Source organism: Heterocephalus glaber, unplaced genomic scaffold (genome assembly GCF_053883595.1).
Source record: "Heterocephalus glaber isolate CG9 unplaced genomic scaffold, H.glaber_assembly_v1.0 deba00000122, whole genome shotgun sequence".
Classification (NCBI taxonomy): domain Eukaryota; kingdom Metazoa; phylum Chordata; class Mammalia; order Rodentia; family Bathyergidae; genus Heterocephalus; species Heterocephalus glaber.
Window position 1 is genome coordinate 79750974 of NW_028258138.1, and position 72089 is coordinate 79823062.

The 72089-nt window shown below is 38.7% G+C and overlaps 2 long non-coding RNA genes and 1 pseudogene across 2 annotated transcripts; all 3 read right to left on the reverse strand.

Moving 5' to 3' along the window:
* Positions 1-15724: 15724 nt before the first annotated feature.
* Positions 15725-19946, reverse strand: LOC147830517 (uncharacterized). Its single transcript, XR_015453480.1, has 4 exons — positions 19782-19946; positions 19251-19347; positions 17948-18003; positions 15725-15931 (listed from the first exon to the last, which is right to left on the reverse strand). It is a non-coding gene; the product is annotated as an uncharacterized LOC147830517 (long non-coding RNA).
* A 320-nt stretch (positions 19947-20266) lies between these two features.
* LOC147830518 (scavenger receptor cysteine-rich type 1 protein M130-like) lies at positions 20267-57297 on the reverse strand (annotated as a pseudogene).
* Positions 46368-50589, reverse strand: LOC147830519 (uncharacterized). Its single transcript, XR_015453478.1, has 4 exons — positions 50425-50589; positions 49894-49990; positions 48591-48646; positions 46368-46574 (listed from the first exon to the last, which is right to left on the reverse strand). It is a non-coding gene; the product is annotated as an uncharacterized LOC147830519 (long non-coding RNA).
* Positions 57298-72089: the final 14792 nt, after the last annotated feature.

A 72089-nucleotide genomic window follows, 5' to 3' on the forward strand; every position in this document is an offset into this window, starting at 1 on the left:
TCCTTTTATGATAAGGTTGGCTAAGGGTTTATCTATTTTATTTATTGTTTTGGAAAACCAACTCTTTGATTCATTAGTTTTTTGTATCTTTCTCTAAGTCTCCATTGCATTGATTTCTTCTCTGATTTTCATAATTTCCTCTCTTGTGCAAGCTTTGGGATTGTTATGGTCTTTTTAAATTTTTTTTTATTTTTGGTACCAGGGCTCAAACTCAGGTCCTTGTGCTTGCGAGGTAGGCACTGGAACCACTGGGTTAAATCCCTGGCCCTGGTCTTCTTTTTCTAGGAGCTTGAGGTTCTGCATTAGGTTATTTATTTGAGTTCTCCCTATTTTCCTAATATGGGCATTCACTGCTATGAATTTCCTATGTAGAATTACTTTTATTGTGTCCCATAAATTCCTGTATGTTGTACTGGTATTTCATTTACTTGTAGAAACTGTTCAATTTCTTCAATTTCCTCTGTCACCCATTGGTTGTTCAGGAGGGTGTTATTTAATTTCCATGTGTTTGTGGGAGTTTTGCAGTTTCTTATGTCGTAGATCTCCAATTTTATTGCACTATGGTCTGAAAATATACAGGGGATAACTTCAGTTCTTTTACTTTTACTTAGACATGTCCTATGAGCTAGCATGTGATCTATTTTATAGAATGACCCATGTGCAGCCAAAAAGAATGTGTATTCTGATTTTGTGGGATGGAAAACTCTTTAAACATCTGTTAAGCCTATTTGTTCAATACCTTCATTCAATTCTAGAATTTCGTTGTCAAATTTTTTTTTGGTACCAGGGATTGAACTTGGGTCCTTGCACTTGTGAGGCAGGCAGCAGAACTACTGAACTAAATCCTCAGACCTCATTGTTAATTTTTTGTCTAGATGATCTAATTGTGATAAAGGGGTATTGAGATCCCCCACTACAATTTCATTAGAGCTTATTTGGTTTTTCATGTCCATTAATATTTGTTTTGTACAGTTGGGGGCATTTGTATTTGATGCATATATATCTATGATTGTCATCTATTCCTCTTGAATTTACCCTTCACAAGGATCCAATGACCATCTTTGTCTCTCTTAAATAATTTGAGTTTGAAATCTAGTTTGTCTGCAAATAGAATTGCTACCCTTGCTTTTTTCTGGGTTCCTGTGGCATGCAGAACTATGTTCCATCCTTTTACTTTCAGTCTATGTATTTCTTTTTGAGTTAGGTGTGTTTCTTCTATACAGCATATTGTTGGATTTTGCTTCTTAATCCATTTTGACAGTCTGTTTCTTTTGATTCATGAATTGAGACCATTAACATTGATAGTTATAATTGATAGATATTGACTCATCCTTATCATGATCTTTTACTATTGGTGATTCTTTTCTTTCTTTTTTTTTTTTTTTTTTGATTGCTTTAGTTTCTTACCTTGCCTGGTGGCTTCCCTCTGTTGGGCCTCATGAAGTTGTGATCGTAATTGTATTTTTCTAGGATATTGCTTAAGATTGTTTGGAGTGCTTCTTTGGTATTCATGAAATTTCTCAGGTGTTCTTTATTGTGAAAATATCTAACTTCCCTATTGATTTTGAAAGATAAGTTTATGGGCTACAACAGTCTAGGTTGGAAGTTATTTCTTTTAGGGCTTGAAATACTTCACTCCAGGCTCTCCTTGATTTGATGGTTTGTGTTGAAAAATCTGCTGTGATTCTGGTAGGCTTTCCTTTATAGGTGATTTGTTTCTTTTCTCTAACTGCCTGCAGGATTTTGTTTTTCTGTTGGGTTTCCAGGATCTTAATTGTTATGTGTCTAGACATAGATTTTTTTTTTTTTTTTGGTCATGGCTAATTGGAGTTCTATATGTCTCACTTGTCTGGATGTCCAGTTCTCCACCTCTATCTGGGAAGTTTTCTACTATTACTTCTGTGAACAGTTTTTTTTTTTTAATGACAATTGCGTTTTCTCCTGTTTTTTTCTTTTTTTTTTGGAACCAGGGATTGAACTCTGGTCCTTGCACTTGTGTAGCAGGCATCAAAACCACTGAGCTAAATCCCCAGCCTCCTGTTTTTTCTCAGACTCTTATCAGTCTTATGTTATTCTTCCTTGCATCATCTAGCAGCTGCTGGATTTATTTCTAATAGTCCCTTACTATTTTTAAGAAATCTCTGTTTTCATGGACCTTCACCACAATCTTGTCTTCTATATCTGGTATTCTATCTTCACATTCCCTCAATATGCTATGCATGCTTACAATGGAGTTTTTAATCTCCTGAATATCTGTTTGAATCTGTTTCATGGATTCCATTTCTTTATTATGTTGGGCAATCGTGGTTTCTATTTCTTTTTTTTTTTATTAAATTCTTTGATTGGTACATTGTAGGTATACAACACAATTACATTTCTCATTGGGAATTGTACCTTTACATAATGCATCTTGGTTCTTATTTTTTCCCCATTCCTAGCCCTTCCTTCGTGCCCTCCACCCTTCCCTATTTACAAAGATTTTATTTCCATTTTTTTCCATTTCTCATCATTTTTTCCTTTCCCTTCTTTCCTTTCCCCTGCCCCTCCCACTACCCCTACCCCTTTGGACCTTTTCTTCCTATTTTACATTATCCATTATTCATTCTAATCATTGGTACATTTTAGGTATACAATATAATGACATTCATCATGGGAAATTTGCACCTTTACATAGTCTCTCTTGGTTCTTATTTTTCACCCTTGTCCAGCCCTCCCTTCAACCCCTCCAGTCCTCCCTATTTACAAAGATCTTGTTCCTATTTTTCCATTTTCTCATATTAATCCCATTCCCCTCTTTCCTTTCCCCTACCCCTCCCACTTCCTCCTCCCCTTTGCCCCTTTTCTTCCTATTTCACATTACCTATTATACATTTAGTCCTTATTTACACTTTCAGTTTCTCACACCAGAGAAACTATTCAGTATTTACACATGTGTGTCCTATTTATTTTACTTAAGAGTATCGCCTCAATGTGCATCCACTTAGCTATAAATGTCTCTAATTTCTCATTTTTTATGGCTGAGTAGTACTCCATTTTATAAAAAAAACACATTTTCTTCATCCAGTCTCCAGTTGATGGGCATTTGGGCTGTTTCCAAGTTTTAGCTATCACAATCTGCACTGCTATGAACATGGGTGCACATATATCACTGTGGTATGATTCTTTTAATTCTTTGGGGAAGATCCCCAGCAGTGGAATAGTGGGGTCAAATGGGACTTCCAGTCCTAGTTCTTTGAGGTATCTCCATACTGATTTCCACAGTGGTTGCACCAGTCTACACTCCCACCAGCAGTGGAGCAGGGTTCCTCTTTCCCCACAGCCCCGCCAGCATTTGTTATTGGTGGATTTCATGAATGCAGCCATTCTTTCTGGAGTGAGGTGGAATCTCAGCTTTGTTTTCATTTGCATCTCTCGAATGGCCAGTGATGTTGAACATCTTTTCATGTATTTATTAGCTATTTCTACTTCTTTGTCTGAGAAGTGTCTGTTCATTTCAGATGCCCATTTTTGCATTGGGTCTTTAAATTTGGGAGGTCTGATCTTTTTAAGTTCTTTATAGATTTGAGATAGTAGACCTTTGTCTGAGGAAGAGCAGGTGAAGATTTTCTCCCACATTGTGGGTTGTCTCCACACTGCTGGTGGTTTCTCTTGCTGTGCAGAAGCCTTTTAATAAGAAGAGATTCCACTTGTTGATTGTTTGTGCTAGTTCACAGGCAACTGAGATTTTGTTCATAAAATCTTTTCCTACACTGATGTCTTCAAGGGTTCTACCTAACCTCTGTTCCAACTGATTCAGAGTTTCTATTTTAATATTTAGATCTTTAATCCATTTTGATTTTAGTTTAGTGCATGGTGAGCGATATAGGTCTAGTTTTAATCTTTGGCAAGTTGAAGCCCAATTTTTCCAGTACCATTTATTAAAGAGGCTATCTTTCCTCCAGTGAGGGTGTTTGGCTCCTTTATCAAAGATGAGATGGCTGAGTGTGTCTGGTATTGTTTCTGCATCTTCTAATCTGTTCCACTGGTCCTCAGGTCTGTTTCTTTGCCAGTACCATGCTGTTTTTATCACAGTAGCTTTGTAGTATAGTTGCAGGTTGGGGATTGTGATACCCCAGCCATGTCTCTGTTACCTAGAATTGCTTTTGCTATTCTGGGTCTCTTCTTGTTCCAAATGAATTTTTGGATTGTTTTCTCAAGGTCTATGAAGTATGCTCCTGGGATCTCAACTGGAATTGCATTAAATCTATATAGCAGTTTTGGAAGTATGGCCATTTTCACTATATTAATCCTTCCTACCCAGGAGCAGGGGATGTCTGTCCATTTTCTGATATCATCTTCAGTCTCTCTTTTCAGAGTGCTATAGTTTTCAGAGAAGAGGTTTTTGATTTCTTTCATTAGGATGACTCCTAGGTATTTCAGTTTTTTGGATGCTATTGTGAAAGGAATTATTTGCCCTATTTCTCTCTCAGTGAGTCTGTCATTGGTGTAGAGGAAAGCTATTGATTTTTGGGTGTTGACGTTGTAACCAGCTACTTGACTGAATTTGGTTATTAAGTCTAGAAGACTTTTGGTGGAGTTCATGGGGTCTTCTATATAGAGTATCATGTCATCTGCAAATAATGACAATTTGACTTCTTCATTACCTATCTTTATTCCTTTTATTTCTTTCTCTGGTCTAATTGCCGTGGCTAATGTTTCCGGAACTATATTGAACAAGAGTGGTGGTAGTGGACATCCTTGTCTTGTTCCTGATTTTAGTGTGAAGGATTTCAGTTTTTGACCATTTAGTATGATATTGGCTATTGGTTTTTCATAGATGGCTTCTATCAGTTTGAGGTAGAGACCATCTATTCCAATTTTTTGTAGGATTTTTATCATAAATGCATGTTGGATTTTGTCAAATGCTTTTTCTACATGTATGGAAATAATCATATGGTTATTTTGTCCTTGGCTCTATTGATATAGTGTATTACATTGATTGATTTTTGTATATTGAACAATCCCTGCATCCCTGGGATGAATCCCAGTTGACCAGGGTTTATGATCTTCTTGATGATTTTCTGCATTCTGTTTGCCAGTATCATATTAAGGATTTTTGCATCTATGTTCATTAGTGAGATTGGCCTATAGTTCTCTTTTTCAGTAGGGTCTTTCTCTGCTTTGAGGATCAAGGTGATGCTTGCTTCCAGGAATGAATTTGGGAGTATTGCTTCCCTTTCAATTTCATTGAAGAGTTTAAACAGTAGTGGCAGCAGTTCCTCTCTAAATGTCTTGTAGAATTCAGCAGTGAAGCCATCAGGGCCCGGGCTTTTCTTAGTTGAGAAGTTTTAAATTACATTTTCAATTTCATTGGTTGATACTGGGTTGTTCAGAATTTTCAGGTCTTCTTCGTTTAACTTTGGTAATTCATATGTATCTAGGAATCTGTCCATTTCTTCTGTGTTGTCCATCTTATTGGCATATGGGTTCTGGAAGTAGGTATTGATGATCCTCTGGATTTCTGCTGGGTCTATTGTAATTTCACCCTTTTCATTCAAATTGCATGGTTTTGGGCCTTTTCTTTCCTTTTTCTGGTAAGGTTGGCTAAAGGTTTGTCAATTTTGTTGATTCTTTTGAAGAACCAACTCTTGGCTTTATTGATTTTTGTATCATTCTCTTAGTCTGCATTGCATTGATTTCTACTCTGATCTTTATAATTTCCTCCCTTGTATGAGCTTTGGGGTTATCCTGCTCTTCTTTTTCTAGAAGCTTGAGGTTCAGCATCAGGTTGTTTAATTGGGCTCGTTCTGTTTTCCTAATATGCGTATTCACTGCTATGAATTTCCCTCGCAAGACTGCTTTCATTGTGTCCCATAGATTCCAATATGTTTTATTATCATTGTCATTTAATTGAAGGAACTGTCTGATTTCTTCTTTAATTTCCTCTGTGACCCATTGGTTATTCAGAAGTGTGTTGTTCAATTTCCACATGTTTATGAAAGTTTTTGAGTTTCTTTTGCTATGGATCTCCAATTTCATCACACTGTTTTCTGATAATATACAGGGGATAACTTCAACTCCTTTGCACTTACTTAAACATGTTCTATGTGTGAGTATGTGGTCTATTTTGGAGAATGACCCATGTGCAGCTGAGAAGAATGTGTATTCTGATTTTGTGGGGTGGAAGACTCTGTAAACATCTGTTAAGTTCACTTGTTCAAGAGTTGGATTGAGTTCTAGTATTTCATTACTTATTGTTAGCCTAGTTGATCTATTTGTGACAGTGGGGTGTTGAGGTCCCCCAGTACAATTGTATTAGTGCATATATGGCTTTTCATGTCTGTTAGTATTTGTTTAATACAGTTGGGTGCACTAGTGTTTGGTGCATAGATATTTATGATTGTCATCTCTTCTGCTTGGATTCTTCCCTTTACAAGGATGTAGTGCCCTTCTTCGTCTCTCTTAATTAGTGTTGGTTTGAAATCTACTTGATCTGCCAAGAGGATAGCTACTCCTGCTTTTCTTGGGGTTCCTGTCACATGCAGTATTATTTTCCACCCTTTAACTTTCAGTCTATGAGTTTCCTTTTGAATGAAGTGTGTTTCTTGTATGCAACATATTGTTGGATTTTGCTTCTTGACCCATTCTGCCAGTCTATTTCTTTTGATTGGTGAATTGAGACCATTAACATTGATGGTTATAACTGAAATGTATTGACTTGTCATCGCCATGACTTTTTCTTTTTGTTGTGTTCTCCCCCTTTCCATTTAATTTCTTGTCATGCCAGATGGGTTGATTCTGCTTTGCTTCCTGGGGTTGTGATCCTCAATGTCTGTTCCTAGGCTATTGTGTAAAATTCTTTGGAGTGCTGGTTTGGTATTCACGAAGTTCCTAAGGTGCTCTTTGTCATGAAAGTATCTTATTTCTCCATCCATTTTGAAAGATAGTTTTGCAGGGTACATCAATCTGGGTTGGAGGCTGTTTTCTTTTAGGACTTCGAATATGTCACTCCAAGGTCTACTTGCCTTGATGTTTTGTGTTGAGAAGTCTCCTGTGATTCTGATGGGCTTTCCTTTGTATGTGATTTGTTTCTTTTCTCTGACTGCTTGGAGAACTTTGTTCTTCTGTTGTGTTTCTGGAATCTTAACAATTATATGACTATGTGTAGATTTTTTTTTGATCAAGGCTATTTGGAGTCCTATATGCCTCACTTATCTGTATGTCAAGCTCTTTCCCCCGCTTGGGAAGTTTTCTGCCATTATTTCTGTGAAGAGATTTTTTATGTCATCTGCACTCTCTCCTGTTTCTTCATTGAGCCCAATCAGCCTTATATTATTCTTTTTTGCATCATCTAGCAGCTGCTGGATTTATTTCTCATATTCCCTATAATTTTGAAGCAATTTTTCTTTTCCTGGTCACTAATTGCAATCTTATCTTCTATGTCTGAAATTCTGTCCTCACATTGGCTCATTCTGCTGTGTAGACTTTCAGCGGAGTTTTTCATGTCCTGAAAATCTATTTGCATCTGTTTTATGGATTCCATTTGTTTCTTATGTTGGGATTCCATCATGTTCCTCAGCTCCTCTCTAGATTTATTAATCATGTCTTGCACTAGGGGCACAATTTCTCCTATTATCTGAGAAATTATTTCTGATTTCCTTTTTTCCAGGTCCCCTTTTGTTGCCAGTTCAGTGAGTTCAGGTGGTTATCAGAGTGTTCCACCTCATTTCCCTTTGGAGTTGCTGTAGGTGATCTGGAAGTCTGTTTTTAAGACTTATTTAGGTGTTTTCTCATTTTGACTGGGGGGGTTGGGGGTGCTGTTCATGCCTGCTCACCTCCTCTGAGCTGGGAGAGGTGGGCCAGGTACTGGGAGCGGTGGTAGGGATGGTGGCCCAAAACCCCCTTCCTTTGGGCTGGGAGCAGCAGGAAGGTTGGTGGCCCAGAAGCCCCTTCCTCTGGACCAGGAGCAGTGGTACGGTGGCTCAGAAGCCCCTACCTCTGTGCAGGAATTCTTTAAATGCTGAGAACTTGATTAGCTCCAGTACAGTGGTCTGGTTGTCCAGTGTCCTCTGAATCTTTGTAGAGTGGAACCAGGTGGCTGTACAGAGAAGAGGCCAAAGGAGTGGGGTGGGGGGCTGATTCGGTCTTTTCAGCATGACTGGTGACCTCAGGACCACGTCCGCAGACCTACCTGTCTACAGTGGGCTGATTCAGTGTTTTAAGTACAACTGGCAAACAAGAGAAAGGATGAATCCTCTTATAGCCCCATCCTTTTTTTTTTTTGGTACCAGGGATTGAACTCGTGTCTTTGCGCTTGTGAAACAAAACCACTGAGCTAAATCCCTGGCCCTGATTTTTCTTATAGATAAATAGCACCTTGGGCTAGAGGGGGAGAGCATAATCACATACTTTCTTATCAACTAATAGAGCTGAAAGCACTGGTGCTTATATAGACAACATTAGCTATAATACTTTTAATTAGCTAACACAAAAAATTATTGTTTTCTCTTTGCTGTGGAAGATGAAAGTTGCAAGTTCTTTGATGTCTACTGACTTCTAGATTTTAGGCAATAGCAACTACTTGGGGATAATTTATAAACATTGGCATTGTCTGCAGAGAAATTTGGAGAATCAGAGCAAAAATCACAAAGAAGGATTTGGTCTTTTAATGGGGGATAGATAAGTTGAAACTGTTTTCTTTACTCCCATTTGTTCTGTATTCATCTTATAAAATAATAATTTCCTGGAACAAGTATTTGGCAAACTATGGGTCAAAGGTCGTGTTGTCCTATGCTAAGAGGATTTCTCTAAGTGTCTGAAGGTACAAAAACATGTTGATTTTTTTGCACATTTCTACTCTCTAAGGTCAGTATCTTCCTTCTTCTGGCTCATTTGTGTAACCAAGAGACTTTTTTTTTTTTTTTTGGTACCAGGGATCGAACTTGGGTCTTTGCATTTGCGCAGCAGGCTGTGAAACCACTGAGCTAAATCTCCGGCCCCTCAAGAGACTTTCTTCTTGTTTCAGTGCATCTTATGGAGCCATTAAGGACAGAAGTTCTGAGGGAGCAGGAAGATGGGACCGGAAAAGAAACCTCGATACTCGTGAGACTAACAAGAGCGTTCTGGGATTCCAAGGCTGAGATCTGCTCTCCTGGGACATCAGTTTGAGAATAACTGTGCCTGAAATGAGTCACCTGTGGCAGTGGGTCACAATCAGGAGATTTTGAGACCTCCCATTATCTCTGCTTACTGGGGAAAAAGAATGTAATAAATATTTTGAAACTCTCAAAAAAAGTTCTATTTTACAAGGAAATTTTTCTAAAATTTCTGGCTTCTTCCACTGTTTTATTCAATCCAAATCTCAATCCAGGTGAAACCACGAGTGAGTGACAGGCTGTCTTCTGATGGTAAAGCAACACACAGAGTCATTCCTACAGGTAAAGAAAATACTCTACAGCTAAGCAGCATCTGAATCCCAAACTGCAGCTTTCTTCTCTCTGTTCAGGATGGCCCCATAGCACCATCACTTAAACATTTAAAATATTCTGTCTAGATTATATTGTTTTCTTATACAACTGCTATAATTCTTACAGTTAAATACTGTAAGAATTCTACTGGGGATGGATGGGTGAGAAATTGGTACAGATTTTCTTTTCCTCTTCAAATTGTGATGACTTCTATGTTACTCAGCTTCCCATCACTGTATCAAATGCATCACACTTAGAAAAGGATTATTTTAGTTCCCAGTTTTGGACCAGTGCATGCCTAATTGGCCCTGTTGCTTTTAGCCTATGGCAAGCCTGTACACCATGGCATGATTGCATGGCAGAGCAAGAACATTTACCTCATAACCAAGGAGTAAAAGAGAGAGAGAAGGAGGGAATGGATGCCCTTCAAGGGCAAGACCCCAATTATTTGAAAACCCCTCACTAGGCCCCACCTCTTAACGTTTCTACTACCTCCTAATAGTGCCAATCTAGGGACCAAGCCCCTGCACCATATGTATACAAAACATATCACCCTCCAAACTCTTATTTCTTGACTATCCAGTGAAATGAAGTTTTATCTCTCCCCTCTTAGCATAGGTGTTCTCATATAATTTCCAACATATAATTCATTGTCATGTTTACATATCATATATATGTCTGCCTCTGCTTTTCTTCTCTTTTCATTCTAAGTGTATGCAATAACTGTGTTATCATAGATTATTCGGTCATCCAAGTGGAAATCTCTAGCAGATGTTTTAGAGGTATAATAGGGACTGGAGGAGGGAGCAAGGGAAAGGAGAGCGAGACTGATAGAAAGACGGACAGAGACAGAAGGACAAACAGAGAGACAGACAAGAGAGAGATCCCAGAGTAGTTTTGTGAGGTGAAAGGAACTTTTTGTAGTAGAAATATAAAACTTCTAGTCCTCTCAGAAAAGTTCTATAAGAGGTTTCTACATAAAATAGGAAGTAAAATAATTTGGAAAAGCCTCTTCATTGCTGATAATAACAGTTTGTGATAAGGAACCACAAAATCCAAATTCACTCTAAGATATGTAAAGTGGACATGGACTATTAGTCTCTTGTGTCTACATCTGTTTGGGGTGTGTGCCACTTTCTACATTCGGATGTTATCTTTTTCTCGAGTTTTCTGGAGGCATTTCTTCTATTTCACCTTACATTTTATTTTACATTGCCTTCCTTTTCCATGTTTTTGTTATTGATTTTGTTTGAAAAATTTTAAATAATTTTTCCCATTCTCTTTATTTGGAGAATTATGTTTGTCCTTCTATTACTTTGTCTCCTAGGGATAATTCTTATTGAGTAATTTCTTTTATACTCTTTGATTTACATGATCAACAAATTTCTTACCAATATTTTTCATTCTTTGTATTTCTCCACTTTAAAAGGAGAAAATGAAAGTCTAAGGCACTCTTGCCCCACTCAGCAAAATATAATTCTTTCTAGAGTAATGTAATTCTCTTGAATTCAAGGATACCAGAGGCTTTAAAATCAGACATCAGACTAACTGCTTTTTAGGTGTTTACAGCAGGAAGTGGTTTACTAAAGAAAATTAATACACCTGCAGCATCTTTGTGAGCAAGTTCCAAAATCCCCAAGAAGCCACTGTGAGAGATCAGAAAGAGCCCTAACTAGAAACTAAATTTACTAGCAACACAGTCATAGCAATTCTATCTCCAGAAAGTAAATTTCTGTCGTTTAAGTCATCCATTCTATGGCATTTTGTTTCCAATTAAAGGAGATTAATGAAGATTTTAATACTGAGAAGTGAAGTGCTGTTTTATCAACGCCTAAAAATTCGGAAATGGCCTTGAAAGTAATGAGTAGAAGCTAGAACAGCTTCGAGATACATACTATAAAAAAGGGGATTGTCTTAAAGAGACTATGGGCAGAGAAAGAAGATGCTAAAGGCAATTCTGGTAAAATCTCAGATGGAAACAGGGAACATATTATTGGAGAGATATTACTTTAAAAATTTATTAAAAATGAAAACACATTTGACACAATTTTGTCCTCATGTTTTGGGGAAGGTGGAGCTTTTGAACAAGAGCCTTGACCATTTAGATGAAATTGTAAGCAAAAGAACCACCTGGCTTCTTCGTATTCCTTCTGGTCGAATGTGATAGGAGGAGAAATTAAAGAATTCATTAAGTAAAAGGAAAGAAGGCCATGAAGATTTGGAAAAGTCTCAGCCTACGCAAAACTCAAAAAACTCAGAAAGACTATTGTGTTGAGAATAATCTCCAGTACCAAAAAAAAAAAAAAAAAAAAAAAAAACCAAAACAACAAAAAAAACGACTATAGGGGGAAAGCCCCTTCAAGGAGAGGTTATCCATGACTTTAAATGGTCACCTCTGCAAAAGCCAGTGTGAGAGACTGAATTTCACCAGCAGAGGCACTATCATCTTGAACCAAAGGGAAAAGAGATGGGACATTTTTAAAAAAGATTATTTGACTTTTTGGTTCTTTACATTGGAAAAATAAAGATATTTGACTATGAACATGCCTTATTCTTCAAGAAAAGATAAGGCTGACCCCAAAATGATTCAGAGTTCATGAAGGTCTAAAAGAAAGATGTTTCACTTAGTTTCAGGGGATGAGAGAAGTTTCACAGCTTCAATGTTCCAGACTTCACCCCAGCACCTGTGGGGCAGGGAGACCAGGGAAAGCTGAAGGGATGAAGCTACTACCTAGGGCTCTGAGAGCAAAGTTGCCATCCCAGTAACTACACGAGGATTATCAAGCCTTAAGACCTGGTGGAATGTGCCTTGCAAGGTTTTGAACTTGGTTGGGATCCATCACTCTTTCCTTCTTGTTTCTTCCTTTGGGAATAGTGATGTATATTCCATGCCTGTCTTATCCTTGTATTACAGAAGCATAAAACTTGTCTGCTTTCACAGGTTTACAGCTGGAGAATTATTTTTCCTAAGGATGAATTAATTGTACCTTGACTCACCTCTAACATAAGGTGAGACTCTGGACTTTAAAACTGGTGATGAGATGAGAAATTTTAGGGTCATTGTCATTGGGTGAATGAATTTTACATGAGAGAACAACAGGAGTGCTGGGGAGCTAGATGCAGTAATGGTACAGGCTGAACTGTGTCCCTTCCAAATTTATGAGCTGAAGCAATCACCCATCATGTAGCTGTATTTGGAGATAGGTTCTTCACAGAGGGGATTAAAGTTAAATGAAGTTATGAGAACCAGACCTTAACAGATGCATTGGTGCTTTTATAAGAAGATATGCTAGGGATCTCTCTCCACGTGTGCTCAGAGGAAAGGTGACATAAGAAGACAGAGAGAAAGTGGTTTGTCTACAACCCAGGTAGACACCTCCATAGAAATCTGACTTTTTCAGCACTCTGCTCATGTACTAAGTATCTTAAAAGAAGAGAAACTTATTCATGTTATAGTTTAGGATGACAGAAATGTGAGGCAGTGTCTCAGTGGGTCCGTTCCCTCTTTCTGCTGTTTGCTGACTGTGCCAGGCACCCTGGACCTCTTCACCCCATCCTGGGCTTCGGTCCCACCTCCCACCCCTGGCATTTCTCCCTGTGTCTTTGTACTCCCATTTTCTTCTCACAAGGAAAAATCACCTTAATCCTATCAAAACATTGTAACTTGATTACATCTGCAAAAAAATATGTTTCCAAATGAGGTCACAGTAACAGGTACCAGAGGATAGGTCTTATGCCATTTTTGAGGGGGAAGAGACACAGTAATATAATTTTTTTAATTTTGAAAATGTGCCATGGTGATGTAAAGTGATGAAATCAGAAAGAGTTGAAAATGGTGAAGAAGTGAAAATCTTTATTATTTTTGCAACTTATTTGCAAATCCTAAATTATCCCAATATAAAAAATTTATTAAAGAAAGAAATGAAAATGTACTTTTGTGAAAGCATGCCTGGAAGAATCTTAAGGAAATAAGCTTAAAAGAGGCAAATTAGCAAGCTTTCCTACATCTGTAATGCAAACATACTCTAGTCGTGTAATTATTGTAAGTCTCCAAAATATGTATAATAAAGGCTTTTAGTTATATAATTTCTCATTAGGCATCTTTGCATGAAGCCTTTTTCTTTTAGTGTGATCACAATAAGTCAAATTATGGTAGTAGGTGAGACGTTCCCTTTTCCTTCCCATCTATGTGGTTTCATGATAAATGATGCCCCAGAAATTCAGCGTAAACTCTCACAATGAAGAGGAAGCAAGAAATTGTAAGTTCAAATATATACAAATATTTTCCTTTTAGCTTTATAACTTTTATTCTTAACTGAGAGACCGAGAGAGAGAAGAGCATAAGTGAAAATAGGGTTGCAGATGTCAGGGATATGTACAAGCTATTTAGGTCTGCCTATCTGTCAGGGGACACTAGGTCCCTCTCAACAAGAGATAAGCCTGAGAAGCATGTGGCTAGCAGGAGGATAAGGCACTTGTTTCCAGTCTGAGAGACCAAGGATGGTTACAGAAGAGCATGTAGAGCTACAAAGATCTAAAAACCCCCCTGGCCAGGCAGGAATGTTCCTATTTATGAACCAAGCTGGAGAAGTGAAAAAGTCGATAACACCACCACCAGGTGATACAGTCATATAGTAACTTAGGGCAAGACAACATCTGTATCTTTGACTCACTCAACACCCAATAAATGCATTTGCCTGGAGTGACAATGTAGGTATTGTAAATGCATGGAAGTCTGGAGTGAATGGGCTAAAGTGGCAATTTTATGTCCTAAGCCACTCAGCGAGAGCTCACTGCAGCTGCGGCATGTTAGAATGATCACCCAGTGTTTGAAGATATTCTGATTTTCAAGAGAATCAGAAATTTAGATATCAGTAATAGTTCAGTTAACAGTTCAAAGAAAAAAACACATTTAGAATGACAAAAGCAAACTACTTAAGAAGCAATTGACAAAAGTATTAGAAATGGTATGAAACAACTTGAAACAGAGAGAGCATTGTACACATTTCTTGAGAGTGTCGATAAGCCCAGCTGTCATGGAATAATTTATGAATGTTGTTCAGAAAAATAGAAACAAAATTACCATAGATATCAATATGTCCAAGGAGAAATCTACACACCCATTTTCATAGCAGCACTGTGCACAATACCTATGATATGAAATCAAGCAAGATGTTTCCATCAAATAAATGTTTATGAAAATGCAGTGTAACACTCCTCATTCTTTAAAAAAAAAGAAATCTTATCATTTGGGACAATGTTTAAATGAAAGACACATAGCAGATCTCATTTATATATGGAAAGTAAAATTGGTGAACTCAATGGTGGTTATTAGGGATTAGAGGAGATGTCAGGGAAATGTTAGATATACAAAATGTCAGTCACATAGGATCAAGAGATCTATTATACCATATGGTGACTCTAGGTAAAAATAATGTATTTTATCCTTCAAAATTTCTAAAAGAAGTCACTTTAAGTGTTCTCAATACAAAAACATGATAACTATGGGAACTCATTTTTGCTAATTAGCTTTATGTATTCTTCAATGTATACATATTTCAAAATATCATATTTACATGACAAATATCTGTGTTTACCTGCCATTGAAAAACATGAATCGATTTTAAAAATCAATTCCATAGAACACTGATATTCAACAAAAATCTAAGCTCAGTTTTCAGCTACTTTAAAGTTATCTTCTAAATACATTAATATTTAAGGGGGAGAAGTTAATTTTAGTAACATATGAACTTACTCCATACTAGTTTAGAGAGAAAAAACATAACCTATGCACTTCAGCTTCAGCAATATATTTTTTTTCTTTTCTTTTGGTACCCGGGATCAAACTCAGGACCTTGCAGGACCAAGGCAGGTGGCAGCACTGAGCTAAATCCCCCGTCCCTCAGCAATATTTTTCTAAGGAATGAGGAACTAAAACACTGTGACTTTTAGCCTTACTGTTTCAAGCAATATTATGCATTTCATGTCAGTGACCATAATTATGTTACGAAAAGCAGCTAAAGAGCCAATGAAAGTCATTCCTTGTAGTCATTAGACCCTTCACCATCATTAACTTTCTCTTTCTTAAAAAGTGTTAAAAAAATTATTCTTTGCTATTTGAAAATTATTTAAAGCAAGCTAGAAAACAACAAATAGTATATGCAAATAAGACATCCAATGAAAAGACATACTACTTTACTTAAGAAACCCTAAAAGATTCATAAAATGCAATCAGAAATTCTGAAAGTTAAAAATACAAAGTTAATACAAACTCAAACTGGTAATAATGTTTTTTATTTAATCCCCCGGAAAGTTTTGCATATGCTACTAAGAAGTCACATTCACAGATTTAATTTTTGAAGGTTCACCAGCAGTCTTTGCAATACCAAGACATAAAGGACTTTATACAAATACTACTGCAAAGATCAGTGGAAAAGATGGACTTTTGCTCCATTCAATGGGTCTTCACCAAGGTATCTGAAAGGCTGAACAAAAGTCATAAGTAGAAGGATGTTATTTTTCTGTTTATATACATTATAAATAGATGAATGCATTATACTGTAATATACACACACACATAAAATGTGTACTACCCATTGTGAGCAGAAAACCAGAAATGCAATATTTTTTATAATTTAGTGTACACAAGAATCACTTTTATACTATGGAACCATGCTGGAATTAATAAAGGCCATTTTTATATGTTTCTGAAGTAGTTATGAAGTAGTGATTTTTTTAAAGAAAAAAGTAGCTTAGTCTTTGTCATATCAGAAAGTATTCAAATGTTTCCATTGTAAAACAAAAATTCATAGTACTCATTTCATAAAGCTGTTAGAATTATATATGCATATATATACATATACATATATATAGTGTCTAGTATAATTTGTAGACATAAACAATTTTATTTATTAAGTCTAGTCAATAACATAATCATATAAGTGGAATCACATTACATGTTTATGGCGAACATTTCCTTTTTAGTTGGCTAAATCATAATTTTTCAGACACTATTCCATTAACTGACATTCACTTTGTTTCCAATATTTTTGTCATTACTAACCGCATTGCAAAAATAAAGCCTTAAATGGATGTCCTTATTTTAATTGTATGAAAAAATTTTCAGGATTAGAATTATTGGGTCAAAGGATCTGTGAGGCTTTTTATTATTATTATTATGTCACAATATACTAGATTATTTCTCCAAGGGCCATTACATCTCTTTCAGTAGCAGTGATTGAAATAAACTTTGTATTCCCATCAACAACAAATGTTATCTATTTTAAAATTTAGAGAGACTCATCTATACAAAGTGATATGGCAATTTTAGCTATAATTTGAATTCTCCAGACATATTGATGAATTTGCATATTTAAAATGTTTGTCATTTGACTTCTTTTTATGCAAATATTCTTTCCATAACTTTTTTCAATTATGCGTTGAATATTGTTTACACACATATAAAAGGTACACATATATTAAAGTTTTTCATGCTATATGCATTTTATAAGAATAAATATAACTAACTGCATTTTATAGATTTTAATTTATAACATTTTAATTGTTTTGCTTAAATTCTTTTATTGGTACATTTTAGGTATATAATACATTTACATTTACAATGTTTTGTTGTTGTTTGCACTGTTGGAGACCAAATATACATTTCATATACTTATTTTTCTTGAAACTGGTTATTGAACCCAGGGCCTTCCAAATGAGCTATATTCCCAGCCCTTTTCAAAATTTTTATTTTGAGACAGAGTCTCATTTAGTCACTAAATTGCTCAGGGTGTGCTCAAACTTATGATCCTCCTGCCTCAGCCTCCCAGAGTGCTGGGATTACAGGCAAGCAACAGCAGCTGGATTACATTTTATATAATTTTAAGAGTTCCAGCTTTAACCGTTTGTGTCAGACTATTTCTTATATGTCATATGTAATATTTCTACAATGACAAATTACTTTTCTATTATTTCTAGTTATCTAGTCCTTCTTTATCTGTTTTTAAAAATAGAAAATACGCCAATTAATTTCACCAAATTTTCATTTTGTTATGCAGCTTAACAAATTTTTCACCATTTTCAGTTTTTCAACTTTTTTCTTTTGTTATACTTTCATCGTAAATATATTCTATATGTGCTTTTGAATTGTAAAAAATATATTCTCATTTCTGCTGTGGGCAGAATCTGTGATACACTGTTTCCACGGAGGCTCTATCTTTCCATCATTTGTAAGGTAATAACTTTAAAATATTTATTCACTTGTTACCCAGTTTTTTCTTAGGGCCTGGATGTACCACGGTTATTGCTCAGCATAAATATGTAATTTATAAAAGGATGAGTCACATTTGGCAAAAGCTGTTATATATTCTGACTATGGGTATGCACTTATAAACACACATATGCACAGGAAAACAAACATGAAAATGCATTCTTTGTATTGCAAGAGAGGCCAAAGGAATGCACCTGTTTTGACCAATAACAAATGTATTCCCGTCACTTACCTCACTGGGATACAGATTCCCATTTTCATCACTGTGCCTCAGAGAAGCTTCCTTATCTATTCGAAAAACAGAATGTTATTTAGACACTGAAATTAGTCCAACATTAAAGCCATGAAAGCTCCAGTGGCTTTCATGGGAGGAAGAATATAATTACTGGGCAATACAGCACACCTTTCCTCAAGTGCCTGAGAATCTAGTGCCTGAGCATCTAGAAAGACTTCCTCCAACAAGGAAGGCAAGCAGGTGCAATGTAAGGCACAGAAAGTCTTTTCTGGCCCTTAAATATGTTTCTCAAAGTTGCAGAAGCTATTGCCAAACCCTTTGGACTGAACGATACTGGCTCCTCTCACACACCAAGATGTCTTGGTGCAGTAAGAACCACAAGCACTGGGCTGTTTCTCCCAACCCCAACAGTTATGATGCCTAGACGGACTCAGTGAATTGGCACAAGATGGAGGTTCAAGGACAGAAAAGGGAGCACTGTGGGATGAGGGAGCATCTCGGTATTGCTGGGTCCTCTTGGAATAAAGATATGGAACATTCAAGCTCTCACATTTTCCGGAACAAAACATCAAGCTCAGGAAGAAACCAAAACTGTGAAGAAAGTTTTAGGTTGGAGGATATGAGACAGTAGAACTGTAGGCTGAACACATCTAGAGAGCTGATGTCCAACAGGAGCACTGTAGCAATACCTTGTGCACCAGATTCCTACTGAGTTGACTTTACCTGTTCTTGTGCCCCAGATCCATGTGAGTCAAGGAATATTGTAATTTGCTTCACAATTAGTGGCATTTTCCCACCTATGTGTATCCCATAACATCATGTTGTGTACCTTAAGTACACACAATAATTCTCCCAAAACAAAGAAAATGTAAAGTGTCACCTTGACATTCTTTTTTTTTTTTTTTTGGTACCGGGGATCGAACTCAGGTCCTTGCGCTTGCGCAGCAGGCGAAGAAACTTCTGAGCTAAATCCCCAGCCCAATTTGATATTCTTTTAGAAGAATCATTTCTGTTTTTATAAAGTGAGGTCCCAGTCATAATATTCTCCTGTATGGTCATTGGTACCGGTCAGAAATAAGCATGGGCCTGTTAAGCTAGAGGCCTCCATAGGGTTGCAATATATTTTGTTCTCTGAAAATAATTTTCAGTTCATTATGGCCTTTCCCCCTTGCATGAATTATAAACCTCTTATCACAGGTTTTGGATCATGTCCTACTGTTCATTAAAGTAGAATATTCAGCCTTGGCTGCAGGCACCAGTCTGAGCCTCCCGGGTATCAGTTTTCGAAGAATCCACTGACCGAAAGAGGTTGGAAGGTCCAGATCATTCACCTTCAGATTAAATTTCATCTCTTCTTATCTGATGTGGTGGAAACAAATGTTCTCCTCCTGAGAAAACTGACAACAGAGGTCCTGGGTTATGGATCAGCAGACCATTCCGTATAACCTTCCCTCCTCTCTGTGTGCCTTAGCAGTGCAAAGGTACCCAATCTTTATCCATCCTGTCCTTTCCCTGCTTTTCCCTTAGAATGCTGCACACTTGCATGAAATAGGCACAAGGTTAAGTCACCCCTGGTGTCACCATGTAACAATCACCTTTCCCACATGAAAACAACTAGTTCTTCATAAAGCACTGGAAGGCTTTCTGAATCTTTCCAAAACTATTTACTTTTTCTTCCATCTCCCTGTAAAGTGCTTTTCATCTTTCATCTCAACTGTTTCAAAATGCCATTCCTGGCTTTCTTATATCCTATTGTCAAAAGAGCTCCCTACATTTAAGCTAGCCTGGCCATCTTACTTGCCTCCTTGGTACTTTAATGACTGTGAGTCACCTTCCCAGTGAATATAAATGCTTCATAATCTGTCCTTCCTTTGCCAGCAGCTTCTGTCTTTAGACTTAACTTTCACTGCAGAGCAACAAACATGCTGTCCTTTCTTATGTCTGTCCTTCTCTCTCCCTACAGTGCACTTCGCTCACTTCTTTGAACTCCTATCTTAGCACCTGCTTCCTGTTCATTTGAAACTTGAAGCTATTTCTGTTGTTGATTTGTTTTTCTCCGAAGAAAACCCTTATGCTGTAGAAACAGAAAGACCACAATTTGTCTCTGACCTGTAAGCCTCCGTATCTGTCTCTTTTTCAAAATCCATGTGAGGAATCTGATAAGGGCCAACAGAATGATTCCAAAGATCACAGAACCTGAGAGCCTTGTGCTCTAAGAAAAAGGAAGCTTCAAGAGAGATGATGATGTCTGAGATGAATGATCCGGAGCCTAGTTATTAAATATCTCTTTCTTCAGGTACAGGACCCCAAGTAAATCTAAGTCCTCAGGACTCCTTTGGACCCAAACTCTCTGCACAAGAAGGGTACAGCTAACTGGTCCTGAACTCCTGAGCCCCACACTGTACCTGGTGCTGGTGGTGATTCTGATGTTCCTGTATGAGAGAAGAGAAAGAGATGGAATCCGGGAGCCACAGAGTAAATATTTCTCATGCTTTTGGATAGAAACAGCAGGCGGTGTCCCCACTGCACCCCCTGCCCTCCGTCCTGGCTTTACAGGACACACTGCAGTGCCCACCCTCTTCTGCAGCCAGTTGGTCTAAGCTCCTGGGTTCCTGCCACTGACCTGGGAGGCACCGCACTGCAGCATCTTCCTTGTCCCCACAGTCACTGTACCCCCATCATCCTTCGGGGCAGTTCCACAGGGAAGACTCATTTCCTCTGTGCTTCACCTGGCTGAGCCACACAGGTCCAGTCCCCCGAACGAACGCTACCTCTTTCAGTGCCATCACTATTTGCCCAGCTACCTGCAGACCTCCTGCGCATCGCCCAGGTCCCAGGAGTCCTTGCACACTGAGCCCCGGGAGCCGCCGTGCCAGACCTCCATGCGGCCTTATCTTGTCTGAAAAATCAGAGACACCTGGATTATTTCTAAGACTGAGGCTTCTGTAAGACTACAGGAGAAGATTTAAAACCGTTTTCGAACTCTGTTTAAAACCTTTATTTCATGTGCACAAGTTTTCAGAGGTTATGTTGTTTACAAAATTTACCTTCAGTGAAAGTGCTTGTCCTTTTAGTAAACTCAGTGTATTTCATAAGAATCATGTATAAGAATCATAGTGAAAAACAGAAAATGTCAAAAGAACAAAATTAACATTGTAATTGTGAAGTAGCCATTTTCCCAGACAACTTACTGAATGGGGAATATTATTTGCCAGCTACTCCTCCAAGGACCAACATCTGGAATACATAAAGAACTCATAAAAGCCTAAATACCTCAAATTTTAAAACCCAATAACAATGGGCATCAAAGTGAATAGACACTTCTTACAGGAAGAAATGAAATCAGCTAATATATGAAGGTTCAATGTCAGTGGGTATTTGGGAGATGCAAATTAAAACATTTTACATTATATACCAATAAAATTAATTAAAAAAAACAAACAACACTAAGATTCCATTTCACTTCATCAAGAAATCAACCAATAACAAATGCTGGCAAAGTTGTGGGGAGAAAGGAAACCTTCCCCACTGTTGGTGGGAGTATAAACTGAGGTGATCACTATGGAAATCGGTATGAATATTTCTTAAAAATCTAAAAATAGAAATTCCATTTGACCCAGCTATTCCTCTTCTTGGTATCTTCCCAAAAAGTGAAAAATATCATACAACAGTGATGTATGTATACCCATGTTTATAGCAGCACAATTTATAATACCTAAATCTTGTAAGCAGTCCATATTCTCAACAGACAAATGGATCAAGAAAATGTGCTTATAAACAATGAAGTACTACTCTGCCACAAAGAAGGATAACCTTGAAGCATCTGCAGGAAAATGGATGCACCTTGAGATCAGTGTTAAGTGAAATAAATCAGACACACAAGCTTGAGCTGCACGATTGTACTTATATTTAAAAGTTAATAAATAAATATGAAATAGATAATAGGAAAAGGGAAAGAGGAAGAAAAGGTTATTGTATTCTAAATATATTTCTGCTGTCAATTCCTAGTTTCACTCCAATATTGAGAACTCCCTTTGCAGGATTTCCATTTCTTTGGATATCTTAAGGTCTTCATTGTTGCTATGAGCACGATCTATTCAGATGAATATTTCTCATGATTTTGAGAGGATTGCGTGCTCTCTGTGCTTTGCATACAGTGTGATGCTCAACTTGAGGCAAGATGTTGCTGATTTTGACTCCCATTGCAGATCTTTGTACCTTCTTCAACTATCAGTTTCAGAGGGAGATGCTTTGAAGTTTTCAGGGATATTTGTGGATCTATGATTTTTACCTTCAGTTTCATGTTTTTGCCTTATATGGTTGGGTGCTTTGTTTAGTAGAATATGTATTAACAACTGTGGGTTCTTGTTGAACTGCCTTTTATATCATTATATATATAATCACTGTAGTCTGTTTTGAGGTACGAGTGGAATAGTGTCAAATTAACACACTTTCAGGACATTTTATTGAGTCACTGGTAAACACGTGTGTCTATATAACTTTCTCTTTTATGTGTGTTTTATGTTTACCTTATATTTGTTGTGTTTTTTGAAATATTTGTACACTTTTAAATTGATATATACAAGCAATTTATTAAAAAATAGACAAGAGCCGGGGAAAATGCCACGTACATTCACAGTTTAAGGAAGTGTAGAACTGGAAAATACTGCAGGGTTGAATTTTTAGCTGCTTATTTTCTTATATCAATGTCGTAAGATAATATCTGAATATTATTTGCTAAGATTTGGTAATAGTTGAATATTCAATACATTATGCAGGTAGAATAGAGATCACGCAGAGTTCACCCATCCTGCTGAATAAGTTCTAACAAGGTAAACTGTTGTGGGAATAGGAAAATAAAGCCTAAGGTTCTTTCTCTGAAAGGGACCTAGGACTGCAGAGTGGGATCCTGTGGGACCAGTGAACATCCACCATCACATGTGACCCAGGTCTCCTCAGCGGGGCTGGCCAGTCTCCGCCTCCACGGAGAGGATGTGCACTGCCACAGTGTGTCAGGCCCTGCTGGGCTTCGCACCTCGTCCAACCACATCGGCCTGGCTGGTGTTTTGCCTGGCAATGCAGGTTTGAGTGTTCCGTTGTTTCCAGAGCCAAGCTGCTTGCACGCGACCCCCACCGTGGCCAGGGACCTGGCACTGCTGCCAACGCTGCCCTAGACTCCACTGTAAAACACTTCCAGACATCCGGCACAGGCCCCTCTGCTGCTTTCCCCTGTGAGCCTCAGAGACATAAACTCTGAGGTGAAATACAGTGTTAGTAGTTTGACACCTCTTGAGATCTGGAAGAATCCTTCCCTTTACTCTGAGTTAGAAGGGCTTTAAAAATAGACATCGCTTGACAATCACTGGTATGTGTTTAGTAACTTCTGGATGATATAGTTGATCTTAGTGAAATATAGTATTTATGCTATGCATACCTTCTGATTTTCTAGTCTTGGATTTCTTTTTGTACTTTGAGTCTTTTTTACAACGCTGTCAGTGATGTTTTCCTGATCCAATTAAAACCTCAGAGATTTTCTTTAATTACACAGTTTGGACTTTATCACTAACATTGTAATTTTAGCTTCAGTGATCTTTGCTCTTGTTTGTTTTTAATTGATACATAGAAGTTGTATGTGTTTTAGGGGTAGAGTGTGATATTTCAATACATGTGTACATGTTTTGTGAGCAAAGCAAAGTGTTACCACGTGTTTCACTTCTGTGTTTCTTATTTTTGACAAAAGTCTTTGATTTTAAAAATTTAGTGAGACACAGGTACTGAAACCAATATTCCATGTACAGTCTTAAAATGAAATACAATAAGTCCTCCACTTACAAACACTTGGGCTGAGAACTTTCACAGATATGAAAGGACCTTGCATTACCTTACATTTGTAGAAGCGAACAAATCATGGCTGTAGCTCACATGTCTGCTCAACACCATAACAGTTGTGCTGCTGTGTGCTTACTGAACAGTGTAATAGTGTAAGTGGTTCAGTAGAGTCAGGGACTTTACTGTATTTGTCTGGTTTTTTTTATGCTTTACATTGTATATTTGTGTCAAAGGTATATGAGTACTTTTATCAGACTTATGAAAGAATCCAACTTACAAATGTTCTCCCAGAAAGAAACTTGTCAGTTGGAGTCTTAGTGCATTTCCTTTTCTGAAACTTCAGATTTTATGTGCATGTCCTATACCAGATTTATGTCATTAACTAGGAATCAGCCATTCTGGCTGCAAAAGTGATAGTCATGGTATTGTTTTCCTCTATATATTACAACTGAGGATATTTCTCTATTTCACACTAGCTTCTAAAGTTTGTCATGTATACAAGGCAAGAGCAGTGACCTCTTAAGATAGTTCTTGCAGCTATGAGAATAGAGTCTCGTTTATCTCACGGAACAGCTACTTAGACATGATGATTATATGTCTCCATAGAATGATGCATGGAATATATTTCTTTTTGATCCTTTTAACCTACTTTAATATTATTTTTATTAAGTGTTAGCCTGTAATTCTTATTAAATATCCAGTTCTATATCTACTCATACAACAATTTTATTATTAAAATCTTCATGATATCCAAGCCCATTTCTGGATTTTGCTCTTTATAATGTTACACTACCTTGCCAATGAAGCAGCACTAACTTGTCAAACTCAGACTTCTGGAATCTTAACTCTGGCAATTATCTCCTTGAATATGATTTTCAGGGAAATCTTTTGAATTACTGTAATTTCATTCACTACCCTCTGTCCCACCTCAGTCTTTTTTTATGTAATTGTGACCAGGCTTATGTGCAAACTGTACCTGAGCAGATAACTCCTGCATCTTCTTTATGCCTGAAATTATGCTGACCCCAGCCATGGGAATGGCACTTCCAGATATGGGCTTCTTTTCGATTGCAGTTGACCTCATCCAGCCAGACAGGTCCTGTTCCCCAAAATGAGCAGAACCAGCATCATCGATAGCCACTCCACAGCCCAGCTGTCTGCACACTACATGGGCATCACCCAGTCCCCAGCTGCCATCACAGATGGTGCACCAAAATCCCTCATGGTGGACCTCCACTTTCCCAGCACAGGGGCCTGGTCTATCTACCAAGCAAGTGTGACTGCTTCCTGGAAAAAGAAACAAAATACTAATGAAAACATTCTTAAAGATTGAGATCATTTTCAAGGTTGGCCACTGTTTCTCACCTAGGCAGGCAATGGCACTTTCTAGTGGACTGGTAGAGCTGGTTGGCATCAGAGATGATGAATTCCATGGCAATAATCTCTGGGACTGGTTTCCTGCAGACACCAAATTGGTCCATCATATACTATGCAAAAGGTTAGGGTGAAGAATGGGCCTCAGATGGATGTGACACAGATGAGTTGAGGACAAACATGGCTTTCAGGAGAGGGGAAGGTGGATGGGTCAACCAGGCAGAGGGTAAAGCAGGTGCTCTGAGAAGAGCTTGGGCCACAGTGAGCACCCAATACCAATGAGGTTCATGAAAACAAAGTGTTCCTTTTCTAACAAGGCAAGGGAGGTCACTATTCTGGCACAGGCCTCATCACCCTCAAAATGAATGATTCCCTGTTATATTTGTCAACTGGAGGCACACCTGGTTGTAAAGCACACCACCATAGGAGGGACTCATCACAGGCGGTCCTTCATCCTCTTACCTGAGCAGATGACAGAGGCCATCTGCCCTTCGGAACACAGCGATGCACCCAGAGCAGTCACAGGACAGACTCCCATGTGCCCCTCAGTCCCAGTGCAGTGGAATGTGCCTCCAGGCCTGGCCATGTCCTCTGCCCAGATCTGTCTTTTCCCTTCCCCAAAGCGAGCTCCCCCTAGGATGGAGATGGCTGAGCCGCACTGAAGTTCTCTGCACAAGACACAGCTTCGAGAGAAGTCGGAATCACAGACGGAGCCCCACCTGTCCCTGTGCTTCACTTCAACACGACCAGAGCAGGGAATGTCCCCGTCGACCAGCCTGGGCTCCCTGTGGACTCTGCATAGAGTTTGAAAAAGGAGATTCTAAAGGGGCAAAAGTAGACATTCCAGGTAGGAAGTTCACAGAAAGTTTTGTGAGAAATGATATGTGGTAAAGGTAATAGAATGAAGTTAATAGCTCCACCACAATTTAGTTAGTAGAAATCACAGATTAAATATATATATACATACTAACTATAGCAATATGTCATCTCCCCAAAACTATGATTAATTTAGTTGTATTTTAAACACAGAAAAGATGGAGTACTGGATATATGCAAAATATGCCCTGGTAGTCTAAATGGTCAACTTTGATGAACAGTTGTGGGAATTCAGAGTTTTGGAATAAACAACAGTGTAGATTATCATTAATATGGTAAGAAACACTGAGGTAGTAGGAGATTTAAAAATAAAAAGCATTGAGTTAAGATTGAATATATGACAATTGAAGTCTGATTCAGTCAAGCAAAAGAAGTCAATAAGCAAACAATTATATATGCAATTAGGAATCTTGGAGGAGAAATCTAGAATTGAGATAAAGTCTAAAAGTGTAATGAATTATTCAGTTGTTTGCTGCTTTGACATCCATTGTGCATATGAGATTTTGTCATACCAGAAGATTTCAGTCACCCTTGACACTTCCAGCTCTTCACCTGCTCCTAATTCCTCAAGGTAGTTGATCCAGACGTCTACTTCATCCAGCCACCTTCTGGCAACTGCATTCATTTGGGTTGGCTAGATGAGCCTATTTGACTGCTCCTATTGATCCCTATACCCTCCATGGACAACCCAGATGGGTGATGGGTACAGTGGCCACCTTTCAGTACAGCATGACCACAGAGCTCACACCTGCCTCTTCTGAACTTACCAATCATAACTGCCCAAGGGAAACGTGTCCAGGAAAAGCCTTAACCCAGGGAAGGATTTGGCCCTCAAATCCTTCTTTTCCCCAACCACTGAGTGAGAGTATGTCAGACAGCTCCCCCTTTTTCCTATTGTATCTGTCTTCTTCTCTCTGGAATATGTGAGAAATATACCACTTTTGTTATTTTTCATGTTGTATTGTACTGACTCTCGTGTGTCTTGTCTGTCCAATGTACCTGAACCTAACTCTGGTTCTGCCAGTGTTCTCCTGGAAATGGCTATCTTGGCAGGAATAAACCAGATGGTTTAGAAAAGAACCATAGGGGCTTCAGCCAATATAGACAACTTTTCTGTGAGAGACACTTGGTCATGAGTCAGACAGGCACTCAGCTGTCTGCCAGGGTAAAGCAGTATCCAGCTCAAAGGACCATGTAATCACCCACAACCACCTTCCTGCAGGGGAGTGGGGCAGGGCTGCAGTACAGCCACTGTTCTGAGAAAGCTGATAGAGGAATATCACAATGAGGTTTTGTAATGTAGTTGGAAGTAAAAAATATAGAAGTCAAAGAGTTCACCTACAAGAAGAGTCTAAGTAATGATTGACATCAACGAAACTGCAATATGGACAGGATGAGAGGGGGAAAGTTTTCAGGAGAAAGAAAGTAGGAATGATCAGATATATGAGAAAAATCCCAAAGGGTAAGTCCCCATAGCTACACAAAGAAATATTAGAAAGAGTGCAATGGAAGACCCTGAATCACCTCGCTGCAGACAGGCCAGCCACCTAATTCCACACTACAAAGACGCAGAGGACACCAAGACCACCAGACCAAGGTACTAAGTCCCACTGTTCCCGGCCCAGAGGTAGGGGCTTCTGAGCCATCATCCCACTGCTCCTGGTCCAGAGAAAGGGGCTTCCCAGTCACCATCCCTCCTGCTGCTCCCAGTCCAGAGGAAAGGGCTTTGGACCACCTTCTGTCCCAATGCTCCTGGCCCAGAGGAAGGGTCTTCCGGGCCACCATCACTCCCACGGATCCCAGCCCAGAAGGAGGGGCTTCTGAGCCACCATCCCACTGCTCCTGGTCCAGAGGAAGGGGTTTCCCGGCCACCATCCCTCTGGCTGCTCCCAGCCCACAGGAAAGGGCTTTTGGGTCACCATCCCTACTGCTGCTCCTGGCCCCTGTCCCACCTCAACCAGCTCAGAGGACGTAATCCGTGCAGGTGCTAACAGTCCCCTGCCCCAGTCGAAATGAGAAAACACATAAATAAGTCTCAAAACCAGACTTCCAGATCACCTACAGCAACCCCAAAGGGAAATGAGATGGAACCCTCTGATAACCACCTGGACCCACTGAACTGGCAACAAAAGGGGATCTGGAAAAAATGAAATCAGAAATAATTTCTCAGATAATAGGAGAAATTGTGCCCCTAGTGCAAGACATGATTAATAAATCTAGAGAGGAGCTGAGGAACATGATGGAATCCCAACATAAGAAACGAATGGAATCCATAAAACAGATGCAAATAGATTTCCAGGACATGAAAAACTCCGCTGAAAGTCTACACAGCAGAATGAGCCAATGTGAGGACAGAATTTCAGACAGAAGATACGATTGCAATTAGTGACCAGGAAAAGAAAAATTGCTTCAAAATTATAAGGGACCATGAGAAATCAATCCAGCAGCTGCTAGATGATGCAAAAAAGAATAACATAAGGCTGATTGGGCTCAATGAAGAAACAGGAGAGAGTGCAGATGACATAAAAAATCTCTTCACAGAAATAATGGCAGAAAACTTCCCAAGCAGGGGAAAAGAGCTTGACATACAGATAAGTGAGGCATATAGGACTCCAAATAGCCTTGATAAGAAAAAACCACACATAGTCATATAATTGTTAAGATTCCAGAAACACAACAGAAGAACAAAGTTCTCCAAGCAGTCAGAGAAAAGAAACAAATCACATACAAAGGAAAGCCCATCAGAATCACAGCAGACTTCTCAACACAAACCATCAAGGCAAGAAGAGCTTGGAGTGACATATTCCAAGCCCTAAAGCAAAACAGCCTCCAACCCAGATTGATGTACCCTGCAAAACTATCTTTCAAAATGGATGGAGAAATAAGATACTTTCATGACAAAGAACACCTTAGGAACTTCGTGAATACCAAAACAGCACTCCAAAGAATTTTACACAATAGTCTAGGAACAGACATCGAGGATCACAACCCCAGGAAGCAAAGCAGAATCAACCCATCTGGCATGACAAGAAATTAAATGGAAAGAGGGAGAACACAACAAAAAGAAAACGTCATGGCGATGACAAGTCAATACATTTCAGTTATAACCATCAATGTTAATGGTCTCAATTCACCAATCAAAAGAAATAGACTGGCAGAATGGGTCAAGAAGCAAAATCCAACAATATGCTGCATACAAGAAACACACTTCATTCAAAAGGAAACTCATAGACTGAAAGTTAAAGGGTGGAAAATAATACTGCATGTGACAGGAACCTCAAGAAAAGCAGGAGTAGCTATCCTCTTGGCAGATCAAGTAGATTTCAAACCAACACTGATTAAGAGAGACGAAGGACACTACATCCTTGTAAAGGGAAGAATCCAAGAGGAAGAGATGACAATTATAAATATCTATGCACCAAACACTAGTGCACCCAACTGTATTAAACAAATACTAACAGACATGAAAAGCCATATATGCACTAATACAATTGTACTGGGGGACCTCAACACCCCACTGTCACAAATAGATCAACTAGACTAACAATAAGTAATGAAATACTAGAACTCAATCCAACTCTTGAACAAGTGAACTTAACAGATGTTTACAGAGTCTTCCACCCCACAAAATCAGAATACACATTCTTCTCAGCTGCACATGGGTCATTCTCCAAAATAGACCACATACTCACACATAGAACATAAGTAAGTGCAAAGGAATTGAAGTTATCCCCTGTATATTATCAGACCACAGTGCGATGAGATTGGTGATCAACAGCAAAAGAAACTCAAAAACTTTCATAAACATGTGGAAATTGAACAACACACTTCTGAAAAACCAATGGGTCACAGAGGAAATTAGAGAAGAAATCAGACAGTCCCTTCAATTAAATGACAATGATAATACAACATATTGGAATCTATGGGACACAATGAAAGCAGTCTTGCGAGGGAAATTCATAGCAGTGAATACGCATATTAGGAAAACAGAACGAGCCCAATTAAACAACCTGATGCTGAACCTCAAGCTTCTAGAAAAAGAAGAGCAGGACAACCCCAAAGCTCATACAAGGGAGGAAATTATAAAGATCAGAGTAGAAATCAATGCAATGCAGACTAAGAGAATGATACAAAAATCAATAAAGCCAAGAGTTGGTTCTTCAAAAGAATCAACAAAATTGACAAACCTTTAGCCAACCTTACCAGAAAAAGGAAAGAAAAGGCCCAAAACCATGCAATTTGAATGAAAAGGGTGAAATTACAATAGACCCAGCAGAAATCCAGAGGATCATCAATACCTACTTCCAGAACCCATATGCCAATAAGATGGACAACACAGAAGAAATGGACAGATTCCTAGATACATATGAATTACCAAAGTTGAATGAAGAAGACCTAAAAATTCTGAACAACCCAATATCAACCAATGAAACTAAAAACGTAATTAAAACCTTATCACCTAAGAAAAGCCCGGGCCCTGATGGCTTCACTGCTGAATTCTACAAGACATTTAGAGAGGAACTGCTGCCACTACTGTTTAAACTCTTCAATGAAATTGAAAGGGAAGCAATACTCCCAAATTCATTCCTGGAAGCAAGTATCACCTTGATCCCCAAAGCAGAGAAAGACCCAACCTAAAAGGAGAACTATATGCCAATCTCATTAATGAACATAGATGCAAAAATCCTTAATAAGATACTGGAAAATAGAATGCAGATCATCAAGAAGATCATACACCCTGATCAAGTGGGATTCATCCCAGGGATGCAGGGATCGTTCAACATATGCAAAGCAATGTAATACACTATATCAATAGAGCCAAGGACAAAAACCATGTGATTATTTCTATAGATGCAGAAAAAGTATTTGACAAAATCTAACATGCATTTATGAGAAAAACCCTACAAAAAATTGGAATAGATGGTCTCCACCTCAAACTGATAGACGCCATCTATGAAAAACCAATAGCCAATATCATACTAAATGGTCAAAAACTGAAATCCTTCACACTAAAATCAGGAACAAGACAAGGATGTCTACTATCACCACTCTTGTTCAATATAGTTCCAGAAACAGCCATGGCAATTAGACAAGAGAAAGAAATAAAAGGAATACAGACAAGAAATGAAGAAGTCAAATTGTCATTATTTGCAGATGACATGATACTCTATATAGAAGACCCCAAGAACTCCACCAAAAGTCTTCTAGACTTAATAACCAAATTCAGCCAAATACCTGGTTGCAAGATCAACACAGAAAAATCAATAGCTTTCCTCTCCACCAGTGACAGACTCACTGAGAGAGAAATAGGGCAAATAATTCCTTTCACAATAGCATCCAAAAAACTGAAATACCTAGGAACCATCCTAATGAAAGAAATCAAAAACCTCTTCTCTGAAAACTATAGCACTCTGAAAAGAGAGACTGAAGATGATATCAGAAAATGGACAGACATCCCCTGCTCCTGGGTAGGAAGGATTAATATAGTGAAATGGTCATACTTCCAAAACTGCTATATAGATTTAATGCAATTCCAATTGAAATCCCGGCAGCATACTGCATAGACCTTGAGAAAACAATCCAAAAATTCATTTGGAGCAAGAAGAGACCCAGAATAGCAAAAGCAATTCTAGGTAACAGAGACATGGCTGGGGCTACCACAATCCCCAACCTGCAACTATACTACAAAGCTACTGTGATAAAAACAGCATGATACTGGCAAAGAAACAGACTTGAGGACCAGTGGAACAGATTAGAAGATGCAGAAACAACACCACACACTCAGTCATCTCATCTTCAACAAAGGAGCCAAACACCCTCACTGGAGGAAAGATAGCCTCTTTAATAAACGGTGCTGGAAAAATTGGGCTTCAACTTGCCAAAGATTAAAACTAGACCTATATCACCATGCACTAAACTAAAATCAAAGTGGATTAAAGAGCTAAATATTCAAATAGAAACTCTGAACCAGTTGGAACAGAGGTTAGGTAGAACCCTTGAAGACATCGGTGTAGGAAACGATTTTATGAACAAAACCTCAGTTGTCCGTGAACTAGCACAAGCAAACAACAAATGGGATCTCTCCTTATTAAAAAGCTTCTGCACAGCAAGAGAAACCACCAGCAGTGTGAAGAGACAACACACAAGGTGGGAAAAAGTCTTTACCTGCTCTTCCTCAGACAAAGGTCTACTATCTCGAATCTATAAAGAACTTAAAAAGATCAGACCTCCCAAATTTAAAGACTCAATCCAAAAATGGGCATCTGATACAAACAGACATTTCTCAGACAAAGAAGTAGAAATATCTAATAAATACATGAAAAGATGTTCAGCGTCACTGGTCATTCGAGAGATGCAAATGAAAACAATGCTGAGATTCCACCTCACTCCAGAAAGAATGGCTGCTATCATGAAATCAACCAATATCAAATGCTGGAGGGCTGTGGGGAAAGAGGAACCCTGCTCCACTGCTGGTGGGAGTGTAGACTGGTGCAAGCACTGTGGAAATCAGTATGGAGATACCTCAAAGAACTAGGACTGGAAGTCCCATTTGACCCCACTAGTCCACTGCTGGGGATCTTCCCCAAAGAATTAAAAGAATCATACCACAGTGATATATGTGCACCCATGTTCATAGCAGTGCAGATTGTGATAGCTAAAACTTGGAAACAGCCCAAATGCTGTCAACTGGAGACTGGATGAAGAAAATGTGGTTTTTTTAATAAAATGGAGTACTACTCAGCCATAAAAAATGAGAAATTAGAGACATTTATAGCTAAGTGGATGCACATTGAGGCGATACTCTTAAGTAAAATAAATAGGACACACATGTGTAAATACTGAATAGTTTCTCTGGTGTGAGAAACTGAAAGTGTAAATAAGGACTAAATGTATAATAGGTAATGTGAAATAGGAAGAAAAGGGGCAAAGGGGAGGGGGAAGTGGGAGGGGTAGGGGAAAGGAAAGAGGGGAATGGAATTAATATGAGAAAATGGAAAAATAGGAACAAGATCTTTGTAAATAGGGAGGACTGGAGGGGTTGAAGGGAGGGCTGGACAAGGGTGAAAAATAAGAACCAAGAGAGACTATGTAAAGGTGCAAATTTCCCATGGTGAATGTCATTATATTGTATACCTAAAATGTACCAATGATTAGAATGAATAATGGATAATGTAAAATAGGAAGAAAAGGTCCAAAGGGGTAGGGGTAGTGGGAGGGGCAGGGGAAAGGAAAGAAGGGAAAGGAAAAAATGATGAGAAATGGAAAAAATGGAAATAAAATCTTTGTAACTAGGGAAGGGTGGAGGGGGTGAAGGGAGGGCTAGAAATGGGGAAAACAAAAAACCAAGATGCATTATATAAAGATACAATTCCCAATGAGAAATGTAATTGCGTTGTATGCCTACAATGTACTAATAAAAGAATTTAATACCCCCCCAAAAAAAGAATTATGCAGTTATTTCAACCCACGATGACCTTTGACATTTTTGCCTGAGATTTTATTTTCTCAGTTGGATGAGAACCTGTCCAGTGCAAGTGGTTAGTCCTCTGCTGACTTGTCCAAATGAGCAATGGTCACATTTTACATTTTTTGGCAGTGTCGTGGTGGCTGTGATGTCTCTTTTGTATTTTGTGTGGATCTTAAGAGAGCATCCACTGTACTCACGGCAAACAGAAATTGTGTATGGAAGCTACTTAAGATGAAAAAAGAAGGGAAATGGCAAAGACTATTATGACACATCACTACCTTGTCACTGGATCTTCACTGGTCACATTACAGAAAATGGTGTTCATCCAAGAACAAGGATCATTGTGCCCACTGAGGAGTGATGCTGGGCCACAGCCACCCTGGGGAATTAAGATAGGAACCTCTAGCAAAAGTGACTTAAAGCAGTAGACAACTTTTGTGGGGTCTCCTTTAGAAAAGAGGGCGAAGAATTTATCATAGTTCTTCATAAAAATGGTAGTCAGTATCATAGTGTAGATTAGTAATGCAAAGGTACTTCATCAAAGAAAGTTCCAGTAGTGAGTTACATGGTTTGAATGTGTCATCCAAAATTCATGTGTTGGAAACTTCATTCCCCATGGCATTATTAAGAAGTGTGGTCTAAAAAAGGAAAAATGGAGCCCAGCAATGAGGAGCAGAGCTGCCCCCACCATCAAAGTGGTGAATTTTCTGGGCGAATGTACCACTGCCCCCAGCACCCAGGAGCAGAGCTGAAACCGAGCACCAAGGAGGTGAACATTCCAGGCCACTGTACCACCACCCCCAGCACCGAGGTGGTGAGCCAAACAGGCACCAGCTGCACCCCCACACTGTGGTTAAAATGAGAAGACACGTAAACAAGTGTCGAAACCAGACTTCCAGAACACCTAAAGCAACCCCAAAGGGAAAGAGATGGGATACTCTGATACTCAACCACCTGGATTTACTGAACGGGCAAAAAAGAGGATCTGAAAAAAATGAAAACAGATATGATTTCTCAGATAACAGCAGAGATTGTGCCCATAGTGAAAGAGATGATCAACAAATCTAGAGAGGACACAGATTTAAAAAAAATTGAGGAGCTGAGGAACATGAAGAAATGTCAACATAGGAAACAAATGGAATCCATAAAACAGGTGCAAACATTTCCAGGAGATTAAAAACTCCACTGAAAATTTATTTAGCAGAATGAGCCAATGTGAGGACAGAATTTCAGATATAGAAGATAGGATTGCAGTTCCTGACCAGGAAAAGAAAAAAATTTTAGAAAATAGTAAGGGACCAAGAGAAATCAATCCAGCAACCGCTAGATGATGAAAAGAAGAATAACATAAGACTGATCAGAGTCAATGAAGAACGGAAGAGAGTGCAGATGATGTAAAAAAAAACCTGTGCATAGAAGTGATGGCAGAAAACTTCCCAAGCAGGGGAAAGGAACTTGACATACAGATAAGTGAGGTATATAGGACACCAACTAGCGTTGATCAAAAAAAAAAAAACTACACAAAGGCATACAAGAACTAAAATTCTAGAAACCCAACAGAAGAAAATTCTACAAGCAGTTAGAGAAAAGAAACAAATCAAATACAAAGGAAAGCCCATCAGAATCCCAGCAGACTTCTCAATACAAACCCTCAAGGCAAGACGAGCTTGGAGTGATGTATTTCAATCCCAAAAGGAAAACAGACTGCAACACAGATTGATGTACCCTACAAAACTGTCTTTCAAAATTGATGGAGAAATAAGACATTTTCATGACAAAGAGCACCTGAGGAACTTCATGAATACCAAACCAGCACTCCAAAAATTTTAGACAATATCCTAGGAAAAGACAACGAGGCTCGCAACCCTAGAATCCATCAGGCATGACAAGAAATTAAACACAAGGGGGGAGAATCCAACAAAAAGAAAAATTCTTGGAATTGATAATACATATCAGTTGTAACCATCAATGTTAATGGTCTGAATTCATCATCGGAAAGAAAAAGACTGGCCGAATGGGTCAAGAAGTAAGATCCAACAATATGTTCCATACAGGAAACATACTTAATTCAAAAAGAAACTCATAGACTGAAAGTTAAAGAGTGGAAAACAATACTCCAAGCAACAGGAATCCCCCCAAAAAACAGGAGTAGCTGTCCTATTTGCAGATCAAGTGCATTCCAAACCAACACTGATTAAGAGAGACAAAGAAGTATAGTACATCCTTGTAAAGGGAACAATCCAAGAGGAAGAGATGACAATCCTAAACATATACGCACCAGACACTAGTGCACTCAACTGTAAAAAATAAATACCAATGGACATGAAAAATCAAATGAGTACTAACATAATATTAGTGGGGGACCTCAATACCCACTGTGACAAATAGATCAACTAGACAAAAAATAATAATGAAATAGTAGAACTCAATCAAACTGTTGAACAAATTAACTCAATAGATCTTTACAGAGTGTTCCACTCCACAAAATCAGAATACACATCCTTTTCAGCTACACACAAATCATTCTCAAAAATAGATGACATACTCGCTCATAGAACGTGTTTAAGTAAGTGCAAAAGAATTGAAGTTATCCACTTCATATTATCAGATCTAGTGTGATGAAATTGGAGATCAATAGCAAAAGAAACTGCAAGAATTTCATAAACACACGGAAATTGAACACCACACTTCTGAATAACCACTGGGTCACAGAGGAAATTAAAGAAGAAATCAGACAGTTCCAAAAATTAAATGACAATGACAATACAACATATCAGAATATGTGGGACACAATGAAAGCAGTCTTACAAGGGAAATTCATAGCAGTGAATACTCATATTAGGAACACAGAGTGAGACCAATTAAACAACCTGATGCTGCCGGGGCTTTAGCTCAGTGGTTCCACTGCCTGCCTCACAAGCACAAGGTTCCAAGTTCAATCCCCAGTACCAAAAAAACCCAACACAAAACAAAAAAAAACCTTGAGGCTGAACCTCAAGCTTCTAGAAAAAGAAGAGCAGGACAAACCAAAGGTCATACAAAGGAGGAAATTATAAAGATCAGAGGTGAAATCAATCCAATAGAAACTAAGAGAACAACAACAACAAAATCAATGAAACCAAGAATTGGTTCTTTGAAAGAATAAACAAAATCGACAAACCCTTAGCCAACCTTATCAAAAGAAGGAAAGAGAAGGCCCAAATCCTCGCAATTAGGAATGAAAAGGGGGAAATTACAATGAACCCAGCAGAAATCCAGTGGATCATCAATACGTACTTTGAGAACCTATATGCCAATAAGATGGAAAATAGACAAGAAATAGATTCCTAGATACATACAAATTACCAAAGATGAACGAAGATGACTTAAAAATTCCAAACGACCCAATATCAACTAATGAAATTGAAAATGGAATTACAAATTTACCAACTAAGAAAAGCCTGGGTCCTGATGGCTTCACTTCTGACTTGTACAAGACATTTCGAGAGAAATTTCTGCCACTACTGTTTAAACTCTTCAATGAAATTGAAAGGGAAACAATACTCCTGAATTTATTCCTGGAAGCAAACATCACCTTGAACTCCAAAGCAGAGAAAGACCCAACTGAAAAAGAGAACTATAGGCCAATCTCACTAATGAACATGATGCAAAAATCCTTAATAAGATACAGGCAAATAAAATGCAGAACATCATGAATAAGATCAAACAACTTGATCAAGTGGGATTCATCCCAGGGATGCAGGGATGTTTCGACATATTGTTGGATTTTGCTTCTTGACCCATTCTCCCAGTCTATTTCTTTTAATTGGGGAATTGAGACCATTAACGTTGATGGTCATAACCGAAACATATTGACATCATTGCCATGACTTTTTCTTTTTGTTGGGTTTTTTCCCCTTTACATTAAATTTCTTGTCGTGCCAGATGGGTTCATTCTGCTTTGCTTCCTGGGGTTGTGATCCTCAATGTCTGTACCTAGGATATTGTGTAAAATTTTTGGACTGCTGGTTTGGTATTCATGAAGTTCCTATGGTTCTCTTTATCATGAAAGTATCCCGTTTCTCCATCAATTTTGAAAGTTTTGCGAGGTACATCAATCTGGGTTGGAGGCTGTTTTCCTTTAGGGCTTGGAATATATCACTCCAAGCTCGTCTTGCCTTGATGCTTTGTTTTGAGAGGTCTGCTGTGATTCTGATGGGCTTTCCTTTGTATGGGATTGTTTGCTTTTCTCTAACTCCTTGTAGAATTTTGTTCTTCTGTTGAGTTTCTGGAATCTTAACAATTATATGCCTATGTGTAGATTTTTTTTTTTATTAAGGCTATTTGGAGTCCTATATGCTTCACTTATCTGTATGTCAAGCTCTTTTCCCCTACTTGGTAAGTTTTCTGCCATTATTTCTGTGAAGAGGTTATTTTATGTCATGTCCACTCTCTCCTGTTTCTTCATTGACTCCAATCAGTCTTATGTTATTCTTCTTTGCATCACCTAGTAGTTGCTGGATTTATGTCTCATGTTCCCTTATAATTTTGGAGCAATTTTTCTTTTCCTGGTCATTAATTGTAATCTTATCTTCTGTGTATGAAATTCTGTCCTCACATTGGCTCATTCTGCTGTGAATTCTTTCAATGGAGTTTTTCGTCTTTTGGAAATCTGCATCTTTTTTATGGATTCCATTTGTTTCTTATGTTGGGATTCCATCATGTTCCTCAGCTCCTCTCTAGATTTATTAATCATGTCTTGCACTAGGGGCACAATTTCTCCTATTATCTGAGAAATTATTTCTGATTTCCTTTTTTCCAGGTCCCCTTTTGTTGCCAGTTCAGTGAGTTCAGGTGGTTATCAGAGTGTTCCACCTCATTTCCCTTTGGAGTTGCTGTAGGTGATCTGGAAGTCTGTTTTTAAGACTTATTTAGGTGTTTTCTCATTTTGACTGGGGGGGTTGGGGGTGCTGTTCATGCCTGCTCACCTCCTCTGAGCTGGGAGAGGTGGGCCAGGTACTGGGAGCGGTGGTAGGGATGGTGGCCCAAAACCCCCTTCCTTTGGGCTGGGAGCAGCAGGAAGGTTGGTGGCCCAGAAGCCCCTTCCTCTGGACCAGGAGCAGTGGTACGGTGGCTCAGAAGCCCCTACCTCTGTGCAGGAATTCTTTAAATGCTGAGAACTTGATTAGCTCCAGTACAGTGGTCTGGTTGTCCAGTGTCCTCTGAATCTTTGTAGAGTGGAACCAGGTGGCTGTACAGAGAAGAGGCCAAAGGAGTGGGGTGGGGGGCTGATTCGGTCTTTTCAGCATGACTGGTGACCTCAGGACCACGTCCGCAGACCTACCTGTCTACAGTGGGCTGATTCAGTGTTTTAAGTACAACTGGCAAACAAGAGAAAGGATGAATCCTCTTATAGCCCCATCCTTTTTTTTTTTGGTACCAGGGATTGAACTCGTGTCTTTGCGCTTGTGAAACAAAACCACTGAGCTAAATCCCTGGCCCTGATTTTTCTTATAGATAAATAGCACCTTGGGCTAGAGGGGGAGAGCATAATCACATACTTTCTTATCAACTAATAGAGCTGAAAGCACTGGTGCTTATATAGACAACATTAGCTATAATACTTTTAATTAGCTAACACAAAAAATTATTGTTTTCTCTTTGCTGTGGAAGATGAAAGTTGCAAGTTCTTTGATGTCTACTGACTTCTAGATTTTAGGCAATAGCAACTACTTGGGGATAATTTATAAACATTGGCATTGTCTGCAGAGAAATTTGGAGAATCAGAGCAAAAATCACAAAGAAGGATTTGGTCTTTTAATGGGGGATAGATAAGTTGAAACTGTTTTCTTTACTCCCATTTGTTCTGTATTCATCTTATAAAATAATAATTTCCTGGAACAAGTATTTGGCAAACTATGGGTCAAAGGTCGTGTTGTCCTATGCTAAGAGGATTTCTCTAAGTGTCTGAAGGTACAAAAACATGTTGATTTTTTTGCACATTTCTACTCTCTAAGGTCAGTATCTTCCTTCTTCTGGCTCATTTGTGTAACCAAGAGACTTTTTTTTTTTTTTTTGGTACCAGGGATCGAACTTGGGTCTTTGCATTTGCGCAGCAGGCTGTGAAACCACTGAGCTAAATCTCCGGCCCCTCAAGAGACTTTCTTCTTGTTTCAGTGCATCTTATGGAGCCATTAAGGACAGAAGTTCTGAGGGAGCAGGAAGATGGGACCGGAAAAGAAACCTCGATACTCGTGAGACTAACAAGAGCGTTCTGGGATTCCAAGGCTGAGATCTGCTCTCCTGGGACATCAGTTTGAGAATAACTGTGCCTGAAGTGAGTCACCTGTGGCAGTGGGTCACAATCAGGAGATTTTGAGACCTCCCATTATCTCTGCTTACTGGGGAAAAAGAATGTAATAAATATTTTGAAACTCTCAAAAAAAGTTCTATTTTACAAGGAAATTTTTCTAAAATTTCTGGCTTCTTCCACTGTTTTATTCAATCCAAATCTCAATCCAGGTGAAACCACGAGTGAGTGACAGGCTGTCTTCTGATGGTAAAGCAACACACAGAGTCATTCCTACAGGTAAAGAAAATACTCTACAGCTAAGCAGCATCTGAATCCCAAACTGCAGCTTTCTTCTCTCTGTTCAGGATGGCCCCATAGCACCATCACTTAAACATTTAAAATATTCTGTCTAGATTATATTGTTTTCTTATACAACTGCTATAATTCTTACAGTTAAATACTGTAAGAATTCTACTGGGGATGGATGGGTGAGAAATTGGTACAGATTTTCTTTTCCTCTTCAAATTGTGATGACTTCTATGTTACTCAGCTTCCCATCACTGTATCAAATGCATCACACTTAGAAAAGGATTATTTTAGTTCCCAGTTTTGGACCAGTGCATGCCTAATTGGCCCTGTTGCTTTTAGCCTATGGCAAGCCTGTACACCATGGCATGATTGCATGGCAGAGCAAGAACATTTACCTCATAACCAAGGAGTAAAAGAGAGAGAGAAGGAGGGAATGGATGCCCTTCAAGGGCAAGACCCCAATTATTTGAAAACCCCTCACTAGGCCCCACCTCTTAACGTTTCTACTACCTCCTAATAGTGCCAATCTAGGGACCAAGCCCCTGCACCATATGTATACAAAACATATCACCCTCCAAACTCTTATTTCTTGACTATCCAGTGAAATGAAGTTTTATCTCTCCCCTCTTAGCATAGGTGTTCTCATATAATTTCCAACATATAATTCATTGTCATGTTTACATATCATATATATGTCTGCCTCTGCTTTTCTTCTCTTTTCATTCTAAGTGTATGCAATAACTGTGTTATCATAGATTATTCGGTCATCCAAGTGGAAATCTCTAGCAGATGTTTTAGAGGTATAATAGGGACTGGAGGAGGGAGCAAGGGAAAGGAGAGCGAGACTGATAGAAAGACGGACAGAGACAGAAGGACAAACAGAGAGACAGACAAGAGAGAGATCCCAGAGTAGTTTTGTGAGGTGAAAGGAACTTTTTGTAGTAGAAATATAAAACTTCTAGTCCTCTCAGAAAAGTTCTATAAGAGGTTTCTACATAAAATAGGAAGTAAAATAATTTGGAAAAGCCTCTTCATTGCTGATAATAACAGTTTGTGATAAGGAACCACAAAATCCAAATTCACTCTAAGATATGTAAAGTGGACATGGACTATTAGTCTCTTGTGTTTACATCTGTTTGGGGTGTGTGCCACTTTCTACATTCGGATGTTATCTTTTTCTCGAGTTTTCTGGAGGCATTTCTTCTATTTCACCTTACATTTTATTTTACATTGCCTTCCTTTTCCATGTTTTTGTTATTGATTTTGTTTGAAAAATTTTAAATAATTTTTCCCATTCTCTTTATTTGGAGAATTATGTTTGTCCTTCTATTACTTTGTCTCCTAGGGATAATTCTTATTGAGTAATTTCTTTTATACTCTTTGATTTACATGATCAACAAATTTCTTACCAATATTTTTCATTCTTTGTATTTCTCCACTTTAAAAGGAGAAAATGAAAGTCTAAGGCACTCTTGCCCCACTCAGCAAAATATAATTCTTTCTAGAGTAATGTAATTCTCTTGAATTCAAGGATACCAGAGGCTTTAAAATCAGACATCAGACTAACTGCTTTTTAGGTGTTTACAGCAGGAAGTGGTTTACTAAAGAAAATTAATACACCTGCAGCATCTTTGTGAGCAAGTTCCAAAATCCCCAAGAAGCCACTGTGAGAGATCAGAAAGAGCCCTAACTAGAAACTAAATTTACTAGCAACACAGTCATAGCAATTCTATCTCCAGAAAGTAAATTTCTGTCGTTTAAGTCATCCATTCTATGGCATTTTGTTTCCAATTAAAGGAGATTAATGAAGATTTTAATACTGAGAAGTGAAGTGCTGTTTTATCAACGCCTAAAAATTCGGAAATGGCCTTGAAAGTAATGAGTAGAAGCTAGAACAGCTTCGAGATACATACTATAAAAAAGGGGATTGTCTTAAAGAGACTATGGGCAGAGAAAGAAGATGCTAAAGGCAATTCTGGTAAAATCTCAGATGGAAACAGGGAACATATTATTGGAGAGATATTACTTTAAAAATTTATTAAAAATGAAAACACATTTGACACAATTTTGTCCTCATGTTTTGGGGAAGGTGGAGCTTTTGAACAAGAGCCTTGACCATTTAGATGAAATTGTAAGCAAAAGAACCACCTGGCTTCTTCGTATTCCTTCTGGTCGAATGTGATAGGAGGAGAAATTAAAGAATTCATTAAGTAAAAGGAAAGAAGGCCATGAAGATTTGGAAAAGTCTCAGCCTACGCAAAACTCAAAAAACTCAGAAAGACTATTGTGTTGAGAATAATCTCCAGTACCAAAAAAAAAAAAAAAAAAAAAAAACCAAAACAACAAAAAAAACGACTATAGGGGGAAAGCCCCTTCAAGGAGAGGTTATCCATGACTTTAAATGGTCACCTCTGCAAAAGCCAGTGTGAGAGACTGAATTTCACCAGCAGAGGCACTATCATCTTGAACCAAAGGGAAAAGAGATGGGACATTTTTAAAAAAGATTATTTGACTTTTTGGTTCTTTACATTGGAAAAATAAAGATATTTGACTATGAACATGCCTTATTCTTCAAGCAAAGATAAGGCTGACCCCAAAATGATTCAGAGTTCATGAAGGTCTAAAAGAAAGATGTTTCACTTAGTTTCAGGGGATGAGAGAAGTTTCACAGCTTCAATGTTCCAGACTTCACCCCAGCACCTGTGGGGCAGGGAGACCAGGGAAAGCTGAAGGGATGAAGCTACTACCTAGGGCTCTGAGAGCAAAGTTGCCATCCCAGTAACTACACGAGGATTATCAAGCCTTAAGACCTGGTGGAATGTGCCTTGCAAGGTTTTGAACTTGGTTGGGATCCATCACTCTTTCCTTCTTGTTTCTTCCTTTGGGAATAGTGATGTATATTCCATGCCTGTCTTATCCTTGTATTACAGAAGCATAAAACTTGTCTGCTTTCACAGGTTTACAGCTGGAGAATTATTTTTCCTAAGGATGAATTAATTGTACCTTGACTCACCTCTAACATAAGGTGAGACTCTGGACTTTAAAACTGGTGATGAGATGAGAAATTTTAGGGTCATTGTCATTGGGTGAATGAATTTTACATGAGAGAACAACAGGAGTGCTGGGGAGCTAGATGCAGTAATGGTACAGGCTGAACTGTGTCCCTTCCAAATTTATGAGCTGAAGCAATCACCCATCATGTAGCTGTATTTGGAGATAGGTTCTTCACAGAGGGGATTAAAGTTAAATGAAGTTATGAGAACCAGACCTTAACAGATGCATTGGTGCTTTTATAAGAAGATATGCTAGGGATCTCTCTCCACGTGTGCTCAGAGGAAAGGTGACATAAGAAGACAGAGAGAAAGTGGTTTGTCTACAACCCAGGTAGACACCTCCATAGAAATCTGACTTTTTCAGCACTCTGCTCATGTACTAAGTATCTTAAAAGAAGAGAAACTTATTCATGTTATAGTTTAGGATGACAGAAATGTGAGGCAGTGTCTCAGTGGGTCCGTTCCCTCTTTCTGCTGTTTGCTGACTGTGCCAGGCACCCTGGACCTCTTCACCCCATCCTGGGCTTCGGTCCCACCTCCCACCCCTGGCATTTCTCCCTGTGTCTTTGTACTCCCATTTTCTTCTCACAAGGAAAAATCACCTTAATCCTATCAAAACATTGTAACTTGATTACATCTGCAAAAAAATATGTTTCCAAATGAGGTCACAGTAACAGGTACCAGAGGATAGGTCTTATGCCATTTTTGAGGGGGAAGAGACACAGTAATATAATTTTTTTAATTTTGAAAATGTGCCATGGTGATGTAAAGTGATGAAATCAGAAAGAGTTGAAAATGGTGAAGAAGTGAAAATCTTTATTATTTTTGCAACTTATTTGCAAATCCTAAATTATCCCAATATAAAAAATTTATTAAAGAAAGAAATGAAAATGTACTTTTGTGAAAGCATGCCTGGAAGAATCTTAAGGAAATAAGCTTAAAAGAGGCAAATTAGCAAGCTTTCCTACATCTGTAATGCAAACATACTCTAGTCGTGTAATTATTGTAAGTCTCCAAAATATGTATAATAAAGGCTTTTAGTTATATAATTTCTCATTAGGCATCTTTGCATGAAGCCTTTTTCTTTTAGTGTGATCACAATAAGTCAAATTATGGTAGTAGGTGAGACGTTCCCTTTTCCTTCCCATCTATGTGGTTTCATGATAAATGATGCCCCAGAAATTCAGCGTAAACTCTCACAATGAAGAGGAAGCAAGAAATTGTAAGTTCAAATATATACAAATATTTTCCTTTTAGCTTTATAACTTTTATTCTTAACTGAGAGACCGAGAGAAGAGCATAAGTGAAAATAGGGTTGCAGATGTCAGGGATATGTACAAGCTATTTAGGTCTGCCTATCTGTCAGGGGACACTAGGTCCCTCTCAACAAGAGATAAGCCTGAGAAGCATGTGGCTAGCAGGAGGATAAGGCACTTGTTTCCAGTCTGAGAGACCAAGGATGGTTACAGAAGAGCATGTAGAGCTACAAAGATCTAAAAACCCCCCTGGCCAGGCAGGAATGTTCCTATTTATGAACCAAGCTGGAGAAGTGAAAAAGTCGATAACACCACCACCAGGTGATACAGTCATATAGTAACTTAGGGCAAGACAACATCTGTATCTTTGACTCACTCAACACCCAATAAATGCATTTGCCTGGAGTGACAATGTAGGTATTGTAAATGCATGGAAGTCTGGAGTGAATGGGCTAAAGTGGCAATTTTATGTCCTAAGCCACTCAGCGAGAGCTCACTGCAGCTGCGGCATGTTAGAATGATCACCCAGTGTTTGAAGATATTCTGATTTTCAAGAGAATCAGAAATTTAGATATCAGTAATAGTTCAGTTAACAGTTCAAAGAAAAAAACACATTTAGAATGACAAAAGCAAACTACTTAAGAAGCAATTGACAAAAGTATTAGAAATGGTATGAAACAACTTGAAACAGAGAGAGCATTGTACACATTTCTTGAGAGTGTCGATAAGCCCAGCTGTCATGGAATAATTTATGAATGTTGTTCAGAAAAATAGAAACAAAATTACCATAGATATCAATATGTCCAAGGAGAAATCTACACACCCATTTTCATAGCAGCACTGTGCACAATACCTATGATATGAAATCAAGCAAGATGTTTCCATCAAATAAATGTTTATGAAAATGCAGTGTAACACTCCTCATTCTTTAAAAAAAAAGAAATCTTATCATTTGGGACAATGTTTAAATGAAAGACACATAGCAGATCTCATTTATATATGGAAAGTAAAATTGGTGAACTCAATGGTGGTTATTAGGGATTAGAGGAGATGTCAGGGAAATGTTAGATATACAAAATGTCAGTCACATAGGATCAAGAGATCTATTATACCATATGGTGACTCTAGGTAAAAATAATGTATTTTATCCTTCAAAATTTCTAAAAGAAGTCACTTTAAGTGTTCTCAATACAAAAACATGATAACTATGGGAACTCATTTTTGCTAATTAGCTTTATGTATTCTTCAATGTATACATATTTCAAAATATCATATTTACATGACAAATATCTGTGTTTACCTGCCATTGAAAAACATGAATCGATTTTAAAAATCAATTCCATAGAACACTGATATTCAACAAAAATCTAAGCTCAGTTTTCAGCTACTTTAAAGTTATCTTCTAAATACATTAATATTTAAGGGGGAGAAGTTAATTTTAGTAACATATGAACTTACTCCATACTAGTTTAGAGAGAAAAAACATAACCTATGCACTTCAGCTTCAGCAATATATTTTTTTTCTTTTCTTTTGGTACCCGGGATCAAACTCAGGACCTTGCAGGACCAAGGCAGGTGGCAGCACTGAGCTAAATCCCCCGTCCCTCAGCAATATTTTTCTAAGGAATGAGGAACTAAAACACTGTGACTTTTAGCCTTACTGTTTCAAGCAATATTATGCATTTCATGTCAGTGACCATAATTATGTTACGAAAAGCAGCTAAAGAGCCAATGAAAGTCATTCCTTGTAGTCATTAGACCCTTCACCATCATTAACTTTCTCTTTCTTAAAAAGTGTTAAAAAAATTATTCTTTGCTATTTGAAAATTATTTAAAGCAAGCTAGAAAACAACAAATAGTATATGCAAATAAGACATCCAATGAAAAGACATACTACTTTACTTAAGAAACCCTAAAAGATTCATAAAATGCAATCAGAAATTCTGAAAGTTAAAAATACAAAGTTAATACAAACTCAAACTGGTAATAATGTTTTTTATTTAATCCCCCGGAAAGTTTTGCATATGCTACTAAGAAGTCACATTCACAGATTTAATTTTTGAAGGTTCACCAGCAGTCTTTGCAATACCAAGACATAAAGGACTTTATACAAATACTACTGCAAAGATCAGTGGAAAAGATGGACTTTTGCTCCATTCAATGGGTCTTCACCAAGGTATCTGAAAGGCTGAACAAAAGTCATAAGTAGAAGGATGTTATTTTTCTGTTTATATACATTATAAATAGATGAATGCATTATACTGTAATATACACACACACATAAAATGTGTACTACCCATTGTGAGCAGAAAACCAGAAATGCAATATTTTTTATAATTTAGTGTACACAAGAATCACTTTTATACTATGGAACCATGCTGGAATTAATAAAGGCCATTTTTATATGTTTCTGAAGTAGTTATGAAGTAGTGATTTTTTTAAAGAAAAAAGTAGCTTAGTCTTTGTCATATCAGAAAGTATTCAAATGTTTCCATTGTAAAACAAAAATTCATAGTACTCATTTCATAAAGCTGTTAGAATTATATATGCATATATATACATATACATATATATAGTGTCTAGTATAATTTGTAGACATAAACAATTTTATTTATTAAGTCTAGTCAATAACATAATCATATAAGTGGAATCACATTACATGTTTATGGCGAACATTTCCTTTTTAGTTGGCTAAATCATAATTTTTCAGACACTATTCCATTAACTGACATTCACTTTGTTTCCAATATTTTTGTCATTACTAACCGCATTGCAAAAATAAAGCCTTAAATGGATGTCCTTATTTTAATTGTATGAAAAAATTTTCAGGATTAGAATTATTGGGTCAAAGGATCTGTGAGGCTTTTTATTATTATTATTATGTCACAATATACTAGATTATTTCTCCAAGGGCCATTACATCTCTTTCAGTAGCAGTGATTGAAATAAACTTTGTATTCCCATCAACAACAAATGTTATCTATTTTAAAATTTAGAGAGACTCATCTATACAAAGTGATATGGCAATTTTAGCTATAATTTGAATTCTCCAGACATATTGATGAATTTGCATATTTAAAATGTTTGTCATTTGACTTCTTTTTATGCAAATATTCTTTCCATAACTTTTTTCAATTATGCGTTGAATATTGTTTACACACATATAAAAGGTACACATATATTAAAGTTTTTCATGCTATATGCATTTTATAAGAATAAATATAACTAACTGCATTTTATAGATTTTAATTTATAACATTTTAATTGTTTTGCTTAAATTCTTTTATTGGTACATTTTAGGTATATAATACATTTACATTTACAATGTTTTGTTGTTGTTTGCACTGTTGGAGACCAAATATACATTTCATATACTTATTTTTCTTGAAACTGGTTATTGAACCCAGGGCCTTCCAAATGAGCTATATTCCCAGCCCTTTTCAAAATTTTTATTTTGAGACAGAGTCTCATTTAGTCACTAAATTGCTCAGGGTGTGCTCAAACTTATGATCCTCCTGCCTCAGCCTCCCAGAGTGCTGGGATTACAGGCAAGCAACAGCAGCTGGATTACATTTTATATAATTTTAAGAGTTCCAGCTTTAACCGTTTGTGTCAGACTATTTCTTATATGTCATATGTAATATTTCTACAATGACAAATTACTTTTCTATTATTTCTAGTTATCTAGTCCTTCTTTATCTGTTTTTAAAAATAGAAAATACGCCAATTAATTTCACCAAATTTTCATTTTGTTATGCAGCTTAACAAATTTTTCACCATTTTCAGTTTTTCAACTTTTTTCTTTTGTTATACTTTCATCGTAAATATATTCTATATGTGCTTTTGAATTGTAAAAAATATATTCTCATTTCTGCTGTGGGCAGAATCTGTGATACACTGTTTCCACGGAGGCTCTATCTTTCCATCATTTGTAAGGTAATAACTTTAAAATATTTATTCACTTGTTACCCAGTTTTTTCTTAGGGCCTGGATGTACCACGGTTATTGCTCAGCATAAATATGTAATTTATAAAAGGATGAGTCACATTTGGCAAAAGCTGTTATATATTCTGACTATGGGTATGCACTTATAAACACACATATGCACAGGAAAACAAACATGAAAATGCATTCTTTGTATTGCAAGAGAGGCCAAAGGAATGCACCTGTTTTGACCAATAACAAATGTATTCCCGTCACTTACCTCACTGGGATACAGATTCCCATTTTCATCACTGTGCCTCAGAGAAGCTTCCTTATCTATTCGAAAAACAGAATGTTATTTAGACACTGAAATTAGTCCAACATTAAAGCCATGAAAGCTCCAGTGGCTTTCATGGGAGGAAGAATATAATTACTGGGCAATACAGCACACCTTTCCTCAAGTGCCTGAGAATCTAGTGCCTGAGCATCTAGAAAGACTTCCTCCAACAAGGAAGGCAAGCAGGTGCAATGTAAGGCACAGAAAGTCTTTTCTGGCCCTTAAATATGTTTCTCAAAGTTGCAGAAGCTATTGCCAAACCCTTTGGACTGAACGATACTGGCTCCTCTCACACACCAAGATGTCTTGGTGCAGTAAGAACCACAAGCACTGGGCTGTTTCTCCCAACCCCAACAGTTATGATGCCTAGACGGACTCAGTGAATTGGCACAAGATGGAGGTTCAAGGACAGAAAAGGGAGCACTGTGGGATGAGGGAGCATCTCGGTATTGCTGGGTCCTCTTGGAATAAAGATATGGAACATTCAAGCTCTCACATTTTCCGGAACAAAACATCAAGCTCAGGAAGAAACCAAAACTGTGAAGAAAGTTTTAGGTTGGAGGATATGAGACAGTAGAACTGTAGGCTGAACACATCTAGAGAGCTGATGTCCAACAGGAGCACTGTAGCAATACCTTGTGCACCAGATTCCTACTGAGTTGACTTTACCTGTTCTTGTGCCCCAGATCCATGTGAGTCAAGGAATATTGTAATTTGCTTCACAATTAGTGGCATTTTCCCACCTATGTGTATCCCATAACATCATGTTGTGTACCTTAAGTACACACAATAATTCTCCCAAAACAAAGAAAATGTAAAGTGTCACCTTGACATTCTTTTTTTTTTTTTTTTGGTACCGGGGATCGAACTCAGGTCCTTGCGCTTGCGCAGCAGGCGAAGAAACTTCTGAGCTAAATCCCCAGCCCAATTTGATATTCTTTTAGAAGAATCATTTCTGTTTTTATAAAGTGAGGTCCCAGTCATAATATTCTCCTGTATGGTCATTGGTACCGGTCAGAAATAAGCATGGGCCTGTTAAGCTAGAGGCCTCCATAGGGTTGCAATATATTTTGTTCTCTGAAAATAATTTTCAGTTCATTATGGCCTTTCCCCCTTGCATGAATTATAAACCTCTTATCACAGGTTTTGGATCATGTCCTACTGTTCATTAAAGTAGAATATTCAGCCTTGGCTGCAGGCACCAGTCTGAGCCTCCCGGGTATCAGTTTTCGAAGAATCCACTGACCGAAAGAGGTTGGAAGGTCCAGATCATTCACCTTCAGATTAAATTTCATCTCTTCTTATCTGATGTGGTGGAAACAAATGTTCTCCTCCTGAGAAAACTGACAACAGAGGTCCTGGGTTATGGATCAGCAGACCATTCCGTATAACCTTCCCTCCTCTCTGTGTGCCTTAGCAGTGCAAAGGTACCCAATCTTTATCCATCCTGTCCTTTCCCTGCTTTTCCCTTAGAATGCTGCACACTTGCATGAAATAGGCACAAGGTTAAGTCACCCCTGGTGTCACCATGTAACAATCACCTTTCCCACATGAAAACAACTAGTTCTTCATAAAGCACTGGAAGGCTTTCTGAATCTTTCCAAAACTATTTACTTTTTCTTCCATCTCCCTGTAAAGTGCTTTTCATCTTTCATCTCAACTGTTTCAAAATGCCATTCCTGGCTTTCTTATATCCTATTGTCAAAAGAGCTCCCTACATTTAAGCTAGCCTGGCCATCTTACTTGCCTCCTTGGTACTTTAATGACTGTGAGTCACCTTCCCAGTGAATATAAATGCTTCATAATCTGTCCTTCCTTTGCCAGCAGCTTCTGTCTTTAGACTTAACTTTCACTGCAGAGCAACAAACATGCTGTCCTTTCTTATGTCTGTCCTTCTCTCTCCCTACAGTGCACTTCGCTCACTTCTTTGAACTCCTATCTTAGCACCTGCTTCCTGTTCATTTGAAACTTGAAGCTATTTCTGTTGTTGATTTGTTTTTCTCCGAAGAAAACCCTTATGCTGTAGAAACAGAAAGACCACAATTTGTCTCTGACCTGTAAGCCTCCGTATCTGTCTCTTTTTCAAAATCCATGTGAGGAATCTGATAAGGGCCAACAGAATGATTCCAAAGATCACAGAACCTGAGAGCCTTGTGCTCTAAGAAAAAGGAAGCTTCAAGAGAGATGATGATGTCTGAGATGAATGATCCGGAGCCTAGTTATTAAATATCTCTTTCTTCAGGTACAGGACCCCAAGTAAATCTAAGTCCTCAGGACTCCTTTGGACCCAAACTCTCTGCACAAGAAGGGTACAGCTAACTGGTCCTGAACTCCTGAGCCCCACACTGTACCTGGTGCTGGTGGTGATTCTGATGTTCCTGTATGAGAGAAGAGAAAGAGATGGAATCCGGGAGCCACAGAGTAAATATTTCTCATGCTTTTGGATAGAAACAGCAGGCGGTGTCCCCACTGCACCCCCTGCCCTCCGTCCTGGCTTTACAGGACACACTGCAGTGCCCACCCTCTTCTGCAGCCAGTTGGTCTAAGCTCCTGGGTTCCTGCCACTGACCTGGGAGGCACCGCACTGCAGCATCTTCCTTGTCCCCACAGTCACTGTACCCCCATCATCCTTCGGGGCAGTTCCACAGGGAAGACTCATTTCCTCTGTGCTTCACCTGGCTGAGCCACACAGGTCCAGTCCCCCGAACGAACGCTACCTCTTTCAGTGCCATCACTATTTGCCCAGCTACCTGCAGACCTCCTGCGCATCGCCCAGGTCCCAGGAGTCCTTGCACACTGAGCCCCGGGAGCCGCCGTGCCAGACCTCCATGCGGCCTTATCTTGTCTGAAAAATCAGAGACACCTGGATTATTTCTAAGACTGAGGCTTCTGTAAGACTACAGGAGAAGATTTAAAACCGTTTTCGAACTCTGTTTAAAACCTTTATTTCATGTGCACAAGTTTTCAGAGGTTATGTTGTTTACAAAATTTACCTTCAGTGAAAGTGCTTGTCCTTTTAGTAAACTCAGTGTATTTCATAAGAATCATGTATAAGAATCATAGTGAAAAACAGAAAATGTCAAAAGAACAAAATTAACATTGTAATTGTGAAGTAGCCATTTTCCCAGACAACTTACTGAATGGGGAATATTATTTGCCAGCTACTCCTCCAAGGACCAACATCTGGAATACATAAAGAACTCATAAAAGCCTAAATACCTCAAATTTTAAAACCCAATAACAATGGGCATCAAAGTGAATAGACACTTCTTACAGGAAGAAATGAAATCAGCTAATATATGAAGGTTCAATGTCAGTGGGTATTTGGGAGATGCAAATTAAAACATTTTACATTATATACCAATAAAATTAATTAAAAAAAACAAACAACACTAAGATTCCATTTCACTTCATCAAGAAATCAACCAATAACAAATGCTGGCAAAGTTGTGGGGAGAAAGGAAACCTTCCCCACTGTTGGTGGGAGTATAAACTGAGGTGATCACTATGGAAATCGGTATGAATATTTCTTAAAAATCTAAAAATAGAAATTCCATTTGACCCAGCTATTCCTCTTCTTGGTATCTTCCCAAAAAGTGAAAAATATCATACAACAGTGATGTATGTATACCCATGTTTATAGCAGCACAATTTATAATACCTAAATCTTGTAAGCAGTCCATATTCTCAACAGACAAATGGATCAAGAAAATGTGCTTATAAACAATGAAGTACTACTCTGCCACAAAGAAGGATAACCTTGAAGCATCTGCAGGAAAATGGATGCACCTTGAGATCAGTGTTAAGTGAAATAAATCAGACACACAAGCTTGAGCTGCACGATTGTACTTATATTTAAAAGTTAATAAATAAATATGAAATAGATAATAGGAAAAGGGAAAGAGGAAGAAAAGGTTATTGTATTCTAAATATATTTCTGCTGTCAATTCCTAGTTTCACTCCAATATTGAGAACTCCCTTTGCAGGATTTCCATTTCTTTGGATATCTTAAGGTCTTCATTGTTGCTATGAGCACGATCTATTCAGATGAATATTTCTCATGATTTTGAGAGGATTGCGTGCTCTCTGTGCTTTGCATACAGTGTGATGCTCAACTTGAGGCAAGATGTTGCTGATTTTGACTCCCATTGCAGATCTTTGTACCTTCTTCAACTATCAGTTTCAGAGGGAGATGCTTTGAAGTTTTCAGGGATATTTGTGGATCTATGATTTTTACCTTCAGTTTCATGTTTTTGCCTTATATGGTTGGGTGCTTTGTTTAGTAGAATATGTATTAACAACTGTGGGTTCTTGTTGAACTGCCTTTTATATCATTATATATATAATCACTGTAGTCTGTTTTGAGGTACGAGTGGAATAGTGTCAAATTAACACACTTTCAGGACATTTTATTGAGTCACTGGTAAACACGTGTGTCTATATAACTTTCTCTTTTATGTGTGTTTTATGTTTACCTTATATTTGTTGTGTTTTTTGAAATATTTGTACACTTTTAAATTGATATATACAAGCAATTTATTAAAAAATAGACAAGAGCCGGGGAAAATGCCACGTACATTCACAGTTTAAGGAAGTGTAGAACTGGAAAATACTGCAGGGTTGAATTTTTAGCTGCTTATTTTCTTATATCAATGTCGTAAGATAATATCTGAATATTATTTGCTAAGATTTGGTAATAGTTGAATATTCAATACATTATGCAGGTAGAATAGAGATCACGCAGAGTTCACCCATCCTGCTGAATAAGTTCTAACAAGGTAAACTGTTGTGGGAATAGGAAAATAAAGCCTAAGGTTCTTTCTCTGAAAGGGACCTAGGACTGCAGAGTGGGATCCTGTGGGACCAGTGAACATCCACCATCACATGTGACCCAGGTCTCCTCAGCGGGGCTGGCCAGTCTCCGCCTCCACGGAGAGGATGTGCACTGCCACAGTGTGTCAGGCCCTGCTGGGCTTCGCACCTCGTCCAACCACATCGGCCTGGCTGGTGTTTTGCCTGGCAATGCAGGTTTGAGTGTTCCGTTGTTTCCAGAGCCAAGCTGCTTGCACGCGACCCCCACCGTGGCCAGGGACCTGGCACTGCTGCCAACGCTGCCCTAGACTCCACTGTAAAACACTTCCAGACATCCGGCACAGGCCCCTCTGCTGCTTTCCCCTGTGAGCCTCAGAGACATAAACTCTGAGGTGAAATACAGTGTTAGTAGTTTGACACCTCTTGAGATCTGGAAGAATCCTTCCCTTTACTCTGAGTTAGAAGGGCTTTAAAAATAGACATCGCTTGACAATCACTGGTATGTGTTTAGTAACTTCTGGATGATATAGTTGATCTTAGTGAAATATAGTATTTATGCTATGCATACCTTCTGATTTTCTAGTCTTGGATTTCTTTTTGTACTTTGAGTCTTTTTTACAACGCTGTCAGTGATGTTTTCCTGATCCAATTAAAACCTCAGAGATTTTCTTTAATTACACAGTTTGGACTTTATCACTAACATTGTAATTTTAGCTTCAGTGATCTTTGCTCTTGTTTGTTTTTAATTGATACATAGAAGTTGTATGTGTTTTAGGGGTAGAGTGTGATATTTCAATACATGTGTACATGTTTTGTGAGCAAAGCAAAGTGTTACCACGTGTTTCACTTCTGTGTTTCTTATTTTTGACAAAAGTCTTTGATTTTAAAAATTTAGTGAGACACAGGTACTGAAACCAATATTCCATGTACAGTCTTAAAATGAAATACAATAAGTCCTCCACTTACAAACACTTGGGCTGAGAACTTTCACAGATATGAAAGGACCTTGCATTACCTTACATTTGTAGAAGCGAACAAATCATGGCTGTAGCTCACATGTCTGCTCAACACCATAACAGTTGTGCTGCTGTGTGCTTACTGAACAGTGTAATAGTGTAAGTGGTTCAGTAGAGTCAGGGACTTTACTGTATTTGTCTGGTTTTTTTTATGCTTTACATTGTATATTTGTGTCAAAGGTATATGAGTACTTTTATCAGACTTATGAAAGAATCCAACTTACAAATGTTCTCCCAGAAAGAAACTTGTCAGTTGGAGTCTTAGTGCATTTCCTTTTCTGAAACTTCAGATTTTATGTGCATGTCCTATACCAGATTTATGTCATTAACTAGGAATCAGCCATTCTGGCTGCAAAAGTGATAGTCATGGTATTGTTTTCCTCTATATATTACAACTGAGGATATTTCTCTATTTCACACTAGCTTCTAAAGTTTGTCATGTATACAAGGCAAGAGCAGTGACCTCTTAAGATAGTTCTTGCAGCTATGAGAATAGAGTCTCGTTTATCTCACGGAACAGCTACTTAGACATGATGATTATATGTCTCCATAGAATGATGCATGGAATATATTTCTTTTTGATCCTTTTAACCTACTTTAATATTATTTTTATTAAGTGTTAGCCTGTAATTCTTATTAAATATCCAGTTCTATATCTACTCATACAACAATTTTATTATTAAAATCTTCATGATATCCAAGCCCATTTCTGGATTTTGCTCTTTATAATGTTACACTACCTTGCCAATGAAGCAGCACTAACTTGTCAAACTCAGACTTCTGGAATCTTAACTCTGGCAATTATCTCCTTGAATATGATTTTCAGGGAAATCTTTTGAATTACTGTAATTTCATTCACTACCCTCTGTCCCACCTCAGTCTTTTTTTATGTAATTGTGACCAGGCTTATGTGCAAACTGTACCTGAGCAGATAACTCCTGCATCTTCTTTATGCCTGAAATTATGCTGACCCCAGCCATGGGAATGGCACTTCCAGATATGGGCTTCTTTTCGATTGCAGTTGACCTCATCCAGCCAGACAGGTCCTGTTCCCCAAAATGAGCAGAACCAGCATCATCGATAGCCACTCCACAGCCCAGCTGTCTGCACACTACATGGGCATCACCCAGTCCCCAGCTGCCATCACAGATGGTGCACCAAAATCCCTCATGGTGGACCTCCACTTTCCCAGCACAGGGGCCTGGTCTATCTACCAAGCAAGTGTGACTGCTTCCTGGAAAAAGAAACAAAATACTAATGAAAACATTCTTAAAGATTGAGATCATTTTCAAGGTTGGCCACTGTTTCTCACCTAGGCAGGCAATGGCACTTTCTAGTGGACTGGTAGAGCTGGTTGGCATCAGAGATGATGAATTCCATGGCAATAATCTCTGGGACTGGTTTCCTGCAGACACCAAATTGGTCCATCATATACTATGCAAAAGGTTAGGGTGAAGAATGGGCCTCAGATGGATGTGACACAGATGAGTTGAGGACAAACATGGCTTTCAGGAGAGGGGAAGGTGGATGGGTCAACCAGGCAGAGGGTAAAGCAGGTGCTCTGAGAAGAGCTTGGGCCACAGTGAGCACCCAATACCAATGAGGTTCATGAAAACAAAGTGTTCCTTTTCTAACAAGGCAAGGGAGGTCACTATTCTGGCACAGGCCTCATCACCCTCAAAATGAATGATTCCCTGTTATATTTGTCAACTGGAGGCACACCTGGTTGTAAAGCACACCACCATAGGAGGGACTCATCACAGGCGGTCCTTCATCCTCTTACCTGAGCAGATGACAGAGGCCATCTGCCCTTCGGAACACAGCGATGCACCCAGAGCAGTCACAGGACAGACTCCCATGTGCCCCTCAGTCCCAGTGCAGTGGAATGTGCCTCCAGGCCTGGCCATGTCCTCTGCCCAGATCTGTCTTTTCCCTTCCCCAAAGCGAGCTCCCCCTAGGATGGAGATGGCTGAGCCGCACTGAAGTTCTCTGCACAAGACACAGCTTCGAGAGAAGTCGGAATCACAGACGGAGCCCCACCTGTCCCTGTGCTTCACTTCAACACGACCAGAGCAGGGAATGTCCCCGTCGACCAGCCTGGGCTCCCTGTGGACTCTGCATAGAGTTTGAAAAAGGAGATTCTAAAGGGGCAAAAGTAGACATTCCAGGTAGGAAGTTCACAGAAAGTTTTGTGAGAAATGATATGTGGTAAAGGTAATAGAATGAAGTTAATAGCTCCACCACAATTTAGTTAGTAGAAATCACAGATTAAATATATATATACATACTAACTATAGCAATATGTCATCTCCCCAAAACTATGATTAATTTAGTTGTATTTTAAACACAGAAAAGATGGAGTACTGGATATATGCAAAATATGCCCTGGTAGTCTAAATGGTCAACTTTGATGAACAGTTGTGGGAATTCAGAGTTTTGGAATAAACAACAGTGTAGATTATCATTAATATGGTAAGAAACACTGAGGTAGTAGGAGATTTAAAAATAAAAAGCATTGAGTTAAGATTGAATATATGACAATTGAAGTCTGATTCAGTCAAGCAAAAGAAGTCAATAAGCAAACAATTATATATGCAATTAGGAATCTTGGAGGAGAAATCTAGAATTGAGATAAAGTCTAAAAGTGTAATGAATTATTCAGTTGTTTGCTGCTTTGACATCCATTGTGCATATGAGATTTTGTCATACCAGAAGATTTCAGTCACCCTTGACACTTCCAGCTCTTCACCTGCTCCTAATTCCTCAAGGTAGTTGATCCAGACGTCTACTTCATCCAGCCACCTTCTGGCAACTGCATTCATTTGGGTTGGCTAGATGAGCCTATTTGACTGCTCCTATTGATCCCTATACCCTCCATGGACAACCCAGATGGGTGATGGGTACAGTGGCCACCTTTCAGTACAGCATGACCACAGAGCTCACACCTGCCTCTTCTGAACTTACCAATCATAACTGCCCAAGGGAAACGTGTCCAGGAAAAGCCTTAACCCAGGGAAGGATTTGGCCCTCAAATCCTTCTTTTCCCCAACCACTGAGTGAGAGTATGTCAGACAGCTCCCCCTTTTTCCTATTGTATCTGTCTTCTTCTCTCTGGAATATGTGAGAAATATACCACTTTTGTTATTTTTCATGTTGTATTGTACTGACTCTCGTGTGTCTTGTCTGTCCAATGTACCTGAACCTAACTCTGGTTCTGCCAGTGTTCTCCTGGAAATGGCTATCTTGGCAGGAATAAACCAGATGGTTTAGAAAAGAACCATAGGGGCTTCAGCCAATATAGACAACTTTTCTGTGAGAGACACTTGGTCATGAGTCAGACAGGCACTCAGCTGTCTGCCAGGGTAAAGCAGTATCCAGCTCAAAGGACCATGTAATCACCCACAACCACCTTCCTGCAGGGGAGTGGGGCAGGGCTGCAGTACAGCCACTGTTCTGAGAAAGCTGATAGAGGAATATCACAATGAGGTTTTGTAATGTAGTTGGAAGTAAAAAATATAGAAGTCAAAGAGTTCACCTACAAGAAGAGTCTAAGTAATGATTGACATCAACGAAACTGCAATATGGACAGGATGAGAGGGGGAAAGTTTTCAGGAGAAAGAAAGTAGGAATGATCAGATATATGAGAAAAATCCCAAAGGGTAAGTCCCCATAGCTACACAAAGAAATATTAGAAAGAGTGCAATGGAAGACCCTGAATCACCTCGCTGCAGACAGGCCAGCCACCTAATTCCACACTACAAAGACGCAGAGGACACCAAGACCACCAGACCAAGGTACTAAGTCCCACTGTTCCCGGCCCAGAGGTAGGGGCTTCTGAGCCATCATCCCACTGCTCCTGGTCCAGAGAAAGGGGCTTCCCAGTCACCATCCCTCCTGCTGCTCCCAGTCCAGAGGAAAGGGCTTTGGACCACCTTCTGTCCCAATGCTCCTGGCCCAGAGGAAGGGTCTTCCGGGCCACCATCACTCCCACGGATCCCAGCCCAGAAGGAGGGGCTTCTGAGCCACCATCCCACTGCTCCTGGTCCAGAGGAAGGGGTTTCCCGGCCACCATCCCTCTGGCTGCTCCCAGCCCACAGGAAAGGGCTTTTGGGTCACCATCCCTACTGCTGCTCCTGGCCCCTGTCCCACCTCAACCAGCTCAGAGGACGTAATCCGTGCAGGTGCTAACAGTCCCCTGCCCCAGTCGAAATGAGAAAACACATAAATAAGTCTCAAAACCAGACTTCCAGATCACCTACAGCAACCCCAAAGGGAAATGAGATGGAACCCTCTGATAACCACCTGGACCCACTGAACTGGCAACAAAAGGGGATCTGGAAAAAATGAAATCAGAAATAATTTCTCAGATAATAGGAGAAATTGTGCCCCTAGTGCAAGACATGATTAATAAATCTAGAGAGGAGCTGAGGAACATGATGGAATCCCAACATAAGAAACGAATGGAATCCATAAAACAGATGCAAATAGATTTCCAGGACATGAAAAACTCCGCTGAAAGTCTACACAGCAGAATGAGCCAATGTGAGGACAGAATTTCAGACAGAAGATACGATTGCAATTAGTGACCAGGAAAAGAAAAATTGCTTCAAAATTATAAGGGACCATGAGAAATCAATCCAGCAGCTGCTAGATGATGCAAAAAAGAATAACATAAGGCTGATTGGGCTCAATGAAGAAACAGGAGAGAGTGCAGATGACATAAAAAATCTCTTCACAGAAATAATGGCAGAAAACTTCCCAAGCAGGGGAAAAGAGCTTGACATACAGATAAGTGAGGCATATAGGACTCCAAATAGCCTTGATAAGAAAAAACCACACATAGTCATATAATTGTTAAGATTCCAGAAACACAACAGAAGAACAAAGTTCTCCAAGCAGTCAGAGAAAAGAAACAAATCACATACAAAGGAAAGCCCATCAGAATCACAGCAGACTTCTCAACACAAACCATCAAGGCAAGAAGAGCTTGGAGTGACATATTCCAAGCCCTAAAGCAAAACAGCCTCCAACCCAGATTGATGTACCCTGCAAAACTATCTTTCAAAATGGATGGAGAAATAAGATACTTTCATGACAAAGAACACCTTAGGAACTTCGTGAATACCAAAACAGCACTCCAAAGAATTTTACACAATAGTCTAGGAACAGACATCGAGGATCACAACCCCAGGAAGCAAAGCAGAATCAACCCATCTGGCATGACAAGAAATTAAATGGAAAGAGGGAGAACACAACAAAAAGAAAACGTCATGGCGATGACAAGTCAATACATTTCAGTTATAACCATCAATGTTAATGGTCTCAATTCACCAATCAAAAGAAATAGACTGGCAGAATGGGTCAAGAAGCAAAATCCAACAATATGCTGCATACAAGAAACACACTTCATTCAAAAGGAAACTCATAGACTGAAAGTTAAAGGGTGGAAAATAATACTGCATGTGACAGGAACCTCAAGAAAAGCAGGAGTAGCTATCCTCTTGGCAGATCAAGTAGATTTCAAACCAACACTGATTAAGAGAGACGAAGGACACTACATCCTTGTAAAGGGAAGAATCCAAGAGGAAGAGATGACAATTATAAATATCTATGCACCAAACACTAGTGCACCCAACTGTATTAAACAAATACTAACAGACATGAAAAGCCATATATGCACTAATACAATTGTACTGGGGGACCTCAACACCCCACTGTCACAAATAGATCAACTAGACTAACAATAAGTAATGAAATACTAGAACTCAATCCAACTCTTGAACAAGTGAACTTAACAGATGTTTACAGAGTCTTCCACCCCACAAAATCAGAATACACATTCTTCTCAGCTGCACATGGGTCATTCTCCAAAATAGACCACATACTCACACATAGAACATAAGTAAGTGCAAAGGAATTGAAGTTATCCCCTGTATATTATCAGACCACAGTGCGATGAGATTGGTGATCAACAGCAAAAGAAACTCAAAAACTTTCATAAACATGTGGAAATTGAACAACACACTTCTGAAAAACCAATGGGTCACAGAGGAAATTAGAGAAGAAATCAGACAGTCCCTTCAATTAAATGACAATGATAATACAACATATTGGAATCTATGGGACACAATGAAAGCAGTCTTGCGAGGGAAATTCATAGCAGTGAATACGCATATTAGGAAAACAGAACGAGCCCAATTAAACAACCTGATGCTGAACCTCAAGCTTCTAGAAAAAGAAGAGCAGGACAACCCCAAAGCTCATACAAGGGAGGAAATTATAAAGATCAGAGTAGAAATCAATGCAATGCAGACTAAGAGAATGATACAAAAATCAATAAAGCCAAGAGTTGGTTCTTCAAAAGAATCAACAAAATTGACAAACCTTTAGCCAACCTTACCAGAAAAAGGAAAGAAAAGGCCCAAAACCATGCAATTTGAATGAAAAGGGTGAAATTACAATAGACCCAGCAGAAATCCAGAGGATCATCAATACCTACTTCCAGAACCCATATGCCAATAAGATGGACAACACAGAAGAAATGGACAGATTCCTAGATACATATGAATTACCAAAGTTGAATGAAGAAGACCTAAAAATTCTGAACAACCCAATATCAACCAATGAAACTAAAAACGTAATTAAAACCTTATCACCTAAGAAAAGCCCGGGCCCTGATGGCTTCACTGCTGAATTCTACAAGACATTTAGAGAGGAACTGCTGCCACTACTGTTTAAACTCTTCAATGAAATTGAAAGGGAAGCAATACTCCCAAATTCATTCCTGGAAGCAAGTATCACCTTGATCCCCAAAGCAGAGAAAGACCCAACCTAAAAGGAGAACTATATGCCAATCTCATTAATGAACATAGATGCAAAAATCCTTAATAAGATACTGGAAAATAGAATGCAGATCATCAAGAAGATCATACACCCTGATCAAGTGGGATTCATCCCAGGGATGCAGGGATCGTTCAACATATGCAAAGCAATGTAATACACTATATCAATAGAGCCAAGGACAAAAACCATGTGATTATTTCTATAGATGCAGAAAAAGTATTTGACAAAATCTAACATGCATTTATGAGAAAAACCCTACAAAAAATTGGAATAGATGGTCTCCACCTCAAACTGATAGACGCCATCTATGAAAAACCAATAGCCAATATCATACTAAATGGTCAAAAACTGAAATCCTTCACACTAAAATCAGGAACAAGACAAGGATGTCTACTATCACCACTCTTGTTCAATATAGTTCCAGAAACAGCCATGGCAATTAGACAAGAGAAAGAAATAAAAGGAATACAGACAAGAAATGAAGAAGTCAAATTGTCATTATTTGCAGATGACATGATACTCTATATAGAAGACCCCAAGAACTCCACCAAAAGTCTTCTAGACTTAATAACCAAATTCAGCCAAATACCTGGTTGCAAGATCAACACAGAAAAATCAATAGCTTTCCTCTCCACCAGTGACAGACTCACTGAGAGAGAAATAGGGCAAATAATTCCTTTCACAATAGCATCCAAAAAACTGAAATACCTAGGAACCATCCTAATGAAAGAAATCAAAAACCTCTTCTCTGAAAACTATAGCACTCTGAAAAGAGAGACTGAAGATGATATCAGAAAATGGACAGACATCCCCTGCTCCTGGGTAGGAAGGATTAATATAGTGAAATGGTCATACTTCCAAAACTGCTATATAGATTTAATGCAATTCCAATTGAAATCCCGGCAGCATACTGCATAGACCTTGAGAAAACAATCCAAAAATTCATTTGGAGCAAGAAGAGACCCAGAATAGCAAAAGCAATTCTAGGTAACAGAGACATGGCTGGGGCTACCACAATCCCCAACCTGCAACTATACTACAAAGCTACTGTGATAAAAACAGCATGATACTGGCAAAGAAACAGACTTGAGGACCAGTGGAACAGATTAGAAGATGCAGAAACAACACCACACACTCAGTCATCTCATCTTCAACAAAGGAGCCAAACACCCTCACTGGAGGAAAGATAGCCTCTTTAATAAACGGTGCTGGAAAAATTGGGCTTCAACTTGCCAAAGATTAAAACTAGACCTATATCACCATGCACTAAACTAAAATCAAAGTGGATTAAAGAGCTAAATATTCAAATAGAAACTCTGAACCAGTTGGAACAGAGGTTAGGTAGAACCCTTGAAGACATCGGTGTAGGAAACGATTTTATGAACAAAACCTCAGTTGTCCGTGAACTAGCACAAACAAACAACAAATGGGATCTCTCCTTATTAAAAAGCTTCTGCACAGCAAGAGAAACCACCAGCAGTGTGAAGAGACAACACACAAGGTGGGAAAAAGTCTTTACCTGCTCTTCCTCAGACAAAGGTCTACTATCTCGAATCTATAAAGAACTTAAAAAGATCAGACCTCCCAAATTTAAAGACTCAATCCAAAAATGGGCATCTGATACAAACAGACATTTCTCAGACAAAGAAGTAGAAATATCTAATAAATACATGAAAAGATGTTCAGCGTCACTGGTCATTCGAGAGATGCAAATGAAAACAATGCTGAGATTCCACCTCACTCCAGAAAGAATGGCTGCTATCATGAAATCAACCAATATCAAATGCTGGAGGGCTGTGGGGAAAGAGGAACCCTGCTCCACTGCTGGTGGGAGTGTAGACTGGTGCAAGCACTGTGGAAATCAGTATGGAGATACCTCAAAGAACTAGGACTGGAAGTCCCATTTGACCCCACTAGTCCACTGCTGGGGATCTTCCCCAAAGAATTAAAAGAATCATACCACAGTGATATATGTGCACCCATGTTCATAGCAGTGCAGATTGTGATAGCTAAAACTTGGAAACAGCCCAAATGCTGTCAACTGGAGACTGGATGAAGAAAATGTGGTTTTTTTAATAAAATGGAGTACTACTCAGCCATAAAAAATGAGAAATTAGAGACATTTATAGCTAAGTGGATGCACATTGAGGCGATACTCTTAAGTAAAATAAATAGGACACACATGTGTAAATACTGAATAGTTTCTCTGGTGTGAGAAACTGAAAGTGTAAATAAGGACTAAATGTATAATAGGTAATGTGAAATAGGAAGAAAAGGGGCAAAGGGGAGGGGGAAGTGGGAGGGGTAGGGGAAAGGAAAGAGGGGAATGGAATTAATATGAGAAAATGGAAAAATAGGAACAAGATCTTTGTAAATAGGGAGGACTGGAGGGGTTGAAGGGAGGGCTGGACAAGGGTGAAAAATAAGAACCAAGAGAGACTATGTAAAGGTGCAAATTTCCCATGGTGAATGTCATTATATTGTATACCTAAAATGTACCAATGATTAGAATGAATAATGGATAATGTAAAATAGGAAGAAAAGGTCCAAAGGGGTAGGGGTAGTGGGAGGGGCAGGGGAAAGGAAAGAAGGGAAAGGAAAAAATGATGAGAAATGGAAAAAATGGAAATAAAATCTTTGTAACTAGGGAAGGGTGGAGGGGGTGAAGGGAGGGCTAGAAATGGGGAAAACAAAAAACCAAGATGCATTATATAAAGATACAATTCCCAATGAGAAATGTAATTGCGTTGTATGCCTACAATGTACTAATAAAAGAATTTAATACCCCCCCAAAAAAAGAATTATGCAGTTATTTCAACCCACGATGACCTTTGACATTTTTGCCTGAGATTTTATTTTCTCAGTTGGATGAGAACCTGTCCAGTGCAAGTGGTTAGTCCTCTGCTGACTTGTCCAAATGAGCAATGGTCACATTTTACATTTTTTGGCAGTGTCGTGGTGGCTGTGATGTCTCTTTTGTATTTTGTGTGGATCTTAAGAGAGCATCCACTGTACTCACGGCAAACAGAAATTGTGTATGGAAGCTACTTAAGATGAAAAAAGAAGGGAAATGGCAAAGACTATTATGACACATCACTACCTTGTCACTGGATCTTCACTGGTCACATTACAGAAAATGGTGTTCATCCAAGAACAAGGATCATTGTGCCCACTGAGGAGTGATGCTGGGCCACAGCCACCCTGGGGAATTAAGATAGGAACCTCTAGCAAAAGTGACTTAAAGCAGTAGACAACTTTTGTGGGGTCTCCTTTAGAAAAGAGGGCGAAGAATTTATCATAGTTCTTCATAAAAATGGTAGTCAGTATCATAGTGTAGATTAGTAATGCAAAGGTACTTCATCAAAGAAAGTTCCAGTAGTGAGTTACATGGTTTGAATGTGTCATCCAAAATTCATGTGTTGGAAACTTCATTCCCCATGGCATTATTAAGAAGTGTGGTCTAAAAAAGGAAAAATGGAGCCCAGCAATGAGGAGCAGAGCTGCCCCCACCATCAAAGTGGTGAATTTTCTGGGCGAATGTACCACTGCCCCCAGCACCCAGGAGCAGAGCTGAAACCGAGCACCAAGGAGGTGAACATTCCAGGCCACTGTACCACCACCCCCAGCACCGAGGTGGTGAGCCAAACAGGCACCAGCTGCACCCCCACACTGTGGTTAAAATGAGAAGACACGTAAACAAGTGTCGAAACCAGACTTCCAGAACACCTAAAGCAACCCCAAAGGGAAAGAGATGGGATACTCTGATACTCAACCACCTGGATTTACTGAACGGGCAAAAAAGAGGATCTGAAAAAAATGAAAACAGATATGATTTCTCAGATAACAGCAGAGATTGTGCCCATAGTGAAAGAGATGATCAACAAATCTAGAGAGGACACAGATTTAAAAAAAATTGAGGAGCTGAGGAACATGAAGAAATGTCAACATAGGAAACAAATGGAATCCATAAAACAGGTGCAAACATTTCCAGGAGATTAAAAACTCCACTGAAAATTTATTTAGCAGAATGAGCCAATGTGAGGACAGAATTTCAGATATAGAAGATAGGATTGCAGTTCCTGACCAGGAAAAGAAAAAAATTTTAGAAAATAGTAAGGGACCAAGAGAAATCAATCCAGCAACCGCTAGATGATGAAAAGAAGAATAACATAAGACTGATCAGAGTCAATGAAGAACGGAAGAGAGTGCAGATGATGTAAAAAAAAACCTGTGCATAGAAGTGATGGCAGAAAACTTCCCAAGCAGGGGAAAGGAACTTGACATACAGATAAGTGAGGTATATAGGACACCAACTAGCGTTGATCAAAAAAAAAAAAACTACACAAAGGCATACAAGAACTAAAATTCTAGAAACCCAACAGAAGAAAATTCTACAAGCAGTTAGAGAAAAGAAACAAATCAAATACAAAGGAAAGCCCATCAGAATCCCAGCAGACTTCTCAATACAAACCCTCAAGGCAAGACGAGCTTGGAGTGATGTATTTCAATCCCAAAAGGAAAACAGACTGCAACACAGATTGATGTACCCTACAAAACTGTCTTTCAAAATTGATGGAGAAATAAGACATTTTCATGACAAAGAGCACCTGAGGAACTTCATGAATACCAAACCAGCACTCCAAAAATTTTAGACAATATCCTAGGAAAAGACAACGAGGCTCGCAACCCTAGAATCCATCAGGCATGACAAGAAATTAAACACAAGGGGGGAGAATCCAACAAAAAGAAAAATTCTTGGAATTGATAATACATATCAGTTGTAACCATCAATGTTAATGGTCTGAATTCATCATCGGAAAGAAAAAGACTGGCCGAATGGGTCAAGAAGTAAGATCCAACAATATGTTCCATACAGGAAACATACTTAATTCAAAAAGAAACTCATAGACTGAAAGTTAAAGAGTGGAAAACAATACTCCAAGCAACAGGAATCCCCCCCAAAAAACAGGAGTAGCTGTCCTATTTGCAGATCAAGTGCATTCCAAACCAACACTGATTAAGAGAGACAAAGAAGTATAGTACATCCTTGTAAAGGGAACAATCCAAGAGGAAGAGATGACAATCCTAAACATATACGCACCAGACACTAGTGCACTCAACTGTAAAAAATAAATACCAATGGACATGAAAAATCAAATGAGTACTAACATAATATTAGTGGGGGACCTCAATACCCACTGTGACAAATAGATCAACTAGACAAAAAATAATAATGAAATAGTAGAACTCAATCAAACTGTTGAACAAATTAACTCAATAGATCTTTACAGAGTGTTCCACTCCACAAAATCAGAATACACATCCTTTTCAGCTACACACAAATCATTCTCAAAAATAGATGACATACTCGCTCATAGAACGTGTTTAAGTAAGTGCAAAAGAATTGAAGTTATCCACTTCATATTATCAGATCTAGTGTGATGAAATTGGAGATCAATAGCAAAAGAAACTGCAAGAATTTCATAAACACACGGAAATTGAACACCACACTTCTGAATAACCACTGGGTCACAGAGGAAATTAAAGAAGAAATCAGACAGTTCCAAAAATTAAATGACAATGACAATACAACATATCAGAATATGTGGGACACAATGAAAGCAGTCTTACAAGGGAAATTCATAGCAGTGAATACTCATATTAGGAACACAGAGTGAGACCAATTAAACAACCTGATGCTGCCGGGGCTTTAGCTCAGTGGTTCCACTGCCTGCCTCACAAGCACAAGGTTCCAAGTTCAATCCCCAGTACCAAAAAAAACCCAACACAAAACAAAAAAAAACCTTGAGGCTGAACCTCAAGCTTCTAGAAAAAGAAGAGCAGGACAAACCAAAGGTCATACAAAGGAGGAAATTATAAAGATCAGAGGTGAAATCAATCCAATAGAAACTAAGAGAACAACAACAACAAAATCAATGAAACCAAGAATTGGTTCTTTGAAAGAATAAACAAAATCGACAAACCCTTAGCCAACCTTATCAAAAGAAGGAAAGAGAAGGCCCAAATCCTCGCAATTAGGAATGAAAAGGGGGAAATTACAATGAACCCAGCAGAAATCCAGTGGATCATCAATACGTACTTTGAGAACCTATATGCCAATAAGATGGAAAATAGACAAGAAATAGATTCCTAGATACATACAAATTACCAAAGATGAACGAAGATGACTTAAAAATTCCAAACGACCCAATATCAACTAATGAAATTGAAAATGGAATTACAAATTTACCAACTAAGAAAAGCCTGGGTCCTGATGGCTTCACTTCTGACTTGTACAAGACATTTCGAGAGAAATTTCTGCCACTACTGTTTAAACTCTTCAATGAAATTGAAAGGGAAACAATACTCCTGAATTTATTCCTGGAAGCAAACATCACCTTGAACTCCAAAGCAGAGAAAGACCCAACTGAAAAAGAGAACTATAGGCCAATCTCACTAATGAACATGATGCAAAAATCCTTAATAAGATACAGGCAAATAAAATGCAGAACATCATGAATAAGATCAAACAACTTGATCAAGTGGGATTCATCCCAGGGATGCAGGGATGTTTCGACATATTGTTGGATTTTGCTTCTTGACCCATTCTCCCAGTCTATTTCTTTTAATTGGGGAATTGAGACCATTAACGTTGATGGTCATAACCGAAACATATTGACATCATTGCCATGACTTTTTCTTTTTGTTGGGTTTTTTCCCCTTTACATTAAATTTCTTGTCGTGCCAGATGGGTTCATTCTGCTTTGCTTCCTGGGGTTGTGATCCTCAATGTCTGTACCTAGGATATTGTGTAAAATTTTTGGACTGCTGGTTTGGTATTCATGAAGTTCCTATGGTTCTCTTTATCATGAAAGTATCCCGTTTCTCCATCAATTTTGAAAGTTTTGCGAGGTACATCAATCTGGGTTGGAGGCTGTTTTCCTTTAGGGCTTGGAATATATCACTCCAAGCTCGTCTTGCCTTGATGCTTTGTTTTGAGAGGTCTGCTGTGATTCTGATGGGCTTTCCTTTGTATGGGATTGTTTGCTTTTCTCTAACTCCTTGTAGAATTTTGTTCTTCTGTTGAGTTTCTGGAATCTTAACAATTATATGCCTATGTGTAGATTTTTTTTTTTATTAAGGCTATTTGGAGTCCTATATGCTTCACTTATCTGTATGTCAAGCTCTTTTCCCCTACTTGGTAAGTTTTCTGCCATTATTTCTGTGAAGAGGTTATTTTATGTCATGTCCACTCTCTCCTGTTTCTTCATTGACTCCAATCAGTCTTATGTTATTCTTCTTTGCATCACCTAGTAGTTGCTGGATTTATGTCTCATGTTCCCTTATAATTTTGGAGCAATTTTTCTTTTCCTGGTCATTAATTGTAATCTTATCTTCTGTGTATGAAATTCTGTCCTCACATTGGCTCATTCTGCTGTGAATTCTTTCAATGGAGTTTTTCGTCTTTTGGAAATCTGCATCTTTTTTATGGATTCCATTTGTTTCTTATGTTGGGATTCCATCATGTTCCTCAGCTCCTCTCTAGATTTATTAATCATGTCTTGCACTAGGGGCACAATTTCTCCTATTATCTGAGAAATTATTTCTGATTTCCTTTTTTCCAGGTCCCCTTTTGTTGCCAGTTCAGTGAGTTCAGGTGGTTATCAGAGTGTTCCACCTCATTTCCCTTTGGAGTTGCTGTAGGTGATCTGGAAGTCTGTTTTTAAGACTTATTTAGGTGTTTTCTCATTTTGACTGGGGGGGTTGGGGGTGCTGTTCATGCCTGCTCACCTCCTCTGAGCTGGGAGAGGTGGGCCAGGTACTGGGAGCGGTGGTAGGGATGGTGGCCCAAAACCCCCTTCCTTTGGGCTGGGAGCAGCAGGAAGGTTGGTGGCCCAGAAGCCCCTTCCTCTGGACCAGGAGCAGTGGTACGGTGGCTCAGAAGCCCCTACCTCTGTGCAGGAATTCTTTAAATGCTGAGAACTTGATTAGCTCCAGTACAGTGGTCTGGTTGTCCAGTGTCCTCTGAATCTTTGTAGAGTGGAACCAGGTGGCTGTACAGAGAAGAGGCCAAAGGAGTGGGGTGGGGGGCTGATTCGGTCTTTTCAGCATGACTGGTGACCTCAGGACCACGTCCGCAGACCTACCTGTCTACAGTGGGCTGATTCAGTGTTTTAAGTACAACTGGCAAACAAGAGAAAGGATGAATCCTCTTATAGCCCCATCCTTTTTTTTTTTGGTACCAGGGATTGAACTCGTGTCTTTGCGCTTGTGAAACAAAACCACTGAGCTAAATCCCTGGCCCTGATTTTTCTTATAGATAAATAGCACCTTGGGCTAGAGGGGGAGAGCATAATCACATACTTTCTTATCAACTAATAGAGCTGAAAGCACTGGTGCTTATATAGACAACATTAGCTATAATACTTTTAATTAGCTAACACAAAAAATTATTGTTTTCTCTTTGCTGTGGAAGATGAAAGTTGCAAGTTCTTTGATGTCTACTGACTTCTAGATTTTAGGCAATAGCAACTACTTGGGGATAATTTATAAACATTGGCATTGTCTGCAGAGAAATTTGGAGAATCAGAGCAAAAATCACAAAGAAGGATTTGGTCTTTTAATGGGGGATAGATAAGTTGAAACTGTTTTCTTTACTCCCATTTGTTCTGTATTCATCTTATAAAATAATAATTTCCTGGAACAAGTATTTGGCAAACTATGGGTCAAAGGTCGTGTTGTCCTATGCTAAGAGGATTTCTCTAAGTGTCTGAAGGTACAAAAACATGTTGATTTTTTTGCACATTTCTACTCTCTAAGGTCAGTATCTTCCTTCTTCTGGCTCATTTGTGTAACCAAGAGACTTTTTTTTTTTTTTTTTGGTACCAGGGATCGAACTTGGGTCTTTGCATTTGCGCAGCAGGCTGTGAAACCACTGAGCTAAATCTCCGGCCCCTCAAGAGACTTTCTTCTTGTTTCAGTGCATCTTATGGAGCCATTAAGGACAGAAGTTCTGAGGGAGCAGGAAGATGGGACCGGAAAAGAAACCTCGATACTCGTGAGACTAACAAGAGCGTTCTGGGATTCCAAGGCTGAGATCTGCTCTCCTGGGACATCAGTTTGAGAATAACTGTGCCTGAAGTGAGTCACCTGTGGCAGTGGGTCACAATCAGGAGATTTTGAGACCTCCCATTATCTCTGCTTACTGGGGAAAAAGAATGTAATAAATATTTTGAAACTCTCAAAAAAAGTTCTATTTTACAAGGAAATTTTTCTAAAATTTCTGGCTTCTTCCACTGTTTTATTCAATCCAAATCTCAATCCAGGTGAAACCACGAGTGAGTGACAGGCTGTCTTCTGATGGTAAAGCAACACACAGAGTCATTCCTACAGGTAAAGAAAATACTCTACAGCTAAGCAGCATCTGAATCCCAAACTGCAGCTTTCTTCTCTCTGTTCAGGATGGCCCCATAGCACCATCACTTAAACATTTAAAATATTCTGTCTAGATTATATTGTTTTCTTATACAACTGCTATAATTCTTACAGTTAAATACTGTAAGAATTCTACTGGGGATGGATGGGTGAGAAATTGGTACAGATTTTCTTTTCCTCTTCAAATTGTGATGACTTCTATGTTACTCAGCTTCCCATCACTGTATCAAATGCATCACACTTAGAAAAGGATTATTTTAGTTCCCAGTTTTGGACCAGTGCATGCCTAATTGGCCCTGTTGCTTTTAGCCTATGGCAAGCCTGTACACCATGGCATGATTGCATGGCAGAGCAAGAACATTTACCTCATAACCAAGGAGTAAAAGAGAGAGAGAAGGAGGGAATGGATGCCCTTCAAGGGCAAGACCCCAATTATTTGAAAACCCCTCACTAGGCCCCACCTCTTAACGTTTCTACTACCTCCTAATAGTGCCAATCTAGGGACCAAGCCCCTGCACCATATGTATACAAAACATATCACCCTCCAAACTCTTATTTCTTGACTATCCAGTGAAATGAAGTTTTATCTCTCCCCTCTTAGCATAGGTGTTCTCATATAATTTCCAACATATAATTCATTGTCATGTTTACATATCATATATATGTCTGCCTCTGCTTTTCTTCTCTTTTCATTCTAAGTGTATGCAATAACTGTGTTATCATAGATTATTCGGTCATCCAAGTGGAAATCTCTAGCAGATGTTTTAGAGGTATAATAGGGACTGGAGGAGGGAGCAAGGGAAAGGAGAGCGAGACTGATAGAAAGACGGACAGAGACAGAAGGACAAACAGAGAGACAGACAAGAGAGAGATCCCAGAGTAGTTTTGTGAGGTGAAAGGAACTTTTTGTAGTAGAAATATAAAACTTCTAGTCCTCTCAGAAAAGTTCTATAAGAGGTTTCTACATAAAATAGGAAGTAAAATAATTTGGAAAAGCCTCTTCATTGCTGATAATAACAGTTTGTGATAAGGAACCACAAAATCCAAATTCACTCTAAGATATGTAAAGTGGACATGGACTATTAGTCTCTTGTGTTTACATCTGTTTGGGGTGTGTGCCACTTTCTACATTCGGATGTTATCTTTTTCTCGAGTTTTCTGGAGGCATTTCTTCTATTTCACCTTACATTTTATTTTACATTGCCTTCCTTTTCCATGTTTTTGTTATTGATTTTGTTTGAAAAATTTTAAATAATTTTTCCCATTCTCTTTATTTGGAGAATTATGTTTGTCCTTCTATTACTTTGTCTCCTAGGGATAATTCTTATTGAGTAAT